The sequence below is a fragment of the Hakea prostrata genome, chromosome 2 (genome assembly GCF_041222555.1).
Source record: "Hakea prostrata isolate BN-2017 chromosome 2, UWA_Hpros_2, whole genome shotgun sequence".
NCBI lineage: Eukaryota > Viridiplantae > Streptophyta > Magnoliopsida > Proteales > Proteaceae > Hakea > Hakea prostrata.
In genome coordinates, this window is record NC_142601.1 from 30,337,949 (window position 1) to 30,407,582 (window position 69,634).

The 69,634-nt window shown below is 39.5% G+C and overlaps 1 protein-coding gene across 6 annotated transcripts; it reads left to right on the forward strand.

Annotated features, from left to right (window-relative positions):
• Nucleotides 1–29,325: 29,325 nt before the first annotated feature.
• LOC149024208 (F-box/LRR-repeat protein At1g67190-like) lies at nt 29,326–60,472 on the forward strand. 6 transcript variants are annotated; one of them, XR_016171609.1, is made up of 4 exons: nt 29,326–29,546; nt 30,180–31,506; nt 57,789–57,917; nt 58,193–60,472. XR_016171609.1 is itself a non-coding variant. In XM_089144519.1 (2 exons), the coding sequence occupies exon 2, from the start codon at nt 30,186–30,188 to the stop codon at nt 31,440–31,442; it is 1,257 nt and encodes a 418-aa protein (XP_089000645.1). In that variant the 5' UTR covers nt 29,326–29,546; nt 30,180–30,185; the 3' UTR covers nt 31,443–33,291. The 6 variants fall into 6 exon arrangements, 1 of the variants encoding a protein (XP_089000645.1); XR_016171610.1 differs by having other exon boundaries at nt 58,688–60,466; XR_016171611.1 differs by having other exon boundaries at nt 59,309–60,461.
• The last annotated feature ends 9,162 nt before the right edge of the window (nt 60,473–69,634 follow it).

The window sequence follows — 69,634 nt, forward strand, 5'->3', positions numbered from 1 at the left end:
ATCACATATATGGTAACTTCATATATGGAAAGAAATCAATAATTGCAATCACTTTGTATATAATTGGTAAGTAAATCATACATGAGTCAATTCAATATGAATAAGTAATGCTACGTAATCAAAGTTATGCAACAGTAGTATATCATTGTAAGAATCTAATTAAGGAAACATATCAATGATATTCAAATATAGAAACTAGATTCATGCTATCTATGCAATTAAGGAAATAACCATCCTTACCTTTTATAACTCGCAAAGGAATCCTAAGAAATCAAGTAAGATCTTGGCAAACTTGAGAAGAAGATCCTAAACAAGTGTATACAACATATTAGGAAAGATCCCTAACAAAAAGATACCAAAACATCCAACACGGACCAATTGGAGTTCTGTACTCATTGGTCGAGTGGATTGATCGACCGGTCCAGTCGACCAATGGACAATAGCCTAAAAAAACAGAGTTTTAAGATATGAAATCCGAATTGGTGGTCAAAAGGGTACTAATCAAGGGGTAAACTACATCAGTAGTATCTAACAATAGGGGACCTCAAAACACTAATCAAATCAAGCCATCAAGATCCAAATAGGAAACAAAAAGTTACCATAATAGATCAACCATGGATCTTGAAGAATCAAGGTAGAAATCAAAGACAAGAACAATAGGAGGATGGATCATTGCTCAGGTAAAGATATCATGAAAAGCATACTAGATCCAAGGAAATAGGCAAAAGCATAAATCTAAATAAGGAAACAAAACCACCATATATGAACTATCATGATTCATGAAGAACACATAGTAGGTAGAAGAGAACAACTAGAGATTGATAGATCATGGATCATGAAAAGAAAACACAGCAATAACTACTAACATGATCAATATAGAAGATCCAAGGAGATCGAATTCAAATAAGAAGTTAAACAAAGATTAGATCATGGTTGATCATGATTCCTTCAAAAGCTGCAATGATCATGGTTAAGATCATTGCTAGCCAACCAGGATGATCATGAGAGACAAGTCAGAGATGTTGCAAGAGAGAATGCAGCATCTCCTCCACTCTCAACTCAAAAAGGAAAGAAAATAAGAGATAGAGGAGAAGAAGAGAGGTAGACATACCGATGAAAAGGAAGAGTTTGACGAAGACCGCAAGAAAACACCAAGGATGCAAGGGAGATGACGAGAGGCGGCGTCCAAAGAGTTGGAGGCAGCAAATACGAAGAGACGAGATTGGACAAAAGAGCAAGCAAAACAAGCCAAAGACAGACACAGGCGAGTGGATTGGGAGAACACAAGCAGAAAACCAAAACAGGAATGAAGACCGACAAACCAACCAAAGGGGTTTGACACAGCAAGGACTTACCTAATAGGTAGAAATGCTTCAAACCAAGATAGAGAGCACTCCAAGTCCATCAACTAATCCGTTCATCAAGATTCGTCCATAAATAGAACTCACATCAACTTCAGGATTCAAAGCGGACACCAAGCCCAGGGATGGCCCAAAGCCGATTTTACTTTACTTGGTCATCGGACCTACAAAAAACAAGGTTTCCGGGTCAAGGTTAGGGCTGGGTTTTACAAAAGTGATCAGAAGTCACTTTTCCTCAGAAGCAACGGAAAGATGGTTAATTCACTTTAGTTACAAATCCCAATATCAAGAGTAAATTCAAGAGTTAAAGACAACATAACCCAATGTTTAACAGTAATCCAGGGAAATGGGGCCCTACGCAAAGGTTTCTTCTATCCTAATGATTGTTTCTTCATAAGTGTGGACAAAGTGAACTCAGCGCGGCCGCCCGTGAGCCCAGGTCTATCCATTTGCAACCCTCACGGGTTGGTTACTGGTCTTGAGCGCCCGTGAGCCTAGGTCTATCCATTTGCAACCCTACCAATAAATAGCCCCTTTTGGGTATCCGCAGTATGGTTTAAGTCCCCTCACGAAGTGGTTACCGGTCTTGAGTGCCCATCAACCATACTCTACCACAAGTCGTTCGGTCTCAATACCCTTCCGATTCGGGTCTGATACAACAAGGAATATCCTAACCATACACCTAGACAATCCTGTGTATGTCATCCAATAACCCGGGAAAGTGTCGATGGACACCTTTGAAGAATATCCCATACTATTCCCTCCGATGTCCAAGGACAGAAGTGTCGGAAGGACACTTCTCAATCCCAAGTCATACGTAGTCATTCACAAGTTCAATCTCATCATACCATATCAAATCAATAATTCATCATATAATTAAAGGCATGTCATAACATGATTAATCATATACATAATCATAAAGGATAATTAAACATGATATTCCGAATGACATATAACATACAATTATTGATAAAACGCATATAGTAGTCATGCATGGTTAAGGAGTACACATAGGAAATATATCTACTGAGTTCTCAAAGTATAAGAATGTTTTACATAATAAATGTACTTGAGTTAACGACCGTCCTTACCTTAATCGAGTCGTAAATAAAATCAATGATCACCAAGAATAGTCCCAAAAGTCAGTGTTGGTACCTTAGACAACATACAAGTAACATCAGAGAAGAAAATAATCGAATCGGAGGTCAAACAAAGCAACTCGGCCAAGTACAGGGATGTTAACATATCTCGGTTGACTAGCTTGGTCGACTGTCAGTCGACCAAGGCAGTCTACCAAGACTTGTTAGCAATGGGCAGAATTGAAGATTTGGCCCGAAACTGGCCTTCCGGTGCTCCGATCGACACGAAATTTGGAGGGCATGATTATAACAATATGAGGACACTACACACTAAATTTCATGACGATCCAACGGTCCAATTATAAATACCCAAATTGAAGCCCTATGTTCTATATGATAAATATCAAGAATCGAATTGGAATTGATTGAAATTGTAAAGAATGATGGGAATCAATCAAGTGAATGTTAAGAATTAAGTTAGAATCATGAATTCATAATAATCTAGACCTAACATGCATTTACATATCAGTTTTGAATCAAGACAAGGTTGAAATGAAAGGAATCAAAGCAATGAAATGTAAGCAATCCTAATGGAAGCATAACATAGCAAGAGTGGGGTGATAATCATGGAATTGAATGGGGAAAACTCATGGTTAAGTGTTTTCAAGGTTGCAGCACTTCAACCATGGTCTTAAGATAAAAAATGATTGAATAATGAGTAGATTAGAAGAAGAATAGGAGGAATCATACATTGAGTTGATGATTGAGGTGCAAGACTAATGATTGGAGTCAAGGATCTTCACAAACACCAAGAAAAGCCCAAGATAGTGTCAAACCTTCGTGCTCTTGAGTGCCAGTGATTAGTTTAGGTCCTCATTCACGAGTTCCAAAAAGGTAGGGTCAAACTGGGAAGTAATTTTGTAAATTTTCGAAATCATTACTGCTGGTCGACTGGCTGGTCGACTGTCAGTCGACCAAGCAGTCGACCAAGGCTTGACAGCAACTTAGAACAGGGAATTAGAAGGCCAGACAGATCCGATTGAGTTGGGTTTTCTCCTTCAAGTCAATCAACAAGTCTAGTTTCAAGAAATACCTTCGGATTGATCACGGGGGTTCAATAAGTACTTCAACTAATTCAATCTTCATCAATGCGCAGATTTTCACTCAACATTGACAATGTGTACAAGTAAGGGGCATCATTGTCAATGTCCATTGGCTTTGGATCAAGCATCGAATCTTCAACTAAGAGGGCCCACAAGTCTCTTCTACCTCCACTTCGGATCTTCGGACCTGCAACAGTATAAAATCCGGGCCAGGTCAAGGTTAGGATAAGGCCGAATTTTACAATATGTTTGTGTGGGTTTGTCACTGAACCTTGGTCTTGTAGTGTATCACCCCCATGGATATTCAGGAATGACCGGATTCGGATGGGTGGGATTAGACATGTACTATGAGCTACACTTGGCTAGGGAGGGGCGAGGGCCATCGGAGGGAGCAGTAGTACATGCATGGTCATGGTTATAGGGATGATACTCGATCTTATGGCTCATATAAACAACTACAGCCATTTCGATCCGATGAACATTTTGTCAGGAGCAATGGGATCCATGAGCTTAAAGGAGTCTGTAGGCTCCACATTTTGTTTATGATTATGGGGCTTATGCTTATGGTGTTGCTCCACTCATGGACATGATGGTTGTCACATCCACCCAGCTGGTACCCTATCTGAAATACACAAGTGTGTGATCCACAGTCCCGAAGATCCAGTATTCGAGGAAATCATCCTCCCACATTCACAAGAATATAATCAAGAACAAGATTAAATCAAATGTTTAACTTTATTAATAAAAAATCAAGATAAGGTTCAAGAATACAATCAAAGTGTGGAAAATGATACCAATAGAATAAATCAAAATGTAGAGTGAGGTGGAAACTCACTCCACAGTAGCAGTGGAAAAGTAGATCAAAGCAAAAGAAAGATTACAACTGGTTCCCAAAATAAAAGGGGAACAAACAAATAAGGTCTCAACAAATCTAATAAAGATCAAAAAGAGAATGAGATGATGTCCCATCGCTGGCACACAGGTGCAAGAGTCAAACTACTTCTGATACGCATCAGTCTTGTACTGATAGTCTTCACCAACGTAGTCATCATAACTAGTACTTTGGGTACCGCAAAAATTATCAACATGGTCTTCATATACTGACCATCATAATCAACAATAGCAATACCTGCAGGAAAGTCTAACAAAAGTGTTGCAAAAAGAAGTGAGTTCAAAAGAACTCAGCAAGGCAGTTCAATCCATAGTAACATAATAACACATGATAGCAAATCATACATAATGTAATATGATATGAAACAGACAATGCAGATATGCTTCTAACTCTATGTATGCTGGTCTCTATTGGCAGACATGTTTTAAGTCATAGCACCATACTCCCATGGGTAAGGTCCAAAATCACTCTCCCTCAACCATCTCGGTATCTTGGGTTCTCCAGTTGGCAATGGGTAATGAAACCTTTTCAAACAACCTTGGTTGTGGGTTTAGGTCAACACTCTCTCATGCCTCCATTTGGTCTGAGTACTGGCACATGTCAAAGTTAAGCCTAGCCAAATGCAAGTCTTCTACTTAGTTATATCAACTTAGATCCAGATACTTTCATTCCTCCCATCATTGGATCCTTTCTGGTATCCTACTCCCTAGAGTCAATGTATCTTTATGGTAGCCACCAAGTCGGACTACGACTCATCAACCCTATTGGTCAATTACATCAAGTTAACAGGTAGTTCCCATTTCCTCTCATGGATCATTTCACCAGTCTTGATTTCAGGGGCCCTTGTTCCACTTCTGCAACCGTACCAATGAATGACCTCTCACGGATATTACACACCAGTATTGATTGTCCACAATCTGATTCATGTCCTCCTCACGGATATTACGCACCGCTATTAAGTATCCACAAACCACCATCGCAACCACGGGTTGCTTGGACTCAATTCCCTTCTGATCGGGTCTGATATAACAGGGACATCCTAGCCAAACACTTCTAGACATGCCCTAGGTATGTCAATCAGTAATCAGGGAAAGCACCAAGGGGCACCATAGGAAAATGTTCCATACCACCTCCACTGGTGTCCAAAGGCAAGAACGTCGTAAGGGCATTCCCCAATCACAACCTAGGCAATCACATTCCCAATCAGTCATTCACAAGCATAACTAATAATGCAACACATAAGTAACTAATCATTCATAATTGAAATAACAATTGAATTATAAGTACAAGTACTACTAGAGTTGAAGAACTATAGCAGCCATATAATTATAAGAAACTAATTACAACAATAATATGATCATGTAATCTAAAACAAATACAAGTAGACACACATATTAGGTTATTAGGGATCAACCATCCTTACCTTAGGTAATCTTTAAAGAATTCCGTAGAATATTGAGGAAGAGGTCCAAGACTAGCAATTAAACCCTAAACAAGCATATAATAATGATTAGGAATAAGACCTAGAAGATTAGAAGTCAAATGGAAGAAAACAGAGCATATTTGAGGCTACTGACTCTGTTGGTCAATTGGTTGGTCTACTGGCCCAGTCGACCAATGGAACAGTACGGGGCTGCAAACCCTAATTTGATCATAACTTCTTCATTTGAAGTCCGATTGGTCCGAAATTCAAAGGGGAGCTTCCTAGAACATATTAAGACTATCTAAGAAGGTCTAAGCATCAAATCATGGTAAAAATATAGAATCTTGATTGAGCCATCAAAATTTAGAGTTTCATCATATATAGTCTAAGGCTCTCATGGAAAGGCTAGGGAGAATCAAGATTCACCCTAGGGAATAAAGAGTAAGAAATGACATCAAGGGAAGCTTTGGGGATGATCCAACAATTAATAAAGGATTAGGGTTCTCAATTGAATATCATATCTTGAAGGTTCCCCTAGATTGGTTCTCAAAATAACCCAAGGTAGGTTCACAGAGGGTAAGGGAAACATAGAATTAGTATTTCAAAATCAATAATGGCATTGGGAAGGGTATACCAAGTTAACATAAACAATAGTTTTAACCAAATTGGTTACCCTCTCATGAGGGTTACCTAAGGGTTTCCTCCAAAAATCTCCCTACTTTTGGTTTCTAATGGTCCAAGGAACATTAGGGATCAACCCTTCAATTATGATGACACAAGGGAAGGTGATGGTAATGGTATGAGATCTTCACCACAATCATAAACTTTGAAGGAAAAACAATACAAGAGAGTAATCAAGATTTCGAGTAAAATCAAGAAACAAGAACATCACCATATGGTTCAAGAATATAGAGTGATTGGGGGATTCACTCTATGGCTAGGAGAAACAAAGAAGAGGTCATTGCAGTAGTGTAATACCCTTCTCATAATCAAAATATTAGAAGTATAGAAGAAAGAATGAATCAAAGAAGAAACGAATCAATTACTAACCTTTTTAGAAGAAGAATTGATGAAGAAACTCGAACGGATGCTTGAGGATCTTCCTTGACTTTGGAGGAGAGGTTCTAGGGTTCTTCCCACATTCTCCAGAGGCTTAGAACTGATTGTGAGTAAAAAACACGGAGTTCCCCCCTCCCCTTTAAATAGCATAAAAAGTCCTAAAATCACCAGGATTTCCATTTTTAACCTTGCAAACCCTGTTGGTCGATTGGTTGGTCGACTGGCCAGTCAGCCAATCAGTCAACCAACCATGACAACAACTCCAATTTAGGGAAATGATGGTCCAAACCTTAATAACTTTGAATGGGCTTCTCACAACACCTCATACAACTTACCTAGCATTGAGGGATGCCTTCAAACCATGTCCAGATAGGCTTTAGGTCCAACAACCAGGCTCTCCTTCATCAATGTGTAGCTTCTTCTCCAACTCAGACAAGGTTTCTAAGTAGAGAGAACCATCATCAATATCCATGGGTTCTGGATCAAACACCATGTCTTCTACTGAGATGGCCCACAGTTGTCTTTTACTTTCACTTCAGGTTTTTGGACCTACAGATAACAAGGTTTCTAGGTTAGGGTTAGGGCTAGATTTTACAATGGTATATACCCGTCTTTCCAGGAGTTTGCACTACTATGGGTGCAGTGATGGATCATCCATGAGCTTGGATGACTCTAGAGGCTCCACATGGACCACATGTACTTATGGGGGTTATGATGTTTAGGGTTATAATCATCAGGGTGTCCCGATTATCCCTCTTGGTGCCTCGAGGACAACTAAAATTGTGGAGGCAATATACAAATACAGTATGCCACTACCATATGCATCAACACCACCACACCCAGCAAAGCCTCTTTCGTATCTCTATTCTCATTACCCTCATGATGGGAGTAGTCTTGCATCAATAGATGACACCAATTATAGAGCTCTAGTTTGTTTGTTCCTCAATAAACATCAGCATAAAATGTCATGGAGTGACTTTCAAAATATAATGGAGGAGAGGCTCATTGTCACACCCCACCCAGCCGGATTCACACTTATCCAAATACTCATGGGGGTGATACATACTATAGGATCTAGGTTCACAACCAATCCATACTTCAACATAGCATAATCCAAATAACAAAGGAATAAAAGTATCAAATATTAAAGTCATTACAATTATCCTCAAAAGATAATCAAATTTATAATAAGAGTTTAAAGGAAAAGTTAATATTTAACAGCAGAAGTCTTAATGTTTTTATCAATACAAGTAGCATCCTTCTCTAACAAATAGATAGAGAATGTAACTAATTGTAACCAAGGCAACTACACCTCCAAATGATATCCCCAAGGCCTCAAAATGGTTGGACTCCATAGAAGCAGTCTAAGCAAGGACATGACTCATCGTGTGTCTCGGTGTCCTGTCCCGCTGGTCCCTCATAAGCTCCACCGATGGTGAACTCCAAATAAATGGTGTCCTCATAACCTGCAACATAATCTAAAGAATATACATTTTTGAGGAGTGAGTTCCTGAGGAGTGAGTTCCTCAGAACTCAGTGAGGTCAACATAATTACATATCGCGCATCTGGTACATGATTATGTAAGTATGCTCCTAAACTCTAACAAGTGTAGTCTCTATAGCAAACACGCATTAAATCGCAACACCAGCCTCCTCTGGGAAATCTCATCACTCTCCCTCACCAATTGGTTACCTCTTTTGGGAACCCACAACAATAGATTTCGATAACATCACATCGTGGTTGGGGATTAGGTCACCACTCTCTCACCACACCATTTGTACTAAATGCAAGGTCAACTACTTTTATACTACACGTGATACAGATACCTTCCCTCATGCCTATTGCCCTTTTGGTCCGCGTATCATTCTCACCTAGGAATGTTATTCCCCATGGAAATTGTACATTATGCTGAATTAACATTCCATAACCCTATGGTTGTCCACATATGCTTCGACAGGCACTCTCGTGTCTTCCCACAGAAATCACAAGTCGTGCTGGACCCCCACAAGCCCTAACACTCCACATGTGTAACCTTCCCAATGTAGATAATAGTGGGCATGTGTCTCCTTAACACATCGTGTTGGACACCCGCAGGACCCAGCCACTATCATCACAAGTCACTCGGCTTCAATCTAGAATAATAAATAACATAAACATATTAAGTCTTGTTACCATCTAAGCATGCAAAATCTCACCACATCAACATAAGAATACATGTGACATTTATAATGGAATGAAATAGAATATAAATCAAACACACAAATACATGATAATGTATTCCTCAGCTATCAAAGACAAAATGATCTACAAGAGTCCAAGGAAATCCACAATTCAAAGAGCTAACAAGTTACAAGAACCCTAGATATGTAGATTAAATTATATTCAAATTGGGGACCAAACTATGCATCAAACAGACTAAGATCACCCCACCCATATAGGGTGTTGTTGATCCCAATCTCACTAGACCGACTGCCCCTTGGGCTGCGAACCAAAATGGCCAATCTCAACCTCATTCCAAAATTCAATCTTTTGGGGACTTTTGGGACTTCAATGGAACAGTAGTATTGCCCCAAAAACACCTTCCAAACACTTGAACAAGTCTCCAACTAAAACGCCCTAATTTGGTAAATAAAGTCTTACACGCAAGCATCTCTGAGAGGATGAATCGGTCTGAAATAGAAGAAATAACACAATCCATCACCCATAGTGTCACATCCACCCAGCTGGTACCCTATCTGGCATATGCAAGGTGTGTGATCCACAGTCCCGAAGATCAGTATCGAGGAAATCAACCTCCCACATTCACAATAATATAATCAAGAACAAGACTAAATCAAGGATGACAATGTAAATTAATAAATCGAAGCAAAGTAACAAAATAATCATCAGAGTGCGGAAATGATACCAATAGATATGTATAATCAAAATGTAGAGTGAGGCGGAATCTCACTCCACGAGTACAGTGGAATGTAGTTCAAAAGTCAAAAGAAGATTACAACTGGTTCTAAAGACAAGAAAGAAAATAAAATCAAACTAAGCTAAAGTCTATTCTACTTTATAAAGAACGTCTTCATAAACATAGACTTCATCAATCAAGCTCAGACGCTCCCACTCCACGGTAGGGCTAATCATAGTACATAACATGATCACACGAGGAATCATCAACGTGATCTTCATAGTTGCCAACACCTTGCGTGTAGTACGCCTCTTCAGCTTGCGCTTCCTCATATTGGCCTTCATAGTCATCTACACCTGTAGAATAATCTAACAAAAGATATTGTACAAAAGGAGTGAGTTCAAGAGAACTCAGCAAGGCAAGTCATTCCATAACAACATTAATAACATGATAGCATGAACATAGCATGATGTGATATGATATGAGATAGACAATGCACAAATGAGTCTAACTCTATGTATGCTAGTCTTTATAGGTAGACATGCTTTAAGTCATAGCACCATACTTCTTTAGGAAGGTCATTCACTCCCCCTCAGCCATCTTGGCATCTTGGGTCTGTAGGTGGTAGTTGGGTCAAGGCATCCTTCTTGGACATTCCATGGTTGGGGTTTAGGTCACCACTCTCTCACATCCCCATTGGTCTAAGTATTGGCACATGTCAGGGTAAAGCCTAGCAAATGCAAGTCATCTACTTGGTTATATCAACTCAGATCCAGATACGTCCATTCCTTGCCCCTAGCAATCCTTTCTGGTATCCTTCACACTAGAGTCAGCATAGTCCCAGACTACGGACTCATCAACCCTACTGGTCATCCACGAGTAGTAGACAGGAAGCTCTCATGTCCCCTCACGAATTGGCTACCGGTCTTGAGCGCCCATGAGCCCAAGTCTACTAAATGCAACCCTACCAATAAATGGCCCCCACAATGTGATTTATGTCCTCTCACGGGTTGGCTACCGGTCTTGAGCACCCATAAATCCCCATTGCTACCACAGGTCGTTCGGTCTAAATACCCTTATGATTTGGGTCTGATATAACAAGGAATATCCTAGCCAACACTACTAGACAATTTCTAGGTATGACAACCAATAATCCGAGAAAATGTCAAAGGGGAACATTGGAAATATCCCATACTATTCCCAATGATGTCCAAGGACAGAAATGTCAAAAGGACATTCCCCAATCCCAAATCATACCTAAACAATCACAATCCCAATTCAGTCATATCATCCACGACAGATATCTCATCAAATAGAAGAGTATAATAAGACAAGATCAAATGAATAAGCAACATACATGAGTAAGTATTCATACATGATCAAATACATAAAGTAATTAAGGAAATAAGATCCTACTGTACTTGCAGCATTCATATCATAATAGTAGCAAATCTAAGTACTTCCCAATTTAGAAACGAAGATTCATGCAATCTATGTTAATATGGTAATAATTGTCCTTACCTTAAATAGATTCGAAGATATTCCGGACGGAGAAGAGAATGGATCCAAGGTTAGCAAACAAACCCTAGAACAACATCATACAATCATTAAGAAGCAGTCCTAAAAGAATAAGCATCAAACGAATTGAAATGAACGAAGAAATCTCATTCTGTCACTATGGGTTGATTGGCTGGGTTGATTGGTCCAATCGACTCAGGCAATCTGCCCAGTGAACAATACGAGTCAAAAATCAGATTTTTGGTCCGAAACCTATTCTACACAATCCGGAATGCTACAAAACTTGGAGGGAATGTCTAACACAGTCTTCTAAGACTATCTAACACATGTTAGACATCAAATGGCGATAAAAACCAATACTTACTAATTTAGAATCATACTTTCTAATTTGGTAGAAAACATAGTTTTCATTGAAAACATGCTATGCATGAAAGAGATGAACTAGAGATGATGAGATCTCATTCTAGTATATGAATACAGTAAATCAAGTATATGAATGATCATGGAGAAGCATCTATAATGCTAGAACAAATCAAAATAGGAATATGATTATAGTTTAAGAAGAAATCATAAGAATCATATTGAGAATGAATATGAAGATCATAGTATAGAGAATGAAAAGAGATTATAGAAGATATGATTGCAAGGATGCAACATCTCCTTCATGATCTCAGTTCAGAGGAGAGAATGATCATAGTAAGAATGAATCAATAACATAATAGAGTGAATACTAACCTTTGATTGAAGAACAAGAGAGAGAACTTGCAAGCTTGCAAGGTTTGATCTTCTTCAACACTCTTGGAGGCTTGGAGAGGAGTTCCTTTCGTTCTCTAAGTGATTTGGAGGATAGGGATACTAAAATTATGAAGTACTATGGTATATATAGCAATATAACCTAAATAGAAGATTTTGCTCGAGTTCAGCAACCCTTTGGTCGATTGGTTGGGTTAATTGACCTAGTCGACCCAAGTAGTCAACCTAGGCTGTCAACAAAGCCTGAATCAGGGATTTGAGGGCCTTTCTCTTATCGGAATCAAACGAAACTTTAAACACATAAACTATAACTTACCTAGCATAGGAAAATGGCTTCAAATCATATCTAACCAAGCTCTAAGGTCATCAACTAATCTTATCTTCATCAAGGTGTAGTCTCTTTTCCAAATCCAACAAAGTCTTCAAGTATGGGGCATCATCTTCAATCTCCATAGGTTTGGAGTCGAACACCATGTCTTCTACTGATATGGCCCATAGTTGACTTTCACTTCTACTTCGGGTGTCACATCCTCCCAGCCGGTACCCTAACTGGCATACCCGAAAGTGTGATCCACAACCCTAAAAATCAAGTTTAGGAACGATCATATCCATTTCGCACAATAACATAATCAAAAGCAAGAACAAATCATAATGTTCAAGTAATTTATAATAAAAGTCAAGAAAGGATCTCAGAAGGATCACTATAGATTATCAGAGTGCGGAATTAACAAGATACCAAATCAAAAGACAACTATAGAGTATAGCGGAAATGTACCCTACAAACACATGCGGAAGGTAGATCGAAATCTAAGTAAAGCTCTAAGCTAATACAAGTAAAGTAAAAGATAAGTCTAGAAGAAACAAAAGAAATCTAATCCACATCTTCAGTTAGCTCTTCTTGCTCTTCAGTCTTATCTTCTTCACCTTGCGCTTCCTCGTACGGATCATCAAAAAAATACGAACCTGTAGAGAAGTCTAACAACAGATTGTACAAAAAGGAATGAGTTTCGAAAGAAACTCAATAAGGCAAGTTAATCCATAACAACATAAATAACATGTGGCAAAACATAACAAGATGCAATGCAATATGAAACAGATAATGTATGTATGCATCTAACTCTATGTATGCTGGTCTCTATGGCAGACATGCTTTAAGTCATAGCACAATACTTCTTTGGGAAGGTCTCAATTACTCATCATCAGTTGGTAATGGGTTCGGGCATCCCTCAGGACAAACCATGGCAGGGGGTTAAGTCAACACACTCTCTCACAACCATTTGGCATAAGTATCGGCGCATGTCAGGGAAAAGCCTAGCCCAATGCAAGTCATCTACTCAGTTACATCAAGTCAGGTCCAGATACTTCCATTCCTCCCCTCTCGGGATCCTTTCCGATATCCTTTCCACTAGAGTCACAGATATTACTCACCGGACTCATCAACCCTATTGGTTATCCACATATGGTAAACGGGAAGCTCTCATGTCCTCTCACGGATACAACTCACCGGTCTCGAGCGCCCATGAGCCCAAGTCTAATCATATGCAACCCTCCAATAAATGGCCTCTTTCGAGTATCCACAATGTGATCCATGTCCTCTCACGGATTGGTTACCGGTCTTGAGCGCCCACGAATCCCCATTGCTACCACAGGTCGTTCGGTCTCAATACCCTTCCAAATTGGGTCTGATATAAGGGGACATCCTAGCCCAACACTGCTAGACAGCCCTAGTATGGCATCCATTGATTCAGGAAAGCGTCGATGGGCATCTTCGGAGAACATCCCATACTATTCCCTCCGATGTCCAAGGGCAGAAGCGTCAAAAGGACACTTCCCAATCCCAAACCAAACTTAAACAAACACATTCAGATCAGTCATGACATACACAGTCAACACTTCATCATATAAAAGAGAATATAAGATCATGCTCTAATCATTAAACAATATAGTAATAAGCAATTCATATAAGCTTGAATAATGGAAAAGAAAACATATGAGAAGTGCTACTGTACTTACAGTAGTACATCAGAAGTATAAAATACAATAACAGTAAGCAAACTCATAGTTTCATAAAGTAGAAACCAGAGAGCATGCGATCTATGTAGTTAAGGAAATAACTGTCCTTACCTTGATTATCGCCGAAGATAATCCAAAGATCAAAGAGAGAGGCTCCAAACTTAGCAAATAAACCCCTAACAATCATAGATATAACATTAGGAAAGATGCCTAAAAGATCAGAGAGCAAACGAATCAAGCTGAGCGAAAATTGAAGCTACTGACTTCATTGGTCAAGTGCCTTGGTCTACTGACCCAGTCGACCAAGCAGTCGACCAATCGAGTCAGTACGGAATAGTGAAAATTGTTTTGGCCATAACTTCTTTGTTTGAAGTCGGATTGATCCGAAATTCAAAGGGGAACTCCCTAGGATGTATTAGAATCATATGGGAAGATAAAATCATCAAGTCATGGTCAAAATATGGGTTCTTGATTTGACCCAAGAAACTAGGGTTTCAACCTTATGGTTCCCATAATAAGGTTATGATCACGGAAAGAGAGGGAATGATTATTATCAAGAAAATAACAAGAAATCATAGGAAATCTAGTTTAGGTTAATAAAAACATTGCCCATGAGGTTGATGACCAAGTACAACCTAACCCTAATGAAGACATGGGGGAGATCTTAGTCCGAAAATCAATCTCAAAATGTCTATAACAAAGGGGTTAGGGTTTCATCATACATAACCGATGGCTCTCATGGAAAGGCTAGGGGTAATCAAGATTCACCCTAGGGAAAGAGAAACAAAGAATGCACAATCAGAAAAGGTGTTGGGAAGTTTCCAACAGATAAAAGAATATTAGGGTCTCAAATATGGTTACTTTTCATAAGAGTTGGTTACCTTCCATGAGAGTTACCCATAATTAACTCTCACAAAAACAACCCAAGATAGATAAAGGAACATCTCATTAGTATTTCAAAATCAAGAATGGAATTAGGAAGGGTCTACCAATGAGAGAAAATAAGGTTCTCAATTAAAGTGAAAGGAAAGAAATTCTAATCATACAATTAGGGATTTACTAACAAGGATCCATGTATCCCACGGAAAGACTAGGGAGAATAAAGATTCACCCTAGGGCAAAGAATTTACAATCAAGAAAGGTTTTGGGGAGGGTCCAATGAATTAACAGAGATAAAAGGGTTCCCAAATTGGTTAACCTCTCATGAGGGTTACCCAAGAATTTCTCCTCAAAATCTCTCCCTTTTGGCTAGGTTGAGATCATGACGATATCATAGATATCAAAGGATGGAATGAGATCATGGAATAGATGGTTGCAAGATTGCAGCATCTTCTTCCTGATCTCAATCAAGAACAAGAACGAAGAAAGAATAATTTAGAAATCCTAATTAGGTTAAACATGGATCATGAAGAAAATATAGTATGATCAAGGATAAAGAATTAAAGATTGATAGGTTACAATTCTAGTAAGGGAAACACATTGATTGGAGGTTAACAAGATCAAACTAAGGGTTCTTGGTTTGATCCAAGAAGTTAGGGTTTCACCTTTTTTGGCTCCCATGAAAAAGGTTGAGAGCACCGGATGAAGGGAAGTAAATTGCTAGCCAATAAAACAAGAAAATATAGATGATCAAGGATAAGGAATTTAGATGATGATAGGTTTCAATTTAGTAAAGAAAACACATTGATTGGCTATTAACAGGGTCAATAACATATATCCAAGAAGTTACGGTTTCACCCTTTTTGGCTCGCAAGAAAAGGTTGAGATCACAGAATGTAAGGGAATTAATGATTGGCCAATTAAAACAAGAAAATCATAGAAGGTCAAATTTAGATTAACATAAATATGACCCATGAGGTTTCCCTCACATGGGAGGTTACAAAAGGTTTCCAGAAAGATCATACAAGGGTTAGGGTTTCAAGGAATTTATTTGGCTAGGGTTAAGATCATGATGATGATCATAGATCTCAAAGAACAAGATGAGATCATGGAATGGATGGTTGCAAGAGTGCATCATCTTCTTCCTGATCTCAACTAAGAACAGAATTAAAGAAAGAAAATCAGAGATAGAAGAAAGAGTGAGTATACACATACCTTTGCTGCAGGAGGATGAAGATTTCTTCAAGTCTTGTGAGAGATCACCAAGGAATGCAAGGGAATTGATTAGATTAGGGTTCTAACTCATTCCACATGCTTAGGAGGCATAGGAGGCGAAGTAATCCCAAGATTTGGACTTAAATAGAGCAGCCACGACCTAATTAGCAAAAACATAACTCATTGGTGGATTGGATTGGTCTACTGGTCCAGTCGACCAATGAGTCGACCAATCAGGATAGCAAGGTTCAAACAAGGATTCGGAGGGCTATACAGGGTCAAATTGAGTGAGGTTTTCTTCTACGAGTCAATCAAGAAGTCTAGTTTCCAGAAATACTTTCAGATCAAGAATGGGAGTTCATAGATCCACCAACTAAGCTCACCTTCTTTGATGTGCAAGCAGGATTTGCCAGACATAGTTCAGCAACTTCGGACAGTGATTTGGAGGGTTATATGGGGTCAAATTGAGTAGGGTTTTCTCCTACAAGTCCATCAAGAAGTCTAGTTTTGGTAAATACCATCGGATTGAGTATAGGAGTTCATTAGGTATTTCAACTAATTCACCCCTCTTCGGAGCGCAGATTCAAAACTAACACTGACAATGCTCTCAAGTGAGGGGTATCATCGTCAATGTCCATGGGCTTGGGCTCCGAAACCAAATCATCAACCAAAAGGGTCTACAAGTCTCATATTCCCTCACTTCGGGTCTTCAGACCTACAAACATGACAGATTCCGGGCCGGGTCAAGGTTAGGATAAGGTTGGACATTACAGATCTACCCTAAGGGAAAGGTCTGGCATGACTTCCTAAGGCTTTCAAAGATAATAATACTGAAATCAAGGTCCAACTTTAAGGTGTAACATTTAAACTAACCCTTCTTTACCCAAAACAGATAGGGTGCCCTAGCTAGGTTTGGGCTGGATTTCACATCGGGTCTTCGTACCTACAAACAATTGAGTATTCGGGTTAAGGTTAGGGCCGGGTTTCACATTCCCCCGTCCTTAAAATAAATTTCGTCCTCAAAATTGAAAGCATACCTAAGCTTCCAAAAAGATTAGGAAACTTCTCCTTCATGTCTTCTTCCTTCTCCCAAGATGCTTCTTCCGGGGTATGGTTCTTCCACTGAATCTTCACCAAAGGGATGGAACGATTCCACAACTGTTTGTCCTTTCTATCTAGAATTTTTGGCCGGTTCTTCTTTATAAGAGAGATCAGCACAAAGTCCTTCGGGTTCTTGCTGTAGTATGTGTTCTGGATTCTCAACATACTTTCGAAGCATCGAAACATGAAACACATTATGAGTTTCAGCAAGTGACGGAGGCAAGGCCAAACGGTATGCGACAGATCCAATCCTTTCAAGAATCTCATAAGGTCCGATGAAATGAGGACTAAGCTTCCCTTTAACATTAAACCTCATTACACCTTTTATAGGCGAAACCTTTAGGAAAACGTTCTCAACAACTTGAAATTCCAAATTGATCTTCTTCTATTAGCATAGGATTTTTGTCTTGACTGAGCAGACTTAATCCTTTCCCTTATCATGTCTACCATCGCACTTGTAGCTTTAATCATATCTGGACCTAACACTTTCCTTTCTCCAGTTTCAGTCCAATATAAGGGTGTCCTACAAGTGTTTCCATATAAAGCTTTAAATGGAGCCATGCCTATTGTCAACTGATAACTATTGTTATAGGAAAACTCAACCAAAGATAAATGTTCATCCCAATTTCCACCCATATCCATAACACAGGATCTAAGCATATCTTCCAAAATCTGAATTGTTCGCTCAGATCGCTCAGATTGACTATCAGACTGTTGGGTGATGAGCAGTACTCAAATTCAATTGGGTTCCCAAAGCTTTCTGCAAACTATTCCAAAATCTTGAAGTAAACCTAGGGTCACGATCTAAAACAATACTCACAGGCACTCCATGTAGACGAACTACATTGTCCACATAAAGTCTAGCTAACTTATCCATAGTATGAGTGATCTTCATAGGAATAAAGAGGGCTGATTTGGGTAACCTATCAATAGTTACCCATACTATGTCATTACCTTTACTTGTCCGAGGCAAGCTAGTCACGAAGTCCATAGTAATGTTTTCCCATTTCCAACCAAGCAAAGGTAGGGGCTGCAAAAGTCCAGGTGAGGTTGTCGAACAACTTTAACATGTTGACAAGTCTCGCACTTAGCTACAAAATCTTCTACATCAGCCTTCAATCCAATCCACCAAAAATGTTCTCTTAAGTCCTTATACATTTTAATACCTCCTGGATGCACTGTAAAGATCGACTAGTGTGCTTCCTTCAAAATTTCCTTTTTAACTTCATTTACTTTAGGCACACAAAGTCTACCTCTAAACAACAAGGCATCATCCATAGACATACTAAAATCAGGGTCCAACTTTGAAGAAATCTTCTCTTTCAATTTCGGACCCTAATCTTTCAAGGCAATAATTCGATCCCTAAGGGTGAATCTTGCTGTCATGGCTGAAAGCAGAACATCTAAACTTTGAGGAAATACTTCCAATTCAAAATCTGAAATTGATCTCAACAACAGCTTGCTTAAAGCATTCAAATCCAAATCCTTCTTGTTACTTTTCTACTAAGAGCATCAGCAACAGCATTCGCTTTACCAGGGTGATACTGGATATCATAGTCATAATCAGAGACTAACTCCAACCATCTTCTTTGTCTCATATTTAACTCCTTTTGGGCAAAGAAGTACTTCAAACTTTTATGATCCGTGAAAATCGCAATCTTCTCACCATACAAGTAATGTCTCCAAATCTTTAAAGCAAAAACAACGGCTGCAAGTTCTAGATCATGAGTGGGGTAATTCTGCTCATATTCTTTCAATTGCCTAGAAGCATAAGCTATCACCTTCCCATGTTGCATTAGAACACAACCTAAACCAATCTTAGACGCATCGGTATAGACTGTCAAACCACTGGAATTATCGGGTATTGTCAAAACAAGGGCACTTGTTAACTATCCTTCAATTCTTGAAAATTTTTCTCACATGTGTTAGACCAAACAAACTTCTCCTCTTTCCTAGTTAGCTTAGTCATAGGAGCAGCCAACTTCGAAAAGTTCTCAATAAATCTCCGATAGTAATCAGCCAAACCTAAGAAACTTCTTATTTCTGACACAATCTTCGGTCTTTCCCACTCGGCAACTGTTTTAACCTTGTCGGGATCAACACAAATACCTTCTACTGAAACTACATGACCAAGAAACACTACTCTTGAAAGTGAAAAGTCACACTTACTAAACTTGGCGTACAACTTCTTCTCTCTTAGTCTTTGCAAAGTGATACTAAGATGCTTTCTATGCTCTTCTTCATTCTTTGAGTAAATCAGAATGTCATCAATAAAAACAATCATGAACTTATCAAGCACATCATGAAATACTCGATTCATCAAGTCCATAAACACAGCAAGAGCATTAGTTAAACCAAAAGGCATAACTCTAAACTCAAAATGACCATATCTTGTTCTAAAAGTTGTCTTACAAATATCACTAGCTTTCACTTTCAACTGATGATATCCAGATCTCAAATCAATCTTCGAGAACACTATTGCACTTCTTAACTGATCGAAAAGATCATCAATCCGGGGCAGTGGATACCTATTCTTAATGGTCAACTTGTTCAACTCACGGTTGTGAAATCCAACCCTAACCCTAACCTGGAAACCCGGTTGTTTTTAGGTCCGAAGACCCGGAGTAAAGGAAGAAGCCAACTATGGGCCATCTCAGTAGAAGACATGGTGTTTGACTCTAAACCCATGGATGTTGATGTTGATGTTCCAATCTTGAAAGTCTGTGTAGATTTAGAAAGGAAGCTGCACTGTCTTGAAGATGAGATTAGTTGAAGGACTTGAATTATTATCTGACTTGGTTTGAAGGCATTTCTACACACTAGGTATGTCACTTGATGTGTGTGCAAAAGCCCTTGAGGTTTACTGTCCATTTGATCCTTCAATTCCCTATTTGAACCTTGCTGACCTTATTGGTCGACTGATTGGTCGACTGATTGGTCGACTAGGTCAGTAGACCAATCAATCGACCAATGGTGTGTTAAATCCGAGAAACTCCAATTTTAGGGTTTTTCACTCTTTATTTATACCTACTTCGTGTTTCTTAGTGTTCTCTGCCTCCTAAACACTTTGAGAACGTGGGAAGACTCGTTTGAAACTCTTTTCGGTGATTTCGAAGATCCCTCTGCCAGATCTGAAGACTCTCATCTCCAATTTATCAGTCTAAGGTTAGTATCTCTTCTGAATTGTAAAATTTTATTTCTTCGATCTTATTCTTAATCAAGATTGGGAAGAAGATGCTGCATTTGTGCAACCATCTCTTCCATAATCTTATTCTCTTCTTTAGGGATTATGGTCTGCATAGAGATCTCAACCCTAATTCTTGTCAGATCCATTTGAAACCCTTGTTCTTCTTATGGATCTAATTTCGTAACCATTTAGATCTAATTTTCATAACATACTTGTACTTGATTATGATTACCTTTTTCTTGGATGAGATCTAAATCATCCCTTGCCTTAGCTGTGATTTCCATAGTGTATTTTATCGAATTCTAGGGTTTTTCTCCCAATTGGGGAAAACCATGATTTTAATTGAAGGTAATGTTTTTTATCGTTATTAGTGTCCGATCTTTACTCCCTTAGTGTTAGAATACTATCCTATAGTTTTCCTCCAAGTTTCGTGAAGTTCTGAACCCTGTAGATTGAGTTTCGGATCAGATTTCCCGTACTTGCTTCGTACTGACTCTGTTGGTCGACTGATTGGTCAACTAGGTCAGTAGACCAATCAATCAACCAATGATGTCAGTAGCTTCATTTTTCGCTCAGTTTGATTCGTTTGCTCTCTGATCTTTTAGGCATCTTTCCTAATGTTGTATCTATGATTGTTAGGGGATTATTTGCTAAGTTTGGAGTCTCTCTCTTTGATCTTTGGATTATCTTCGGCGATAATCAAGGTAAGGACAGTTATTTCATAATAACATAGATCACATACTCTTAGGTTTCTAACTTAAGAAACTCTGAGTTTAACTACTGTTCTTGTAATTTATATTTCTGATGTACTATTGTAAGTACAGTAGCACTTCACTTGTTTATTCTTTTTCATTATTTAAGTCTATATGAAATGCTTATTACTATATATTGTTTAATGATTAGATTATGCTGTTTCATTCTCTTTGTATGATAAGTTGTTTATTATGTATGTCATGACTGATCTGAGAATGTGCTTGATTAAGTATGGTTTGGGATTGAGAGGTGTCCTTTTGACACTTCTGTCCTTGGACATTATCGGAAATAGTATGGGATGTTTCTGGGGTTGCCCATTGACGCTTTCCCGAATCATTGGTTGTCATACCTAGGGCTGTCTAGCCGTGTTTGGCTAGGATGTCCCCGTTATATCAAACCCAAATCGGATGGATATTGAGACCGAACGACCCGTGGCAGTAATGGGGATTCACGGGCGCTCAAGACCGGTAACCAACCCGTGAGAGGATGAGAATCACATCGTGTGGGCCATTTATTGGAGGGTTGCATATGGATAGACTTGGGCTCATAGGTGCTCAAGACCGGTAACCAACCCATGAGAGGACATGAGAGCTTCCCGTTTACCATATGTGGATAACCAATAGGGTTGATGAGTCCGTAGTCTAGGACTATTAGGACTCTAGTGGAAAGGATACCGGAAAGGATCGCCAGGGGCGAGGAATGGACGTATCTGGACCTAAGTTGATGTAACTGGGTAGATGACTTGCATTGGGCTAGGCTTAACCCTAACATGCGCCAATACTTATACCAAATGGTGATGTGAGAGAGCGGTGACTTTAACCCCAGCCAAGGTTGTCCGGAAGGTGTTCCTACCCACTACCAAACGGCGTTGTGTGATGTGACCTACCCAAAGAAGTATGGTGCTATGACTTAAAGCATGTCTGCCAATAGAGACCAGCATACATAGAGTTTAGATGCATACATACATTATCTGTTTCATATTGCATTGCATCTTGTCATGATCTGCTGTATGTTATTTATGATGTTATGAGTTAACTTGCCTTGCTGAGTTCATTTGAACTCACTCCTTTTTGTACAATCTTTTTGTTAGATTATTCTACAGGTACTGACTACTATGAAGGACAGTACGATGAAGCGCAAACTGAAGAAGCGTACTACACGCAAGGTGCTGGCAACTATGGAGATCACACTGATGATCCCTCGAGCGATCAAGTTGCCTTTGTTGTGATTTCCATAGTGTATTTTACCGAATTCTAGGGTTTTTCTCCCAATTGGGGAAAACCATGATTTTAATTGAAGGTAATGTTTTTTATCGTTATTAGTGCCCGATCTTTACTCCCTTAGTGTTAGAATACTATCCTATAGTTTTCCTCCAAGTTTCGTGAAGTTTCGAAACCTGTAGATTGAATTTCGGATTAGATTTCCCGTACTTGCTTCGTACTGACTTTGTTGGTCGACTGATTGGTCAACTGGGTCAGTAGACCAATCAATCAACCAATGATGTCAGTAGCTTCATTTTTCGCTCAGTTTGATTCATTTTCTCTTTGATCTTTTAGGTGTCTTTCCTAATGTTGTATCTATGATTGTTAGGGGATTATTTGCTAAGTTTGGAGTCTCTCTCTTTGATCTTTGGATTATCTTCGGCGATAATCAAGGTAAGGACAGTTATTTCATAATAACATAGATCGCATACTCTTGGGTTTCTAACTTAAGAAACTCTAAGTTTAACTATTGTTCTTGTAATTTATATTTATGATGTACTACTGTAAGTACAGTAGCACTTCACTTGTTTATTTTATTTTATTTTTTTTTTTTGGTAATCACTTGTTTATTCTTTTTCATTATTTAAGATTATATGAAATGCTTATTACTGCATATGGTTTAATGATTAGATTATGCTGTTTCATTCTCTTTGTATGATAAGTTGTTGATTATGTATGTCATGACTGATCTGAGATGCTTGATTAAGTATGGTTTGGGATTGAGAGATGAATGCGAATGCTAGGCCCGTGAATGCTATTCCTAGGCCTTTGGATCAAAAGCCTCTAGTTGCACCTGTTTCGTTTGTTCAATTCGCAATAAATGTTGAAAGTAAATTGCAGAAAGTAAATAACAGAGTAATAAAAGGAAAGGGAAACCTAAACCAAAGAGAGGGCATCTCTGATCAAGGACCCAGGGGAAGGGAGAACAATAAATAAATGCTGAAAGTAAATCCTAAATTAAGAATATGGAGGGGTAGATAGAAGCAGGAATGGAAGGAGGAGAGAAGATTATTGAAGAAGGTTACTTACTTGCGAATTGAACAAACGATTTGAATCTCAACAAACCCTAACAACCAGATCTAGATCTAGAATGATCTAGATCTGCAATTGCTAGACCCAGAGAAAAACGAATCTTAAAACTTGAAACTTGAACTTGAAATTTGAACTTGAATTGCATTACATAGAAAAATTAAACCTAAACATTCAATCTAGAAATTGAAATCTCACAAATGCAAGCAAAGAAAACTAGAGAAAGCCTAAATAAACTGAAGAGAGAAGAAAGAGTGCTTCTACTAAGCTCTAAAACACCTTCACCCTTGATGGAGTATGCTCTCCTTTTATAGAGTTTACATGGGATATGAATCTTGACAGAATTTGAATCAAACTCAAGGTTTCTATCTGACTCAACAAATAGGGTTTTGACATACTAATCAGACTGACTTAGAGAGATCAAATGCACAACCCACCATTGGATTTGAGGATCAAGAAGTCGTGACACTCTCCTCCAAAAATCAGCTCGATCGGACACCGGATTACCGTTCGATGAAGGGATTGATCGAAATTGAACAGAGACATTCAAAAATGGGATTTTTCCTTCTTCCTTATCTGAATATAATTCTTTTTTCCTCTTTTTCTTTCTTTAATCAAATCACAAATAGGAAATACGATATTGAGATATGCAAGGACTGTGTTCTCCATTTGGACTCTCTCAATAATATCTCTATAGATTTGATTGATAATTTATAATTTCAGCCATAGATCAAATTTTCCTTCTTTATCCCTTAAATATTCGGAGTTGGCCCATAATCACATCTCTAGCCCATCATGGTCCAAATCAGGCCCATTTTCGCATTTGAGAATTTGAATGGACCTCTTGAAGTGTAAAATTGCATGATTCATACCCAAAACTCCAAATATTTGCTTAAATATTGAAAAGTCCTAAAATCTGCAAAAACAACATAAAACCCAAGATAGCTCCACTCTAAGTGTGTAAAATGCATGATTTATGCCCTAAGATTTCACACATAAATGTGCTCATCACATAGCAACAATTGGACTGATTGGGCTTCTGTGACTCAGCTGGTCGCTTATGGCGGTTGGTTGGGCCAATTGACTACCCTAAGTGACCGCCCCTAATATAGACAAGCAACTCAAGTTCAAAATTCGACTTTTGATCACCCAATTTTAATCATATTTTGGGATGATCTAAGTCTGAATTTTGTCCTCACAAGGCTAACAACTCATACACAATACAAAACCCGCAACAATTAATGGTTTAGTAATCATATTGTTTCCTTTAATCAAATCAATCCTTTATTCGGATGCACAAGGATCCGTTTTTGGATATGATCCAATCAAGATCATTTATGGAATGATCATAACCATCACACTTAACCATCCTCAGAATTATGGAGGAAGGATTCATATCACTTAAAGAAAATAATATAGATAAAGAGAGTGTGAGATCATCTTACCTCCAATTGACTCGCTTAACAGATCAAGGATCAAAGCTTCTCAGCAAATCACTCGTTTTCACCTTCCAACATGTGCTCTCTACCTCCTAATCGTCGACAACAGCCTCCATGAATAAAAAAAATATAAAAATGAGACGTGGTTGGCTATATATAGAGGTCTGAAGTAAAAATAGGTATTAATTCTTGCAAGCAAGCCTGACCAGTTGCTTGGGGCGATTGGTTGATCAATCAACCACCTTAAGCAACTTCCCCTTAGTACTTTTCAGTACTTGGGTGCTTTGCTCAACCAATTGATCCCCAACACAAACCTAATCCTAACCAATATGTGGGGGTGTTCTTACCTTGATCCCGAACATCTTCAATCCTCAACTTGACTCCAACTGGTGATCCACTTTCTCAGTCCATTAGGGTTTGTATGGGTTCTCCTTCGGATTCCCAGTATGACAAGTTCTTCATCAGTGAAATCCAGATCCATGGGCTCAGGATATGGATTATGGGCTTCAATCCAGATACTCCACAGTTTATTTCGGCTAAATCTTTTGCTACTTGGACCTGCAATATAGATCCCTGGTTAGAAATACGGAGGTTGATATAGTAAGTGACGGTTCGAGAAAAAGAGCGTTATGATGGCGCCTGTCACACCCCACCCGCCGGTCTCAGTTACCCCCCCGACAACCCATTGGAGTGATCCGTCACAGGATCCACGGTCTTACCCATCAATAATAATAAATGCAAGTAAAGATAATCATGAGCAAGAATAAGTTCAATAATTAAATAAAAGGGTTACAGGAGTCCAAATACTCCAATAAAATAATCAAGGAAAGAAATAAATGATCAAAAAGAATATAAGTTCAGCGGAAGCAATCAAAAAGAATTAAATGATCTTCTTTCCAGTTTCTTTCTCTAAAGCTAGAAAATGTTTCTCATGTTTTTCAAGAAAAAGGGTTCTCCAATCCTTCTCCATACGATGGGGAAACTGCCTGGCAACCTGTCTCCTCCGCCCATCAATGGGTGCTATAAGCGCACTCCATGCACTCGCAAGAGCTCCCGCACAGGCTATCTCCATTTCCCACAGCCGGTGTCACATCCTCTTCATATGAGAAGGCTCCTTCATGGGAAACAAATCCATCTTCCAGTGTATATCCTCCATCTATATAGGCTAATATAACATAGAAAAATAAGGAATGAGTTCTAACAAACTCAGTAAAAACAACAATAATTCTCATCCGTATGTCAAACCATCAGAAATGCAAATATGATATGTATGAAATGCAAAAGTATGAATACCACTAAGATCTAACTATGCAAGTCTCTAACAGTTGACATGCTTTAAGATAAACACCATCCCTCCTCTGGGTAGGTCTAGTCACTCTAATCCGGCAAGGATTGGCTACCTCTGTAGGAATCCTGGGTAAAATGGTAAGTCCACACTTGGCTCTCAAACCATGGCTGGGGTTAAGTCAACACTCTCTCACCACGACCATTGGCATGAGTATCGGCGCATGTCGGGGTTTTAATCTAATGCAGGTCATAATGGTAACATACTACATAAAGTCCAAATATATCCCCTATGGCACCAACCAACTTGGTTCAGTATCCTTCGCAACCTAGGAATGACAACCCTCACGGACTGGTTACCGCTATTGGACTCCATTCCATAACCCTATGGTCATCCACATATTGTTGGGGCGGAATGCTCTCATGACTCTTCAAGACCCCTGGTCTGTTCCTTGGACATCTATGAACCCAACCCTAACATATGCAACCCTACCATTGTATGATCAACAGTGGACCATTGAGTCTCCACACGGACTGGTTACAGCTATAGGATGAAACAGAGTCACATCACCATCGTCACGGGTCATCCGGCTTCAATTCCCCTACCGAAAGGGTAGTAGTATGTGGGGTACCTAACCATGCAACTCTAGACTCTACCTAGATATGTCATCCAATAGTTATGATAGTGCTGGAGACATCAGTGAGCATGTGTCCCATACCACAACCCTTTGATATCTCAAGCCAAGATATCCCAATGGAATACCCTTTCCATCAGAACCACAAACCATCATCATCATCATCATCATCATACCACAATCATAATTGATAAAGCATATGTAAAGACAACACAAATAGCAAGCATATAATAAGATCAACATGCTATTCATGGTTATAGTAGTATATAAAATGAAAGAACAGTATTGAAAGACACTGGAGTAGCATGTCAAGTCATTTCATAAAGATGAGGTTGTATGTCCATACTTGTAAATAAGTAGAAATCCTCTAGATTGTAAACCATAAACAATTATAAGACTTTTATGGGAAACACAAGACAATTATAAATAGGGTTACAATAATATGTAAGTCGAATGAATCAAATTGGACAAAATCCAAAAGTTACTTGCTCATTGGAAACCAGCCGGTTGCTTGGGCCGGTTGCTTAGGTTGAGCGACCGCCACTAGTGACCACCCCAAAACAGTGAGTGTCAAATCCGAAACTCAGGCTTTTGATCATCCGATTTCAATATGATTTTTGGATGATCATAGTCTGAATTTCAAACCTAACACTCCCACAACCAAGGGTAATACGAAACCTAACAATTGGCACCAAATTGGTTACCTAGAATCCTCCCCTTGATTGGATCAATCCTTTTCACGAAAGCAGGGTTTCATTTTCGGCCCTAATCTCATCAAAAGCATTAAAAATAAAGGTACTGTAATAGGAGGATCATGAACAACCAAAGAGGGAAACAAATCTACTTTAATCATAGCCAAGAGTAGAGTATGAGTGAACAGGGAATCACTTACCTCAACCAGATTAGCTAGAAAAGACAAAAGAGCTTCCAGGTCACTAACAACACTTCAAATCACCATCCAGCACGTCTCCACTGCCGCCTAACCACCAAAAACAACAATCCCAAATATAATATTCATAAAATAAATGAGGGTTGCTATTTATAGAAGTCTGGGGGCAAAATGGGGCAAAATCCCGCAACCAAGACCAGGCGGTCACTTGGGGCAGTCACTTGGTCTAATCAACCACCACTAGCAACCTCCCCCTATTATATTGCTATACAAGGGTGTTTTGCTCAGGGTGTTGAAATCCAAGTACAACCTAACCATAATCAACACATGGGGGAGATCTTACCTTCATTTCGGACATCTCTAGACATCACTTGCCTTCCAGAGGTCCAACTACCAAGCAAGGCAGGCTCTTCAACAAGAGAATCCAGATCCATGGGTTCAAGGTATGGATATGGACTTCTATCCGAACACTCCACAAATTTACCCGGCTAGACCTTCAAGTTCTTGAACCTGCAATACGGATCCCGGGTTAGAAATACGGGGTTGTTACAACGCCTGTTCCCAATGAACACTAGGCGAGAAAAGCCTGTTTTGCACTGAACGATTGCAGCTCGACAGGATGTAACAATTCTGACAATAAATATGATGTTTGGAGGTCGTTCAAGAAACCCAGGATACTCCATTCCCAATTGTTTGGTTTGGGGGGCTCGTGATGAGTAAAAATAATAACCAACCAGTTCAAACGCCCCAGTCGGGACCACTTCTAGAGGTTAACCCATTGGTGCCTTGAGCATGAAGGAACTTGACGATTATAGAAAGGATTGTGATCCCACCAAGTTCGGGATATACAATTGTGCCACATATGGAAAACTAACTTAGATTCTGGAGATTAAACCCTACGATCAAGCACCTACAGAGAGGATTGGCGAATTGATCCAACGGTTATAAATGAAAGGTAAACCCTATATAAACCAAATCATAACTCAAAGGAAAGGTAACTGAATCGTTTCCTTCCATTGACTCTTGCAATTAAGCTCTGCAGCTTGCCAAAGCTCTTTGGTGGTGCTCTTATTGATTTAACCATCGGATGTGGATTCCCAACCGCTGAGTAGGCCCACATCTGACATTTGTTTTGCAAGCCTTTGACGATTGGACAATTTTTAGACACATCAAACCCAAATCCATATTAACCAAATAGTTTTTCAAATTGATTAAGGTTCTAGGACCCAGTATAACAAAACAATTTTCAAGTAAATTTAGATCTCAAACTCAGACTTACCAAATAGTTTTTCCATTATGAACCTGATTCCAGAGAACCAGATTTTGTTGAACCCAGATTGCAAATCAAATCTAGATTCTACAGAATCCATCAACTAAACGCGTACCTAGGTTCGTTTTTGATTCATACTGTTCTTTCCAAAACCGAAATAAAGTTGAACCGCCTATGAGAACCGAACCAATCCAATTTACAACTTAGGCCGGATCTCACGGTCGCTTTATTGAGCAGTTTTTATGGAATTAAAAAAAAAAAAAACACCCTGATTCCATTTCTACCCTCTGCTTTTCAATCTTCGCCTCTGTAATTTTCACTGTCTGCCAGAGTGCCATTGCCAATCGGGAGTTATTGCGGATCGTCGTTTCTATCTCTGGTGTGCCTCGATCTATTTTGATTTGCTCTGCATTTGCCCGTCTGCGTTGTTTTAAATGTCCGAAACCTTTGAAATCTGAATGTGGAAGTTCAATCGATTGGTCCTGGATTTCGAATTAGGTTGCTGGTAAGATGCTGGATTCTTGAATTTGTTAGTTTATTAATGTTGGGAGCATTCGTTTTTGCTCGAAGAAAATAAATTCGTTGGAAGCTGGGTGGATCGATTGGTTTTTTTAATTCAATTGATAAAATTTCTATCAATTTTTCCCATTAAATCTGGTTGCGGGGTTTAAGCCTCCGCTGATTTTTTAAATACAACTAATGAGTTTCTTCGAAGTTTTTGGAAATTTTCAAGAAATAAAAGCACCTGAATTACTTTTTGCGAAACCCAGATACTAGATGTTGTGATCGAATATGTAGGTTGCCCTGTAAATCGATGGTAAGTATTTGAATTGTTTGATTGACTATGATCCGATGGAATGTGGTGATGCTTTGACAATGAAAACTGAGAATTAATCTTGCAAAATTCTTTCCTTCATATCCCGAGGAAGATGAAGAACCCATTTAGAGAGATTTCACCATCCGGTCCCTGCAGTGTGTTGTAGCATTGACTCAATTTTGTTGATCAAGCACGAGCCTAAAAAGTAGATTTTTATTTCTTGGTCAAGTATGAATTTATAATATATTTTTGATGTTTCACTGAGCCCCATCGAATCAGAAGCACTAGTATCTTATACAGAATTTATTTGGTTTTGTTCAGCAGGTTATGGAGTGCCTTCCCGTTGAAGTCATAGGAAACATACTTTCCCGGCTTGGAGCTGCAAGGGATGTGGTGATTGCCTCTGCAACTTGCCGGAAGTGGAGAGAAGCCTACCGGAATCACCTTCACACCCTGTCATTCAACTCGAATGATTGGCCTGTTTATCGTGATCTCACAACTAGCCGATTGGAGATCCTTATAACCCAAACAATATTCCAGACCAGGGGTTTGCAGTGTCTATCTATTTTTATGGATGATGTCGATCAGTTTTCAGCAGCTCCAGTGATTGCGTGGCTTATGTATACAAGAGGAACTTTGCGCCGATTATTATATAATGTCCGAACCACCCCGAATGTTAACATTTTTGAGAAGTGTGGTAGGCAGAAGCTGGAAGGGCTACATTTGTCTCATCATTCCATTACTGGGATTGAACCCAGCTACCAGAGATTCCCTTGTCTGAAATCCTTGTTTCTGAGTTACATCAGTATCTCAGCATTGGATCTGAGCCTTCTGCTTACTGCCTGCCCCAGGATTGAAGTCTTATCCCTTGTCAGTCCAGAAATTGTGATGTCAGATTCTCAGGCAACTATGGAACTTAACAGTCCAACATTGAAGAACATATATGTTGAGGCAATCAGTTTGGACAAGTTGGTCTTGGAGGCTGACGGTCTTGAGAGTTTGTGTCTAAAAGATTGCACCCTAGAGTTTTTTGACCTCATTGGAAAAGGTACCTTGAAGCATCTCAAGATGGATGATGTCAGTATGCTTCATCTTGAAATTGAGAATACTGAAAATCTTGAGGTTGTAGATGTCAGCAGCTTCACGATTATTTGGCCAAAGTTCTTCCAAATGATCTCAAGATCATCAAAATTGAGAAGGCTTCGCCTTTGGGGTCTGGTATTTGATGATGAGGATGAGATTGTGGACATGGAGACAATTGCTGTTTGCTTTCCTCAGCTAAAACACTTATCATTGAGTTATGATTTAAGAGATGGAGTGGTTCACTATGCTTTACAAGGGACTACAAAGCTGGAGAATGTTGTTGTATTGGAACTTGGGTGGACATTAATTAGTGAACTCTTTTCCCAATGGGTTGCTGGAGTGCTTGAGAGGTGCCCTAACCTTAAAAAGTTGGTCATCCATGGGGTTGTTTCAGAAGCCAAGACACATGAAGAATGCTGTATCTTGGCCAATTTTACCTCATCCATTGTTCGGCTCATGAGGCAGTATAAGCATGTTGAAGTGCAGTTTGAGTATGAATAGAAAAATGTGGTAAAATACCCTTGGTGGTATCAAAATTTTGGCTCACTATTAATTGCATAATCAGGTAAACTTTGCTGTACGTGCAGTATGCATGCTTTTCTCTTATGTATAGCTAAATTCTGGTGTATTTTTTTCTGCTGATGGATAACATTTTTAGTGGAACATTGTCCATTAGTGCTATTATTTTTGGACGAGTTATAAGTTTTGTATTTGTTAGTCAAATGATCTTATTGTCTTGCTTCATTCACTATTTAACCGTTCACAAATTCTAAAACAGAAATAACTCAGCATAATTAAGAGAAAAAAAAACTACCATTCTTGTATTATGGTTTTACATTTCCCCACCTTCCTGAATCCATATGTCCTCATATGCTGTTTCTCTTTATCCTGAAACCTTGTGATTATTTTGTGTATCAAAGATTGTAACATGGTCCTAGTCCCTTTATTAGCCTTGATGTATTCGAAATGTGATATGGCATTTCATTGGCCATTACTTTCAAGTCTGTGCCATTTCTTTTGACTAGAACCTTAAGAAACCAAATGCATATTTCTTTTTGATTGAATGTGTATCAATAATTAATCATAGTGATCAAATGTGGTATATGTATGCATCCATCTGTTTTAGCAGAGAAGAGAAATGGCTCTACATTCTTTGAAGATGGGGTGTGATCCTTTTATTTATTGATGAGTAAAAAAGTTAGAGAAAAGGAAGGTCATGCTTGGCATGTTGGTCAAGTGCTCACTTGCTGAAGACTTGGTCATGTGCTCAAGTCCTTGATACAGTCTCTTCAAAATAAGTGTAAGGCTGTATACATTTGACCCTTTCCATATGCTGCTAAGCATGGGAGCCTCATGCACTGTGTACAGCCTTTTCTTTTCAGGAAAGAAAAAGTAAAAGAAAGATTCATTTTCAGGTCTTAAGCCATGTTGTATTCAGCTTGGTGTTTCCGCTTGCATAAGTGAGGTGAAAGGCAAAAATCATTGCAAGTCGGTGTTTCAGCTTGCTTCTTAATGGCACTTTTTAAGAAACGCTGACACATTGTCTGAAGATTTTACCATCAGACTTAGGTTATTTTAGGTATGCACCCATAGTGTTTTCGTGTGCAGTACAAGGGCTTCTTTTTTTTTTTTTTTTTTAACCTTTGACCTCCACTGACTCTCTCTTATAAGCTTTTTCTTTGGAGGAAAGGAGGGGGAGGGGGGGTAAGGATGTATTTCTCTTTGTTGAAGTTAGGTGAATCAATATATGGGAGAGAGTACCTCCCATATGTTCTACAATCATCTGCTTTTCTTCTTCGTCTCTCTCTTTCTTCCAAATACTGTGGTTTCTTGCAAGTTTGATTTACAACTTGGTACCAGAGCTCCTGATCTAGTTTGAGAGCTGCATTAGAAACTTCTTTCCTGAGTTTCCTCTATTTGGAACCCTAGTGCACCAGGGGGTGTCCAAGGAAGAGGCCACCATCTAAACAATTGAAGAAAGCATGACATAGGTCTTGATTGAAGGCTACAAGAGGAATTCATGTGGAAGCCTGACCTCTCTTGAAGCTCAAACTTGAACCATCTCCGAAGTTTTTTTTTTTTTTGGATGGATAAATAAATTTGTTAAAGGACTAAGTGGAAGTGTTACTTCTTACTGTTACTTAAGGGTCAGGTCAGCGTTGGACTTATTTGGTCCAGATTCTTATGTGTTTAATTTAGGAAAGATATGGGACAGATATGATCTGGTATGGTCTGATTTGTTGCTAGATTGCTACAGATGTGATCTAGATTGCTTGTAATCTGTTTAGGAAATCTTTTCCTAAACTGAAGATACTTGAATGTCTATATATTCTCTGCATGAGAGGGGGGGGGGGGACTGCCACTTCTGCAGCTCTTTCTCCTCCTCACTCTTCATTCTTCCCTCTCTCTCGTGTCATCATCTCTTTTCTGTTTCCAGTTTTACTCATTCTTCTCCTTGCTTCTTCTTCATTATTCCCTCTCTCTTGTCTCACCATCTCTTTTCTGTTTTTTAGACTACTGTATAACAAAACTCATTGACCAAAGGAGATAAATTGGGGAAGGCCGGGGGGCAGGCATACAAGAGCATACTGAAAACGATGCCCCACTAGAAAAGGCAAGGTCCTGCAAAAGTGGCCTCAAATTAACACCACTATCTCCAAGTTACTTCCATGAACTTTTAAGTATAACCACCAGCCTCTTTACGGAGTTCTGTTCTCCATTCCAGCGGATATTGGAGCTGGATGATGGCTCTTTGAAATTGCCTAGAGCCCCCCCCCTTCATGTTCTACATGATCTCGATCATGGAAGAAGGGAGCTGTTCGAGCATAACTCATTTCATTTGTGGACTATCAGGTATAGTCAATATCGTTTTCCTTTCTCCTTGCATTTAAAATGCAATGTGAGGTTTCCACTTGCACAATGGTTGTGAACTGTTTGGATGTGTCAGTTATAAATAAAAAAGTGAAGAGAAGAGGGAAGGGAACTTGATCTGCTGTGGAGCCACTGTTAATTTGTGAAGTTTCCAAAAGCCCTACTGCTTTTTTTATAGCTGAAATCTACAAGAAAACAGAATAGGAATAGGATTTAGAAATACTAACCAGCTCAATAAAGGGCTCCCACCCCTGTTGAGAATTAGCAGTTGAGCTCATTTATTGCCATTTTATCCTTCTAGCACTGCCCCTCAAGGTGGGGCATATAATTATTCATGCCCAGCTTGTTACAAATGTAGTCAACCCTCGTATTATCCAAAGCCTTGGTTGTCAGATCTGCTAGTTGCTCCCTTGTACGAACATGGTTAGGACAACTCAGAATAAAATTTTCATTAAATATAACCAGATTATCCTAGAATTCTCATCAACAAAAGGCATAGAATAATTTTTTTTAAGTAACAGGCCGTGGCCCCCAAACATCAAATGGACTAATGAAATAAGAAAAGCAGGCCAGTTATTGACTCTAGAAGGATAACTCAGATGATGGAGTTTCCTAAACTAAAAAGACTCACGTTCTAAACTAGACAAAGGCCAAAAAGTAGTATTCTAACTTTTTTAAGCTTTCTAAAGATGACAAAGGTGACAATGAATCTAATTGGGAGAGGCAACATTGGCACAAACAACAAAAGGTGAATTAGTGTTCTCAAGTAATATAGTCCCCTTAGCTCACTTCTCTACCAATTGTCTTGGTCACAGTTTGATCCTGAAACATACAAGTGATGTTACCAGGGAGGACCCTGCCCTATTTCCTATGGCCCTATAGGAAGGCCTAACCAGCATAGGGGCATTTTGGTCATTTGCCACACCCTGTTGGAGCCCTATTCTACAAGACAAAGGATCCTAAATCTAGGAGGGAGGGATTTTGCACAGCACACAATTAATTTTCATACTCAGAGAACTATACTAAATTAAAATTCCAGCAAAGAAAATTATAACTAGCATGGAAGAATCAAACATAAGGGCTGTGGAAGTGCAAAGCAGATTTAAGATTTAGTCATCTAATCCACAAGACTAGGCTAGAGGGGTTGGGGCATTACATTCAAGGAAATAAAGAAATTCAGACAAGACATAATATAACCAACTTTTATTCAATAGAGGAGAGAGTTGCAGCCAATGTAAAAGATAAAGACAACTCACATTCCCAAAACAAAATCAACTAATATGTAACCAGCAGGTATTCTTATGTTGCACAAGAAGGCAACATAGTTGAATTGCAATATGAATGTAGCAGAAAATATAAATAGATATAACTTCTAGGAATAGGACTGCAGTAACAACTTAGCCAGCAGGAAATCGCAAGGGGCAGAAAAGATGAATGCCAAAAGGACAAGAGGAAAATAAGGCAGCAAGTGGGACTGCCGTAGGAACTAGAAGATAAAAGAAAGAAAAGAAACAAAGAGAAGAGAAAGGAGACTAATGACAGGAAAAACAGAGGCTGCCCTAGGGTAGGGAAATAAGAGGAAATAAGGGAAAGAGGGAAGAAAAAAAAGAAAGAAAATTTTTCTGCAGGAAAACAGAAAAACCGTGGGGTTTGTGGGAGAAGAAAAAGATTTCCAGGAAAGAAAATAGATCTTTTTTTAGGGGAAAAAAAAAGAAATTAGGTCTTTGTAGAGGAGAGCAAGGGGAATTTTTCTAGTGGGAAATAAGGGTGAAAGGAGGGAAAAGAGATTACCTGGAGCAAGAGGGAAGAGCTGGTTTCGCCAGGAGAGAGAGAGGAGTTCTTCTTTTCTAATTTTTTCATTCTTGCATTCCTCTTGGCCTGGTTACATATTTAAAAGAAAAATATAAATGAAACTACCACAAATACCCCAATAACTAAGAAAATAAAATAAAACCTAATAACTCTAAACTATGGAAAGAAGGTCTAAATCACCCTTACAGAACAAAATTTGAAAGAATATGAATACCTAAATTAGAAAAAAGTGGCATGTGGACCACGGTCTCAAGGGTCCAAATGACCCTTTCTAGTAGCTGAACCATAGGGAAAGGTTCCGCCTCCTCCCCCTGTGGTAGAAATGAGTGGTGGGTGGTCATGGTGTGATGTCCCCATCAATTCTCCCTGCATGCATAGACTTCACCTCAGATGAGAGCTTTGGTAGTACTCTAAGAAGTTGGGGTCCTGTCGTTGAAACTCCTCGTATGTAATCCAAGAATCATTGCTCGCCAGTTATCCACGCCATCTAATAAAAAACTTATGCCATCCTCCATGGGTGGTGGAAATGACTCTTATCTAGCACATCCTCAATCTCCTCAGGTGATGTGGTAAATAGGGGTAGTGGAGGTGAAGGGGTAATGCGGGCAAAAGGGGTCTGCTGAGCAATATCAAAAGGGGAATCTCCAACTACAGGTGGATATGGTGGAGGGGTGGTGTGTTGGTCATGGTAAGGAGTGAGGCTTTCAACATTGAAGATGTTACTTATCCCCATATCAGTTGGCAAGTCAATTACCTTGAATGGGCTTGCCCTAATAGAATAAAGCTTGCTCACTTTTCCTCTCACAAATCTAGCCCGGTGGATCCGAACCATTACCAAGTCATCTACTTTGAACTCCTGCAGCCTTCAGTGAACATCTACACGAGACTTATATTCCTTATTGCTGGAAGCAACCTGTTGTCGTATCTCTGAATGTAAATTATGTATGTGCTGTGTAAAAGACTCGGCTGACTCACTAACTTTAGAGCTGACTAGGGCATGTGTAAGATATATGGGGGGCTCTAGGTAGAAAACCTGAGAAAATCTCGAAAGGAGATAGACCAGTGGACCGGTTTCTTAAACATATTATAGGCAAACTCAGCATGGGGTAGAATACGATCCCACGTACCCAAACTCTCACTAACTAGACATCTAAGAAGATTACCTGAACTCCTATTAGCGACCTTAGTTTGACCGTTAGTCTGAGGATGGAAAGCTGTGGAAACTGGAGTTTGGTGCCTAACATGCACCATAAGGTGCGCCAGATGTGACTAGTGAACTTGACATCTCTGTTAGACACTATGGTGAGGGGAAGGTCATGGTACTTGAAGATATTATGAAAGAACAATTTTGCCACTGCAGAGGCATCGGATGTCTTCGAGCACTGGATGAAGTGAGCCATCTTTGAGAAGTGATCTACTACCATAAAGATAGTCATTGCCTCTCGAAGCTCCTTTGTAAGCCTAACACAAAGTCCATGCCAAGGTCCTGCCATAGGGATTGGGGAATGGGTAGAGGAGTATACACACCTGTGTTCTACTTGTGCTATTTTGCAATTTGACATGCACAACTGGCGAATGACACGATTTACATCTCTCTGCAAGCCAGACCAATCAAATTGGTCGTTTACTAACGGAATGGTTTTATCTCAACCAAAGTGTCTGGTGGCTTTGCCGTTATGTATTTCCCAAATCAGATGGTCTCTTAATAAAGTCTGAGGAATGCATAGTCTATGACCTCTAAATAAGAATCTGTCTCTCAAGGTATAATTAGGATGTGGCTCTGGTGGGTCACTGCTGAAAGTAGTGAAGATCCCTCCAGACTCAGGGCAAACATGATATTGCCCCTTCATTTGGTCAAACCCAACAACTTGCACACTCAAATTGTGCAATAGGGACTTCGCACTACTATGGGCACCAATATAGTTGTCAAAGCGTCTGCTTAGGCGGCAAAGCGGTTTTTCAACCGCTTAATTGACGACCAATCTGTAAAGGAACTCCAAGGCCCAAAGTGACATAGAACCTATTTTTTGCTTTGGGGGCATTGCCCCCACACCCCCACCGGCAATAGAATGTGAAGCATAAGCCATACTCAACATCAAGAATCAATGAATCAGTAAATGCCTAGGCAAACGCTTTGACAACCATGGTTTGATGAGATGAACTTATATTTGTGTTCTTTTTTTGAATTATTTTTCATAATTATGATTCTTGAATGCTTTTTTTCTGGATGAATGTGATTATTGAATATTTATTTAGCTTATTATAGAAAGTAGTTGTATTGAAAAGTAGTTATATTGAAAATTTTTGACCCAACCGCTTTGGTCGCCTTAATGCCGCCTAATTGTCTAGACAAGACCCCCAATCGCTTTGGTCACCTTGCCGCTTTGACAACTATGGGCACTATATTGGCGCAACAAGGCATTCACTCAACTAAGAGCATCGGCAACTTTGTTCTCCATTCCTTGCTTGAGCTTAAGCACAAAGGTGTAACCTGTAGAAATTCAACTCACTTGGCATGCCTAGGGTTTAATTTCTTCTTGGAGTTCAAGTATCTGAGAGTCTGATGATTGGAAAATAGGACGAATTCTTGCGGTAGCAGATAATGACACTAGTTTCTTAAAGCCTGTACTACTGCGTAAAACTCTTTATTATATGTCGAGTACTGTTGCTTAGCTTCATTTAGCTTCTCACTAAAATAGGCAACAAGGTGGGACTCTTGACTAAGAACACCTCCTACACCTACCCCTGATGCATCATAAGCTACCTCAAAGACCTTAGAGAAATCTGGTAAGCGCAAGACTGGGGACTCAAACATCAGTCTCTTAATCTCCTGAAAGGCCGTAGTAGCACTCTTAGTCCATTTAAACTCACCTTTTCTAATGCAATCGGTGATGGGAGCCATTATAGTACTAAACCTGTGGATGAACCGCTTGTAGAAAGTAGCCAAACCGTGGAAACTCCTAACCTCATGAATATTGGTTGGTTCCTGCCATTCTTCTATTGCCTAAACTTTCTTGAGGTCAGCTGATATTCCATTGTTTGACACAAGAAAACCTAAAACACCACCTGGTCACTAAAGAAAGGTACACTTCTTAAGATTAGCATAAAGCTTCTCTTTTAGAAGCCTCTGGAATACCTGACGCAGCTGATCAAGGTGAGCTTCTTGGGTCTCACTATATATAAGGATGTCATCAAAGTAGACCACCATGAACTTACCTATAAAGGGCCTCAACACTTCTGTCATGATCCTCATGAAGGTACTACTACGGGTGTTAGAGAGCCCGAAAGGCATGACTAGCCACTTATAAAGGGCATCTTTTGTCTTAAAGGCCGTTTTCCACTCGTCCCCTAGCCTCATCCGTGTCTGGTGGTACCCACCTTTTAGGTAAACTTTAGAGAATATGCTAGCATTAGCTGTCATGTCAAGCATATTGTTGAGTCTAGGTATGGGAAACCTATACTTAACGGTGATTTTATGTATGGGCCTATGGCTCGACTATCCATGCACATGCGCCAAGTACCATCTTTCTTTGGCGTGAGCAAAGCGGCACTACACATGGACTGAGACTCTCCTAAATGAACCCTTTAGGAGAAGGTCATCAACTTGATGCTTCAATTCAACATGCTCTTTAGGGTTCATACGGTAGTGAGGCAAATTTGGCAGGGATGAGCCTGGAACTAGATCGATGGCATGCTGAATGTCACACATAGGTGGTGGTTCATCTGGAAGTCCCCTCTAGGAACAACTGCTTGAATTTTCTCAATAAAGGTTGATTAAGTGCGATGTCTCTGTATTACTCTGTTAGGCAACCGGGGCATAAATAACCTGTGTTTCTTTACACTCCCTTTCAAAGCTCTTTTGACTCAAGATGTTGAGTGTTTTCTCAGAGGTTTGTTTTGCAGTGCTTCCTTTGTTCTCAGGGACTCTAATCTCTTTAGGAGCACAAAGGGTTAACCTAATTTTCTTCCCATTAAACTCACACAGATGTTGGATCTTCCATAATTAGTGACATCTAAATCATAGATCCAAGTTCTCCCTAAAATGATGTGGGCGACATCCATGTCTAGGACATCACACCAAACTTTATCCTCATAGCCTGCAAAGTGTAAGGGGACTAAACATCTCAATCAACGGAAATGGAGGACTAATCGACCCAGGCAACCTTGTAAGGCTTGGGGTGAACTTCAGGTTTAAGCCTCATCCGGGACACAACATGTTATGCCACCACATTCATACAATTCCCACTATCAATGGCAACTCTACATTTCTTTCCCAAGTGGCAAGTATAGGTGATGAAAATATTAGTCCACCGCTAGTTTTCTTCATTGTCCTTAGGTTGCGATATCATGCAACACACTACACCCAGAGGAGAAATATCAATAGCCTCGAGCTCGTCGCTGGATGGGGTCTATGGGGTCATGTCTCACCAGTCCTAATCTGGAGGTGACGACCTCTCCATTAACCTCCTCATCAGAAATATCCTCCTGGGGATGATGATCCTCATACTTGCCACTCTGATCATCCTCAACTCCACAATCCTCATGATCCCCATGTAAAGGTTTTGGTTTGGCATTCTCTGGCAATGTGTCCAGTACCTTGGCACTTGAAACACCTCACTGGGTTAGCTCCCAAGATACCCTTACACTTATTGTCAAATGGCTTGGGCAGGTTATTGGGTGGTTTGGGGGCACTTGTGGAAGGTTGAGGCCTCCTGTAGCTTGCATCCCCTATCGAGGTGTTCCAATTAGGAATCTAGACAAAATCTGTATGGAGTGGGATTCCGAACGGCTCGTTCCCACGGGGGTCATGACCTCTACCTCTCCCTTTACCTCGAAAATTCCTAAAGACAGAGTTTCCTACTACTTCACTACCTACTGAATGGTGATCCTCTAAGTTAGGGTCGGTGCCAGGGTGCTCAACGGGGGTAGTCTACCTAGTGATTTGTGGGAGGGGTTGTCTCCACAATGGTAAGCTTGTCAGTGAGGGTCTGGAGGGTCTGCTCAATGGACTAGAGGTTGTTACTACTAAGAACTAAAATGCTAACTTGATGCAAAGGTTCCTAGACACTCTGAGATGCAGAATAAAGAAAAATCAAAATATTCTAACCATGCTCTAACACCAGATTCATGTAGGACAGCCCTATATTAGGGTATTCTACAAGACAAAGGAATCTAAATCAAGAAGGGAGGGGTTTTGCACAGCACAGAATTAATTTTCATACTCAGAGAACTATACTAAATTAAAATTCCAGCAAAGGAAATTATAACTAGCATGCAATACTCAAACTTAAGGGTCGTGGAACTGTGGAAGTGCAAATCAGATTTAATATTTAACCATCCAATCCACAAGACTAGGCTAGAGGGGTTGGGGCATTACATTCAAGGAAATAAAGAAATTCATACAAGACATAATATATCCAATTTTTACTCAATATAGGAGTGAGTTACAACCAATGTAAAAGATAAAGACAACTCTCATTCCAAACCCAAATCAACAAATATGTAGCCAGCAGGTAATGTTGAACAAGAAGGCAGCACAGTAGAATTGCAATATGGATGTAGCAGAAAATATAAATAGATATAACTACTAGGAACAGGACTGCAGTGACAGTGTAGCCAGCAGGAAATAGCAAGTGGCAGAAAAGACGAATGCCAAAAGGACAAGAGGAAAATCAGGGTGCGAAATTTCAGCCCATATCGCCGGCTGAAATATCGGCGAGATTTCGTCCATATTTCGGCAGATTTTGCCCCCCCCCCATTTCGGGGGGTATTTTTGGTCAATCTGGGCTGAAACTTGGTGTCTACCCTAATTTGATGCCAATAAACACAGTGGAATGACTGGTTTTGCCTAAAAACTCACCCAAATTGGTGTTCTCAATCGGCATATACTCGACTATATACGGGTAAACTGTAATTCTATAACATTATTTTAAACAATTAAACCAACATAAATATGCACAATGACAATAGAGCGATAAACATCATTAAAAAATACTACTATACTAGTATACAAATGCAAGTATACAACTACGACCTATCAATACTTAATACCAAGTACTATGCCTTAGTGGATCCGTCAGCTTTGTGTTGTGTGATAGTGTGGTACAAGGCCCAAAGGCTACAACTTCAAGCTTATGCTCCATTATTTTTTTGAAGTCACTCCAAGACATCTCATGCTGATGATTGTTGACATACAAAGAAACCAGAGCTCTATAATTGGCATCATTTATGGCTGGAAAACTACTCCCATCAGGGGGTAACGTGAACAGAGCTCTTCAATTGGCATTGTATGATCGAAAGGATATTGGTATGCTGTCTCCTACATAGCAGTTGTCTCCGAGCCAAATGGAGGCATAAGCGGGACACTCTGATGATGATGACCCCAACCATCATAACCCCAATAAGTGGATGTGCTGCCATCCTTTGAACCCAAGCTCATGGAAGATCCATAATTATACCCATGGTAGTGTGAACTCCTAGAAGACAAGTATGTATCATTGTGTCCATAAGCGGAAGGGACACCATAACCATAAGCAAATGTGGAGCCTACAGGCTCCAAGCTCATGGACCCCATCACTCCCGACAACCCGTCCATTGGATCGAAATGGCCGTATGAGCCATAGGATCGAGTATCGTCACTATAACCATAGCCATACGACCCATACCCATGCATATGCTACTGCTCCCCCTATGACCCTCCCCCTCCCTTGGCCGAGTGTAGCTCGTAGGATGACCACGATAAATAAAGCTTACCTCCATGATCGTTATCTTGGGTGGCTTGCGTGTACTAAGTCTCTCCAGTGTACTTCTTGGGGGGATGCTGTGTCTTTGATAATGGAACATGTGATCGCTCATCTACTCCACCACCACCACCACCACCACCACCACCACCAAGACCATCGTCATCGTCATCATCATCATCATCATCACCCCTCCGAGTTTGACTGGAACTGGGAACAAGGGTGTCGTCTGGATCATCCTCGTGCGTGCCAGGCTCCACTATCCAATCCCCATCTGCAGTGGCGGCAACCGCCTGTACATGTACCTGCCCCTCTCGAGATGCCATGTACTCATCTACATCAACTCCCACAGCTTGAGTAATGATTGGGTCTAGCCTACCTCTAGGCTTGTCTAACACCAGCTCACCCCTGTCCAATAACCAATCAGTGAGGGGATGTTGTTCATTTGCAGTGACCTCGAAGATATCATCGAGCTAGACGTCCTAGTCCATCTCATGGTTACCATTTAACCTGGCATGCTCTAACTTCAGCCTCATGTTGTAGTGGCAATACACGAGGTCATTCAGGCATTGACTTTCCAACTTGTTCCTCCTCTTGGAGTGAATCATGCCAAATGTACTCCAGTTCCTCTAGCACCCAGAGGCAGAGCAAGTTTGGGAGAGGATCTTCACCACCACTCTTCGGAGGTTCTTTGCATCGCCCCCATACAGAACCCACCACTCAGCTGCATTATCACAAATAAATTAAGTTAATGCTTAACAAAAAATCCTACTTATATAATTATATACTTATATGTAAAATGTAATAATAATAGTAGTAACATGCATCTAACCTGGATCATAATTTTGTCGATAATGTAAAGCAACAACTGAACCAGAGGCCCCCAGTGCATCCCTAAACATTTTGATCTGCAATAATTTGTATTGATGGTTAGCTAAATTCTTTCACAAATAAAAAACAAGTATTAAGTTCTAACCTCCATGTGGCAATTTGATTGGACCACTGGGTTTGGCTCCAACTTCGAGATAACCTCCATAACGGCATTGAGCAAGTCTGACCGCAACCCCAAATTTTCACTATAGTGATATTTGGGATTGAGATAATAGGCTACATAATTCACAAACTCACAGTTAAAGACTTAATATCTACTACAAGTTACAAATTAATAACTCATACTAATGACTTACCCGCCCTATGCATATGCATCGGATGCATTAAATGAGCAGTTCATCTAGTATGCACAATATTTAGGTAAGTGATGCAACCTCTAGGGTTAGCTCTTTGGATTGGTATCTTCATTTGCTCAAGGGCTACATAAATGTTGGGCATAGTGGGCCCCCTTAGGGAGGAATCAACCATACGTTAGACCTTTATTATGGGATCTAAGGTCTACAGCACAATTGTCACATTCCTCCAAAACTCATCAGACGAGATTTTCATCTGTGCAGTGCGCCCACTACTTGTACTAAATTATCACAAACACATTAAGTTAGTAATAAATACTACATATTAGATATTCATAGTATAGATGTATAATAAGTTAAGAACTTGTTAAACAAATAGTAGAGAGAAAAAAAATACTTACTTTGATCCAACCCATGAGAACCACTCCTTTGATGCAAACGTGGATCTCAAGCCCGCCTTCCTTAATACTATTGAGGGCGATGAAATTCTAGGCGAATCTTGTAGAATTAGGTTGCACTAGCTCACCCTCGCATGCTCACTTCATCATATCCAGAGTAGCAGTATGATTATAGATGAAATTTGTTACCTAGCTGGCTCTCTCCACTGTGCTCTGGATAATACTGATCTTACCGAAGTCCTTTAACATGAGGTCGATAGAATGAGCTGGAAAGGGTGTCCAATATAGATTATATCCAAGTGTATTCATCCAGTACCTCACCGCCTTCTTGAAGTTGGAGCCATTGTCGGTGATAATCTGCACCACATTATTCTTCCCAACCTCATCAATAACATCTTGCAGGAGTCCAAGTATATACCTATGGTCTTTTGTTTGCCCAGTGGTATCCATATATTTTATTAAAAGGGTCCTCCTATCACAATACACCATAAAGTTGATGATAGACTTTATTGTCGGACCGGTCCATCCATCACACATAATGGTGTATCCATATGACCCCCACATTTGTCTCAAATCACTGATGTACTTGTTGCGCTCCTCCTTCTCCTCAATCAGTAAGGTGGTCATCACCTCTTTAGGGGTGGGACCAGCATATCCAGGACCTGCCTTTGGAATAGTGTCAATCATATTCTTGTAATAAGGACCCTGTGCTATGTTTGCTTAAACCAAACTAAAGTGCATCCACTTTGACACTGCCTTCTTCACTTTCTTAGCCATACCTTTCCATGCACCAGTAATCTTGGGCTGCTTGGCCCCCTTCTTTCTGAAAATATTAGGATCCTGCTCTACAATAGGATCCCTCCTTTGTGGATAGTCACGTGGTCTCCGTAGATCTGCCATAGAAGTGACCCTCTGACTCTGTGATCGGTTGAACAAACCATGTATACCACCCCTGTCCCTAGATCCAGATGTTCCAACCCCTTGATTCAAATGCTCCAACCCCTGATCCGGATGATCCAACCCCTGCAGGCCAAGAGGGACCAACTCCTGTAAATCTAGCTTTGACCCTCTCCTCCTCCTGGTACTGCATCTCCCTACTCTCAGCCATTGCTCGTCTAATGTCCCTTTCCTCCTGCACTCTGATATCAACGGGATCAACATCCTAATCAAAATCTGAATCAACTTTGTAAGATGATGGTGCCCGCACCTCCTCATCCGATGCATCATTCACCCTCCTCTTCTCCTGTTTCTTCTTCCCCTTTTCTTTCTCCATCTCTCTAACTACCTTCTCGATATCAACATTCACCTCAGTGCAGGTGGCCACATCCTTTGAACTACCGGTGATGTGAGCCTTAAACTTGCTTATGCCACCTAAGTTCAACACCTATCCACACAGAAGTTGCATTTTGTTTTACTCTTGTTGCCATCAATAGCAACACAATACTGCCATGTAGGATCAACCCTCCCCCTTGTTGCACCTCTCTGTGGCTGTGGCTGTCCCTGTCCCCGGCCTTTCTGTACTCCGTGTGAACTTGCTTCTCTCCTACTGCTAGACATGATAATTGTTGCAACGAAAATGATTGTATAAATAATTAAACAATACCAATATAATATTTTAAACAATATTTAAATTTTTTCGACAAAAGAAAATGCTACCTTATCAAAACTGACAATGAAACCACACGAGCAACACTTGAAAATAATTATATAGTTATTCCATAATTTTCTCTAATTTTCAAAATCATTTCCCTTATTTGTTCCTAATTTTTTCTCTTTTTTTTTCATAATTATTTAGATTTTATATTAATATTTTAATAAATTTCAAAAAATAAAATAATTATTTATTAGGTCGAAAATATTCCGACTCCGTGAGTCTGTAGATCGGCCCATGGAGATTCACATATATTTTTTCAATCATGGTACAACACATATATCATGCAAAAAGTAAGCATTTGCAATGTAGAAAAATACAAATTTTGACGCCCGAAAATAAATAAATAAATTACTTAGTGAAAAAAAAATCCGACTCCATGAGTTTGTAGATCAGCCTACTGTATTCTCAACATATATTAATTTCATACCCATCCAACAATATTATGGCATGCATTTAAAAAAAGAAAGAAAAGTTTAGAGAACAATAGTTACCTCTTAGATGAAAAACTCCACAGAACACCCAGATCTGTTTGAAATCTCACTTGATCGCCGTGAATAATGCTATATCCGTCAATAATGAAGTGAGAACTAAGGTTTTATGTCAAAGATCGAACGAAAATATGGAAAAAATGCCAAGAACTAGGAGAGAGAAGCTCTGGGGGAGGTTTGGAGAGGAGAGAGAAAATCCCAAAAAATAATGAGATAGTTCGCCCAAAATTCGGTGACTTCTCACTTATATCGCCAAAAATAGCGATATTTTTGGCGATATTTCATGAGATATTGGCGATGGCTTCGGTTCGCCATGAACTGAAACTACCGAAATTCAGCGATATATCCCTGAATTTCGGTGATATTGCATACATTGAGGAAAATAAGGCAGCAAGTGGGACTGCCATAGGAACAAGAAGATAAAAGAAAGAAAAGAAACAAAGAGAAGAGAAAGGAGACTAACAACAGGAAAAACAGAGGCTGTCGTAGGGTAGGGAAATAAGAGGAAATAAAGGAAAGAGGGAAATAAAAAAAGAAACAAGATTTTTCTGCAGGAAAACAGAAAAACCGGGTGTTTTGTGGGAGAAGAAAAAGATTTCCAGGAAACAAACTAGGTCTTTTTTGAGAAAAAAAAGAAAGAGTAGGTTCTTGTAAAGGAGAGCAAGGGGAATTTTTCTATTGGAAAACAAGGATGAAAGGAGGGAAGAGAGATTACCTGGAGCAAGAGGGAAGAGATGGTTCTGCCATGGGAGAGAGAGAGAGCAGCGTGAGTTCTTCTTTCCTAATTCTTTCATTTGTGCCTTCCTCTTAGGCTGTTGCATACTTAAAAGAAAGAAATAATTGAAACCATGGAACAATATATCGGCAAAATTCGCCAAGTTTGCCGGTGGGCGAACAAAAAAGACAACGAAACCGATATTTCAAAGTTTGCCGGAAAATCGTCGATTTTCCGGCGAAACTTCAAAACTTTGCCGGAAAACTTCAAAACTTTGATTGACTGAACAGAGATCTCTATCACTCTATGAAATCCCATTCTTGAATGAAAGAGGAAAGGAGGAGATACGCAGAAGAAGAAGAAGAAGAAGAAGGAGGCTTATGGCTACCGAGAGATCCACGACTCCGGCGAAATGTCGCCGGATCGTTGAAGGAGAAGAAGAAGAAGAAGAAAGAAAGAGAAAGAAACAGAACCAAAGGCTGCTTTCGGTTGGGGACTTCTACAGTTCACTGCTTTTCCCAGGCCGGAGAAGAAGAAAGAGAACCTTCGTAAATTCTTGAGACGATGCCCTTTAGCCTTCCTTTCAGTTTCACCACATTCCTTCACCGGCAAATTCGACTGTTAACTGTAGCATAGCCCAATCTACACTCTAAGATAGAGTACCCTAATATGACTTTAGGGTTTCCAAGATCTGCAAACGGGGATTGGCCGAACTGGGTGGCGAAATATCGCCGAGATATCGGAGATATTTCTCCATTTTGCCCGCCCAGCGAACCAGGTGAAACGAACGGAAAATGGTTCTTTGATTGAAACTACCAAAAATACCCCCAATAACTCAAAGAAATAAAATAAAACCTAATAACTCTAAGGCTGTGAAAAGAAGGTCTAAATTACCCTTACAAAAGAAAATCTGAAAGAATATGAATACTAATATATATATAAAAAAAAAATGGCATGTGGACCGTTCCTAAGGGTCCAGATTGGCCTCTTTAGTAGCTGAACCACAGGGAAAGATTCTGCTGCTCCTTCTCTGGTAGAAATGAGTGGTAGGCGGTTGTGGTGTAATTTCCCCATCAAGCCCTACTGCTTCCAATTAGATGCGCATACTTTTAGGATCCCAATCATACTTTTTTTTTTTAATGTTTGAGTCAGCCTATGATTTGTAAAGGAGTCCTAGTCCCATTAGGAAAGGTCTAGCTGAAACCCCATCTTAAGTTGTATTTCCTTCTTAAGTGGGGAAAACATGTGGCTGTTTTTGTTTTTGAAGTGTTTGCAATTTTTTAACATCAGCCCTATTCTCTTCTACAGAGCAAGGAAAAGGAAGCATTCAAACCCTGTGGCACCTCCATTCAGTGGATCTTCTTCAACAGTCCTTTAGTCTTCTTTAACAAACATCAAGTAAGCAATCCCCAAGCCCCTCCCCCCAACTTTATCCCTTCTCCATCTCTCCCAATCTCCCCTTCCACCTTGCGGCATCATAGAAGCCATCCCCTCACCTGAAATTCTGCAACTCCTCAATTCCCCCGCCAAATCCTATTCTCCTTGATACAACACCACCCCATGCCCATTGACCTTCAACTCTTTTAGGAACCCACATTCGAATACGAAAACTAATAAGATTCAATTACTAGAATAACAGAGAAAAAACACAATGACAAATAATGCCTGCTTTTGATGGTTCCTGTCACCCTCTACACCATATGGTGCCCTCAACCAAAGGCTGCCCAAACCTTACACAAAATATTTGATACCTACCCTCACATATTTCCCCCTATAAATAATCCAGCATGGGTTGGTTATGATGACTCCCTACCCAACCCCAAAAAATTAAAAAAATAATAATAATAATAAATAAAAAAGCTCTCTTTCCTCCTCATGATGCCAGGGCCCTAATGCTATTGGCCCCTCAAAATTCACCTTGTCCTCAAGGTGTAGGAAAGCTAGAAGCTTAGTTTTCAGTTTTCACATGCTTGCCACAACCATTCTTGTTCAAGCTCTTCAAACCAAACCTCCTTGGGATCCAATAGATTCGAAACCCACATACACCCAAGCAACCCATATGAAGAAAAACCTTGGAAGCTCAGGTGATGGGAAGGACACACCTGGAACAGCCATTGGGACTGTGTTCAGCCAAAAACCAATATTGACAAGTTCCCTATAGAACACAACATCTGCTGCACTTAGTTGTGCATCAATATATGAATGAAGGACTCTCAGCAGACTGGCACCATGGGTTTCTATATGGGCATTGGCAGCCATTTCCCTTAAGTGAAAACACTGCCTATATTTTCTTCAAATGTGCATAGGAATCGACCAAATGCAGGTCATCTACACATTCCTCTGCATGTTGTTCAAGCGGAGAAGTGGAGAAAAATTCACTCCTAGATTCCAAAGTTTCCTTTGGGTGCACGATGGAAACATCTCCATTTGCATACGTAATGAAACATCGCCCAACGTCGTAAGTCCAAAACCAGATCCACCAAGAAGGGTGTAAAAGTCTTTAAATTTGTCGATAAATTGCCACAAACAGGTTAATGTGAAGGGTTCTGCCAGCTCAGATTCCAATCTCAGCTTGATTTGCTTAAATCGATAGCTTGACCTAACAGTAGAGTTGAGGCACTAGGGTCATCGTCCTTTGAAAGCTGTCCGCCACCGCAGTCAGCTCCCGGTGTCCCTGAGTTCCCGCTGTCGGCTGTAGATGGATGGCGTTCAAACACTTGGCCTCCACCTCCTCCGTTTGTGCTCTGTGTGCCATAGTTGTCACAGCGACGAGGCGATGCGAGGCGGTTTTAGCTAGTTGAGGCGATGAGTCAACGAGGCGCTTTTGAAGCGGTCAAGGCGTTTTAAGTGAAATTTTTACTTTTTAGTGTGCATCTCATACACTAATTCCATTAATTATCAACTCTCTAAGTATCAAGTTTCCTGATTTTCCCATTGCAACTAAAGTTCCTGAAATTCTGATTCCTAAACTGCGTCATTCTTCTTCTGAATCTCGTTACTGTTTACTTCATAATCAATAATTTTGGTCATTCTTGATTTTATATTCTGAACTCTAAAATCCCTGCATCAATCCAGATGTTCTGTCTTGATTTATAATTTCCCAATCACCCAATCAGAAGAGCAAAAGCTCCCTAACTTGAGAAAAAGCCCATTCTGTCTCTTGAATTTATTCTTCCGCTAGAATTCCAGTATATCGTCTAGTATGGAAAACCAATCAATCAAGACAACTAACTGATTCAAGTCTAAACCAAAATACTGCAGGTTTTCTGTGGCTGTTTGCAGGGACCTATTAGTAGCAATGGTGATTAATCCTACTTAATTAATAAGAACAACAGGGTGATCAAAAGCACACAAGCCAATAACCAGCAAGTAAACGGTAAACCCAAACATCAATTTTAATGCAATCATCTTGATAGGTTAAATGAATGTATACAAAGGAAAAAATCCTACGATTTCATTAAAGATAGAAATAGGAGAAGAAGGCGAGTCGAGAAGTTACAAACTTTAGCTGTCTGATACAGTGCTGCCAACTCGAGAGCAACCGCTTAGGGATTTTGGGTTTTCACTCGACAAATTCTTGATTTTTTCCTTTTGTTTTTGTGTTTTTGTTTTTTTTTGGGGGGGGGGGGGGGTTGAAGAAATAATGTTACAAATGATCCCATGTAACATTTATATAAGCATTCAACCATTAGATTATTCCCAATTGGAATCTAATTTCCAATTTATTTTTTGGCCTTTGATTTGGAATAAAAAGTAGTGGTTTTTAAAATCCAATAAGGTAGTCGCCTCAGGGTCTGAGGCGTCCGAGGCGTCCGAGGCGACGCCTCAGAGCCCGAGGCGACCGCCTTATGGGCTCTAATTGAGGCGAGTATCGCCTTAGACCCTCTAATGCCGCCAGGACGCCAAGGCGTCGCCTAGGCGACGCCTTGACAACTATGGTGTGTGCAAGAACCATCGAGAGGAGTGAGGTAGAAGATAATGTGCTGAGGTTCAATTGTGTTAGCTGGGCTGAGGATGATAATGTGCTAGGCTAGTCTAGGAATTAATGAAATGGGCTGGATCCTTGCCTGTATGCTTCCTAGCCCACTAGATTGGCTGAGCCTAGAGCATTGTGTTTTAAAAGCCCATGTACGAGCCTTTATAGCTGCATAGGCCCACCTATTTGACCGGCTCGACCACTTCAACTGTTCAACCGGACCAAGCTCAAGGGTCCACTTGTGGCCTAGTTCAGCCTTCTCTTTTCTTTCTCTTCTCCCGCAAGACTCATCCCATCACTATCCTTAATCGCTTGCATGCCGGGAATGACCACCTCTCCTTTGGATTATGGTAGTGGATCGTGGGTAGAACAAGTTGTGGAGTTCCTTTCATAACCACCCCCACGTCGCTACTTGTTTCCTCCACTTCCTGTGTTGTAACCATCCATGTTCCCTCTCTGTTGTCTTCGTGCTCATCCAAAGAGGCTACTCTGGACTCCTTGCCGCCCATTCGTCATTCTTTCTGAATTGATGAAGCTTCTCCCTTTCTTCACTCACATGTACCTCCCTTTCTTTGTTTAGATATGCGAAGATGAGTTCTGCATTTTTTATTGAATCCACTCTGGTGATAGATTGACCTTTATAACCTGAAATTTTTATCTCCACTATGGGTTCATGTGCAATGCAAAACAGTATATCCTTACTGCAGACAGGTTTCAATTGGTGTATGCACAATGTGAAGGGTTCTTAGTGACTTCCACTTCCATCATGCTCTTCTCTCTCTGGATCTCCGAAGATTGGGAATCGATTTCAATTGATTTTCCCCTAACCTCCATGAAACCCCTCATTTCTTCCATACACGTTCCAAATCGTTGTCTGTCAATCTTGACCTACTATAACCAGGATCCAATTTTCGATTTTAGAGCAGTAATTTGGCCTTCCAGCCCTAAACTCTCCCTTAATAATTCCTGTACATTTCTTTCCAACTCTACGACCTCGATGTTGTTCTCCTCAACACTGGCATTCCTAGACTCAGCTTCTTTACGGAAATCAAGTTGCAGGGCCTCCTTGAAGCTTCTTCAATTCGAAGTTCAGCCAACTTCTCTGATAAACGCAACCCTAGGTATCCCCTTCTAGGTGTTGGAGAGCCACTACTGTACCCAGTCTCCTCTTCCAAATAAAAGAGTATAACCTCCTCAGCCATGCATTCATGCTCCCCTCACCGGAAAACATGGACAATCAGGTCTCCATTTACCTTCTCTCGGATCGAAACACGCTCATACCAGTTTGTTAGGAATCAGCCTTTAAAAATACGAAAACTAATAAGATTCAATTGCTAGAATAATGGAGAACAAACGCAATGACAAATAACACTGGTTTTGATGGTGCCTGTCTACCCCTACACCATATGGTGCTCTCAGCCAAAGGCTGCCCAAACCTTAGAAAATATCTGATACCTAACCTCATGTATTCACCCCCATATATAACCCACCATGAGTTAGTTATGGCATCTCTGCCCACTCTCTTTCCTCCACATGTCATGATCCCAGGGCTCTAACAGACTCCAACACCAGCATCTACCCTAATTCTGAAACCCTAGAATCTCATCCCCTCTAACCTCCATCAAATCCTAGACTCTAGGGCTGAAACTGAACAAAAAATTACCAACAGTCTCTGCTTTTCAGTCAACTAATACAAAGCCCCTGGTCGAATATGTTTCAGATTCCCCACAACCCTAACAGCAGCCCTAATCCCTAGAAGAGTCTAATATGATCTTCTTCATGCAACTTTAGAAACCCTAACCTACGTTCATTCATAACTTTCAAACTACTTAACCAAATGCTAATTTCCAAGAGGAAAGATAAAAGGGCAGCTCCAATGCTGACAACTCCTTTCTATTCTATAGAAGTGCCAATAGCCAATAGAAGCTAAAAAATCTTACTATTTAAATATAGGGATTCTTAGTCTAGTCTAGCACGTAGTTTCAAAGCCACGCATTACCTTTTCACAGTGAAGGCGAGTAGTAGGTAGGTAGAAATTCTGCTGAACTAAAGGCAAAGATAGAGCCCATACATCGTATGGGTTACTAAAGAACAAGTAGGTAGTTGTTTCTCTAGCCAAATAAGCAATATAGGTTACTGCCAATCAAGTACATAGGTAGTTGCTGAAGAATACCATATAAGATAATAGTCTTGGGCAAATACTAAATAAGCCTACAACCTCATGTGTAGCATTACACATGGACAAATAATGTCAAACCTATTATCAGAATCTCAAAGGATAAGCATCACAAAAAATAAGCCAAAATAGCACTGCAACCAATAGTGAGATCCTAAGCAATAATTTCTAACACACCTTGATGCAACCAGGATTGGCAACCATAGGGCACCTCTGATTTTGAGCCCCAAAACAGATCCCAAAAACGTGGGCACCTATTGGATGGCCAAACTATATGGGGGGCAAAAGTGGTATTTCACCACCTCCTTTAAAGTCCAAAAAGGTCTATTTGAGTTCAGAATAATTTTAGGATCAAATCTACTCTCTTTTTTCTTCCCCCCAATGGACAAGTGGTTAGAGTCCTAGTTTGGTTAGAGTCCTAGTTAGAGAAGGGATCTCCCTTGTTGTACTGCACCTTCTACAAATTATCTAGATCTACTTTTTGTTTTGAGTTTGAGTCCTTGGTTAACAAGATTGAAGAGTTTTTGTCTGAGTAGGAGCCCAGTTGAATCCAATTTTCAAGTAGGATTCCTTCTGGAAGTTAGTTGTTTCTTTTTCAACTTATCTTTGTTCAAGAATTCTCTAGAAGACTCCTCTTCTAGTTGCTTTAGGAGTCCTTATCCTTAAGTTGAATTGTAATTGGATTCCCTAAGTTGAGTCTAATTGGTTTCTTGAGTCTTAATTATTTTCCCCCAATTTAAGATGGCTATAAATAGGGCCACCCTTGTAACAAGGCAGATTTGAATGAATAAAGAAGAAGCATTTCAAGGAAAATTTGGAGTTGTGGGAGAGAGCCCACCACCTGGGTTTTGAAGTTCTCAAACAATATCTGCAATTTTTCAATTCTGTCCACTTTCTGCTTAGCTTGTGTAGCCACTAGCCATTGAAGACTTCCAATTTTCTGCAATTGTCCAACCACCGTTTCTCCTGCAAATAAGTTCATCCCCAAATCATCTCCCAACCCCATTCCCCTTCCCCTGACCATGCAGTTGCATCTCCTCATCTCCCCTATATCCGTTTTCTTTTCCTGACTTTTTCTGAAAATTTCAGACTTTTCCTTATCCATAAAATTCAAGATCAGACCTACGGCAATCTAGCTGTTAGTTCTATCCCAAACTTTAGGAACATCATTCCCCTAACCATGGTAACCTTCCTCCTAATTTCAGCCCAATTGGACCAGCCAAACCAAGTTTAAACCTAATTACCTGCTGCCCTAAATTCCCAAGACCCTAGAAACCCTAGAATCAACTAAGCTCTCGTATCTCCGTAATTGTCTCTCCAAACCCTTGATCATCATCTCCCACATCCTTCTACCTCCCCTCCAAACCCTAACCACCCTGAAACTAGGAAACCTAGTTTTGATCCCTAGCCTTAGAATTAATTCTGAAATTACAGAACGATAAGAGAGAATTAATTCTCTCAAGTTTCAGCCTTAAACAGCCTGGCCAAACCATATCTTCGGCTCCAAAACCATGGTTTGGATGTCAGAACCATTATACAGGAGGTGACAATTGAGCATATACAGCTGCTGTCCGGTAAGAAATGATTGAGATTTGACCTAAAATAGCAAACCATTAACCCTAAAGTACTGCTGGTCTCAAAGAGGTTCCTGAAGATTGGCCCAGACCCCGGGTTACATCACACCTTGTCATGGTAGATGGAATCTTCATTCTTCAAGCAAGTAAGCTCCCAAGAAATAATATCCAAACTCTCATCATGGTAGTAAATAGTGGTTGGGCATGGGTCAAGCTGTAAAAGAAATTATATCTGCATCATTAACTTATTTAGGTCTGACTATTGTTTATTTTAGCTCCTCCATTTGAATCATTGCCATGTTCATTCCACCTGAAATTACTTTCACTCAATGACAACTTCTATTTGAACCACTCCTAAAGTACCTTCAATATGTTTATTCTTATTTCTATCTTCTCTAGTTCCCCCCCCCCCCCCTTGCGGGTCTACCTGGTAAGATACCTTTTTAGCTTTACCACCATACCGCTAGTTCATCCCAAGTTCCCAACATCCCATCTTAAGTCTACCTTCTTCAAATTATTATTTAGCTGCTGCCAAATGTGTTATTCTAATCTTGTTACTGTCCTAGTAAATTTTTCTTTGCTTCTTACTCGAACATGTGGATCAAACAATGGTCTTGGCCTGTATACTGTTTTGCAGTTCTAACTTACAATAGGTAGAAGACTACCACCCTCCCCCCCCCCCCAACACAAAAAAAAAAAAAAAAAAAAAAAAAGGAAAAAGAAAAAAAGAATCAAGAGTTCTTTAATCTCCTCATAGATCTTTGCTAATATCCTGAATTTATGCTTGAAGATTCTTTGACTTCTTCCTCACAAACTGTCTGAAATGTTAAGGACTGCCGGTTGCAAGGCCTATGTGTTATGTTGACCACAGGATGGAAAAAACGTCACCTGTTAATTTTCTCTTTTCTGGGATCCTTTTTTTTTTTTTTTTTTGTTGGGGGTGGCGAGGGCAGAATTCCGAAAAAGCGATCATGAGACCACCCTCACCATATTAAGAGTCGGGATTTATTCTGTTCCACTAACATGTAAATGCTTCCCCTGTTGTTTTAGCCAACTTTAAATAGAGAAAAATATTTCTAAAGGTCCATTGTCTTTGCTAAGACCAATCTTCTTCCAAGTATTGTTACATATCTTAGTTTATGAGCCCTACTTGACTGACCCAAAAGGCCAAGACCTAGGTCTTAACTCTTAACAAGGTGGTGTACTTTCTTTTTTTTTCCCATTCAAGCGGAGCCAAGTTTTGGTGGGAAGCATTCATTACTGTAAAACATTGAAGCCTCATTGAGATATCTTGAGATATTTACTTGTATTCCGTATCATCTCAAAATTCTGAAAAAAAAAATAACTTTACCGAGAGCTTGTTGAGATCTTGATCTATGCTTCTAAGCATCTAAATATAATTAGGGTCTGTGGTGTAACAGAAGTGGTTGAAATTTCTAGACATACCAATATTTTTCACACATGGAGCATATAATGACCACTTTGAGATCCCTTGGTATCAAATAACCCATCAACACATACCCTGTTTCCATAAACTATCTAGGGGAAGATGGAGACATTTGTTGGAATATGAAGGCATAATGCTCCGTGTTTTGCCGGAAAGGAAACCTCCAACCATAGTACAAGATCTTGCTAGACCTCCATTGGGGCGAGAACTTGGTTTGAGATCTCGGTCCATCTCACCCCCTTTTTACCCAATTTCACTCGAGTTGAGACGAGAGTTTTGTCTCGTCTCAACATGAGTGCTGTGTTCTTCATTTTTGGCCTGCTTTTTGGTCGGAACCTTGCTGGATTTTCCCCTACAACTCTTCTAAGGAGTTCTTAACTCATCTACCACAACAAAACAACATCAATCAAGGGGAATTTTTTTAACCAAATTTGATTTTTTCCAAATACTGTGTTGAATAATTTGAGTTATTTGATGTATGTTATCACTTGGTTTTCATTTATATCAATTAATGAATCTACATTTCATGTTTTATAAGATTGCATCATTGCATGTTCATTACTATAGCAATTCGATTTCAAACTTAGTGTCGAGTTGGAACTTATACATAGATTTCTTTTCTCACAAATTTAAGGCCAGTGTGTTTGAAAGGCCTAAATAGGCTAAATACCAAGTTTCAGCCCAACCTAACCCTTAAATCCCTCCAAGATGGCCCTCAAGTTCACTCAAGTTTGCCCCAATTTTTTACCATATCTCGGCCGAGATCTTGGTTTTCTGGCTGATCTCGATCAGCCTCGAGACTGAGATTTCTTACCATGCCTCCAACTTTCAGAGCTGGCTGAAGGAGAAAATATTTGACCAGCAATTCCTTTTGGACTGGGTTTCCAAATTATTATTTTATGCTACATTGCAATTTCTTTGCTGATTTGGTGTGCTAGTAGATTTTTGTAGTTTTCAAACTTTTTTCTTTAGTATTAAGTTTGGGAAACAGACCGAACAAAATGTCTCACAACACCATTGTCTTCCCATAGTCTAATCAACTCCCATGTCAAATCTGAAAGAGATCAGATCCTTGAGACAAATAACATCTTTTGTGCCTCTCAATCTCTTAACCGAGGGACCTGCAGCCATAACCACTACCTTATGCTTTCTTCTGTATCTTCTATTTTCACCAAAATACGGCAACAATATTATAATCCAACCCAATTGATGGCCATATAGCGGACAGAAACCAAAAGCACTTTTGCTCTCTTTCTTTTCTTTCTTTTTTTTTCTTTTCCTTTTTTTTTTTTGGGGGGGGGGGGTGGAGGTTGGTGTTGAAAAGTGTTTGTCAATCAAAGCAATGATATTTTCATTAGCTATTTTAGTTTCCTTTCCCTTTACGGGTAATTCCCTTTCCAAAGGTTTGGACTGAGTTAGTGTGGGACTGAATGAGGGAAGATGGGCATGAAAGCATCAATGGGGACAGCAGGAACATTTATGATGTAAAGTGAAGTACTAGGAGGTTAACTGATTAATGTTTTTTGATCTGTAACTTTCTAGGCTTTGGTTTATTCATTGAAGTATTGATGTTGTTTTAATATTTAGTTCGTTTCGTTCTTCATGAAAAATGGAAAGTTTGGTATATACCCTAAAATCTGTTGAAATTTGAAACTCTTGTAGTTACAAGCTTATTGTGGGGTCTCTATAGTACTCCTAATCTCTTAATCATGATGGTGGGTCATTCTACTGTGATCTTCACCCAGCAATAACTTTTCCAAATGGCAACCCATTAACTTCAATGTTTCTAATGTTAATGCGTAATTTTTGTAGTTTGGATTCTTTATAATTCTATGCTACTGGGAAATGAGAATGGATGCAACCTGGATGATGGAAGAGATTGATCTGCTTGCTTTGGCTTACATATGGGCATGGATATGGCTTATTATTTGAAGTGTGCAGGTAACATTGTTTTTGCACTCATTGGTGATCTTGGTACTTTAGTTCTTGTTGAACTGGAGATCCGATTGTGTTGGGCCTGTTGGATGCATTGATTGAGACAATGTCCTCTTTCTTAACCTACCACATAACCCAGGATTTTATGTTTATCTCTTCTGCTGCACTCCAGTTTTGCCTGCATGCCACTTGTATTTTTTTTTGTACCATACAGGGCTTTGGCTTCCATAGGTCTTAGTCAAGCAACAGTTTGTCCACTCTTCTCTCTGTCACTTCTGCAGAAACCGAGTTACTCTAGTCACCACCAATAGATGGTCTGTTCATCTTTCTGACTTGTCTCTCAGTATGCCTCAATGCCTCTAACATCAGCCATATAAGAGGACAGCAGGGAAATGAAGGGGTTTTGATTGGTACTTCTCTCAAGTTTTTCTTTTGAGGAAGGTCAATTGTTTTACTAGATTATTGATATTCAATCCATGGTGTATCTACTATAAAGCTTACAAAATGTTAACTCATATAAAGGAAAATTTTCCTCAAAACTGGGGTAGACAGCATAGTTGAGCCAATCTATTGGTCTCCTACAAAAGTGCCAGAGGGTTTGAAGAAGCTGATCCAGTAACCCTGATCTGGTTTTATATGGGTTCTTGCTATTAACTGTACATTGTAATAGGAGGCCTTGAAAAAGACTTGGTGTAATAAAAATTTAGTAACTAGAAAATTACTGAATCTGCTGAAGATCCTGGCTCTGCTCTCCTTATTCATGTGGAACTTGTCAGGTACTCCTTTTCTTGATTCATTATCCAAAACTGGCGTGTGTTCTGATGGGAAGGACTGCATAAATTTTACTTTCAGCCTAATACTGTCTGGGAAAATCTGCGGAATTGATGTGTCCTGAGGTGCATTTCTATGTCAAATAGATCCAACAAAAAGGGAAATAATGGGAGTGGAGTGTGATGTTTGGATCATCCTTATGGTTGTGGAAGGAAACCTTTTGTCTGATTGATGACTTTGAGTAGGTGCTGGAACTTTTGGATTGCCATGCTATTTCAGAATGTTATTGAGATTGAGGATTGATGGTATTATTTCCCCTACATTCGGTACTTCTTCAGTATTAACTTGCTCTTTACTAGTAGCCGAGCTGTTTGTCTCTAATTTATTATTTTACTACTGTTTGCACTCGTTCGCAAATTCTAGAAAAGATGTGTCTCTTCATAATTTGAATTTTCAAGTGGTGAGAGCATTCAGGCCAACTAGTGATGTTCAAATGAATAGGTTGAGGAACTGCAGGCCCTAATTAGTACATTTTTTTATAGATTGTTAAGGCTGTTTTCAGAATAGTTGATTTGACTAAAATATGAATTGGCTAATGAGCATAATCTTCTTGGTGTGTTAGCCAGGCTTGTTAAGATCACAAGCAGATGAGAATGGGAAAGTCAGAAAATTTCAGGAACGTTGATCTCTGTTCTACATTGTGAGCAAGTTAGTGAAGCAGATAACTAAAAGAATAAAGAAAGGTAGCTTTGACATAGTTATCCATATCATGTGTTATAAATACCTCTGAACTGACTGGGTTGGTATTGGTTTCTTAAAGTCAGTCAAATAACTCAGCAAGTTAACTTCTTTTTTATCCTTCCTTTGACATTTTTCTTAAATAAGAAGAGAGAGGGGGAAAAAAAGGAAAAAAAAAAAGGAGTTCGTTATTAATCTCACAGAGCAAGGTTTTGCATTATTTATCAGTTATTGCTAGATGAATGTCCTTTTATTGGAGGAGATAGACGGGATCAACCATTTGGTCACGGAAGATTCTTGATTATCTGTGTAGTGACATGAGTTTTGTAGCTCATATCAGTAAAACTTTTCTTATCAATAATTTTTTGGTCTACAGATGTAACCCAGCAAGTGAAAGTAGTAAAGCATAGCAATTGCAGGAAGTTTTTGCTGATGAATAGTTAATTATTTGTAACTAATAGTTACTATTCTTTACAGTAGTTACTGATTTAAGGAGTGCTTTTTCTTTCTTTGGAATTCTTTGTGTTTAATACAATGTTAGCTATATATTTTTTAAAATGATCTCTGTGCTGCAACGTAAAAATAGTAATCAATGCCAAGTATCACTAGGTTTAATACCATAAACATGTATTAAGGGTGTAGCAATGGCTGGAGTTGCCATGGCACTATGCGGCAATGTTTCCATCAGTTCATCAGATGCTAAAATGTTTCATCATTTGGTTTTAGTGGTGGGGGGTTTGAAGTGAGAATTTTACATAGTTGCTAGCACAATCGTTTCTGTCACACCCCACCCAGTCAGATTTGATCATATCCGAATACCCATGGGGTGATACACTACTGGACCAAGGTTCAGTAACAATTCTATACTAACGTATGATATAGTATAAATCTAAGGACGAGAAAATTAAGTTTAAATATCAAATCATGAAATCTGAAAGATTAAGTTTTAATCATCCATGTTTAAGATCAAATAAATAAATATTAGAGTTTGAAAGAAAAGAATTGTTGTTTGCAACAAAAAATGATTTAAATATTCTAATAAAAGATACCCTCGCCACTAAGGGTGTCAATCGGTACGGTTTCGGTACTTAGATATGGTACTAACTTTGAATACCGAAAATCATAACTATATTGTATTGAATTTAAACGGTATGGTATGGTTTCGGTATTTGCAAAAAAGGTCCAGTTCGGCTTTGGTACAAAATTGGTATGGGAAAACGGTTTGAACACGGTTTCAGTGCAGTACAAAATGTTGGTACGAACGAAAAAACGAACTTTCAGATGAGTGGTTCATGAAAATGCTAATGATTCAAATGAAACAAACATTCTTCAACTGTATATCAGCATAAAAGTTTCCATCTTAAACTATATTATCATATAAAAACAACTCAACATAATCATCATTAGGAGAATAAAAAAATAAAATAAAGAAGAAACTGACCATTAAAAAATTCAATATTATGCTTTCATGGATAGCACAAAAGCAGCTACAACTAGAGTGGTGAAGTTAATTCAGAGGCCTCTGTATCCCACCTGTATTTCGTGTACAACTACTGTAAATAAAAACGCAAAAAAGGAAGAGCAAAGAAAATTCAAGAAGGGGAATACCAACACAATAAACTGTACATGACTTATATGGAACAGAGGAGGTGAGAAGTAGAGGAGAACACAAAATGGAGAGGTTCGGTTTATTCATAAGTTGTCTGGCTATAACTGGTACACGAGTTATGAATCTGAAGCTTGGGCACTTGCAGGTGAAGTTGCACAGGAGGTTGAGCTTCATACAATCACGATTGACCTGATCAGCCCAGTGAAAATCCTCCTATTCATAAGCCTCTCTAGCATGCCCAGGTGCTCTCAATCGGTATGGTCTTTGTCAATATCAGCCTGAATACATGCTAAAATTGAAATTAAATAAGAAAGGCAGTCATTAAAACATGTAGCTGAGAAACCAAATTTGACTCAAAAAAATCACCCAAAGTCTAGTGAAAAAAATATCAAAAACTTGATCAAGAATCATATGGCAAATCTTAATGGTAAACCAAGGACCTTGCCAGTTGCCAATGCATATTATACATTCATGAGACAAACAATGCACCAAATAAGCAAGAGGGCAAGAAAATGTGACAAATAAAGAAAGGTCAAAGGGATGATTGATTAAATAAAGAAAAGTTTTAAAATGAAAAACTTAAACTGTGCCACTAGGAATTGTGGACGATTCAACAGAAGTTGGATACGTTGTAAAAATATTTTGCAATGCTTCAGATAATTCTTTTGTATCTTGATCTGGATCCGGTTCAACTACACAAAATGACAAAAACAATAGTAAGAATATTAAATTAGAATAAAAAAAAATGATATCTAATGAGATAAAGCATGATGATTATAAGAAGAAAAAAAATGTATTACCTCCAAAATTCACATCAAACATCCATTCTCGAAGGCATACTAGGGTCTCAACATTACTAGGGAGGCAACTTACTTCGATATCTATCGATTACCCTACCCTTTGCACTGAATACTAATTTTGATGCAACTGTTGACACAAAAATTGTCAATATATCACGGGCCATTTGCGCCAAATTAAGGTACTGTTTTTCAACTCCCTTCCTAGTATGTAAAAATGTCAAAATCAACAGCCCATTTTTCATGTGGCTCATCAAGATATAGCTCCAATTCAAACTTCCCATTTGAAAATTCTCAATCCCATTTCAGATGAGCCATTTTGACGTTACAGAGATGAGATATTTCCCATAAAAGTTGTTTTTTTTTTTTGGTTGAATTTTTAAGTAAGTTTTAACCGTAAGAATCTTAGGTAGCTTCTGTTTTTTTATCATTCAAGCCCGTGCATGAAATCAGTTAAGATATTAGTACGACACATTTTCCATACCAAATTGTGATGCATGAAACAAGGCAGACTGGACTGGACACATCTAGTTTTAGTTAAAATGGGTTTTTTTTTGCCAATAGAAGTTACTCCTCTCCGTCTCATGCCATTAGCGTATTGGGTGATTACATCATGGATCTGACCACAATTGCGTAGGTCCTTCAATCAAAATATTACCACACTTCACCGTCCAATCAAATAAATATCTAGTATTGTACATCCAATCAATTAGGCTTTGCTTTATGGAATGCAGATTGGAACAGATCAAGCTCGACTTTCAAAAACCCACTTCAAGGAGATTTGATGGAACAAGGAAAAAGCCCTTGATCTACAGCCACAACTAAGAAGAAGTGCATGGCCCATAGATCTAACATCGGTTTTGGCAGCTATTGCTATTGTTGGTTACTTTTCTATTTTATAAATAGATGGGAGATAAATCCTTACTTGGATTCGCTTATCCAAAATTAGAAAGATTTGCAATAGAAGAAAACTCGAAACCATGTCCTCGTTTCTCCATGTAATTGTCACCGGCAATCTCTACAATCTCAAGTAAAGCAAGAAAGTTCACAACCCAAATATTGTTGTGGATGGATGGAAAAACGAGATCAAATTAAGGAGACGAAAAACTTACATGGAGCTTTGCTTCTATTCCTGAGTTTCTTGGAGAGAGAGAGTGCGAGAGCCATTTTCAAAATTGAATTGTCGTAATGCCAATTGTGCTTAAAATAATGCGGCGGTTACCAAAATATATCCATATATTTTGTAACCACCCAATAAATGAACTTCCACTTTTGCCCTTGGGCATATTAATAAATGCCAACATCTCCCACTTGCACAAGGGCAAGTGTCAACCTCTTTGTCACAGTGTGTCCTAGACACACATGTATATCCCAGATATACACATTTTGATCTCTCTATTTAGGGATGTGGAAGAAAGAACTCTTAACATAATGCAGGGATGGAAGTGTAATTTACTTTCACATGCAGGCAAGGAGATTTTAGTTAAATCAGTGGCTTTATCAGGGTACACCTATGTTGCCTCACATTTTAAGATCCCTAAGGCACATCACAAGAAGTTAAGGAGTGCGATTTCTCAGTTCTATTGGGGTAATAATGATAAGGAGCACTAGATATGTTGGGTATCATCAAGATGAGCAAGTCAAAAGAGAAAGGGGGATTAGGCTTCAGAGACCTTGATTTACATAATAGAGCTTTATTGGGTAAATTAGCTTGGAGGCTTTGGTCGAAACCTCAATCTTATTGGGCTCAGTTTTATAAACAACTATATTTCCCTCACTGTGATTTTCTGAAGGCTAGATTATCCTCTTCTCCCTCTTGGGCTTGGAGAGGAATCATTGAAGGGAGAGAAGTTCTAAAAGCAGGGCTATTGTGGAGGATTGGTAAAGGTGTGAAATCAATATTTCGGATGATGGATGGATTCCTCAAAACCCTGAATATAAAGTTGTGCACCAATCTTTCAGGTCTTCTAGGGTCACTTGGGTAGCTGATTTAATTGATGAAGTTAATAGAGTATGGAAGGCTAATATTATAAGGGAAGTGTTTCATGAGGAGGATACAAAGGCTATTCTCTCTATAAAGCTTGCTTTGTTCCCGAAAGAAGACCATCATATTTGAGGTCCAGCTTCAAATGGTATCTACTCTAGTAAATCTACTTACCACAGACTATGTGAAACTTTGGACAAAGAGAATAGTGAAGTACAAGGTGCTGAACTGACCTAGATGTAGGTCCCTAAAGGAATTTGGAAAGCTATTTGGAGCTGCAAAACATCCCTAAAAAAATGAACCTTCTAATGGAGAGCTCTCTCTAAAGGTCTTGCTACTGCTAAGGCTCTTCAAATCAGGAATTTGATTAGGAACTCTTGCTCCCTAGATGTGGTGGGGATGAGGAAAGTGTTGAACATCTATTGTTGGATTGCTCTTTTGCTCGAGCCGTTTGGTTTTCTTCTCCCTTGGGCTTCTTTGCCCCACATTCTAACATATCTCTTCCATCTTTTATAGAAGTATGGAATCAAATGGGTGAAGACAAATAGAGCAAGTTGTGGATGTCGAGTATATCAGCATTCATATGTTGGGAAATTTGGTTGGCCCGTAATAAACTCTTATTTGAAGGTGTGGAACTCTCTCCATTGCAGGTTGTACAAAATGCTCTAAGGTGTGTAGCGGATTTTTAAGAAGCCTTTCAAGTCTCGACTACTAATGACATTCCTCTTTTACCATTGGAGAGAACAAATCTGAAATGGACAGCACCTCCTAGAGGAGTTTACAAGCTCAACACAGATGCCGCTACACGAGGGAAGAAAGGAGGATTGGGTTTTGTACTTCGCGGAGACACAGCGGCGCCCACTCTTGCCATTTCAATCTAATCAGATTTCGGTTCGGTGTCTGAAGGAGAGGTGTTATGTATTTGAGAGGGGCTAATTGCAGCTACTGCTAAAGGAGTTGATTATATTGCTGTGGAGAGTGACTGCCAGGAGGTTGTTCATTGGCTGCACAATCCCTTTCTTACCCTTGTCAGTTTGAAAGCTATTGTGGAGGATGTTACTCACTTATCTTCTTACTTTTTGTCTTGTTCTTTCTCTTTTAGTCCCAGGGAGTGTAATCGTGTAGCACACTCTTTGGGTAGGAAGGCTGTTGCCTCTACAAGGAGGATCAGCTGGCCTCTTTCCACCTCTTGGATCAGACATTTGTAATTTTGATGCCTTGCTTTCATGTGTTGTTGAATGAAATTATCTTTACAAAAAAAAAAAAAAAACATAAAAAATCTTTCTACTATGTATCCAAGATACATAGACCACTTGTGTCCCAGACACTAACATCCACAAGTTATATTGGCAAATGGGTCGTGCGACTGGTGATATTATCTGCACTCGTGAGCCCCAAACTAGAAACCTTCCTAGAAGGCCAGAATGACAACATCATTCAAAGTAACACATCAAATAAGCATTAGCATACACAATGTCTTAGGTTTATTCAAACTCACCAGACAAAAGGTATCTCGATCCCTCTGAGAGATCACATTCTTGTCCTTAGAATGTTAACTACTGGAACTTATACAGCTGGTGCCAGCAAACACTCTTAAGCTGTAGTTGAATCAATCATTTCCTTTCGCCCTAGACCATCACTACACTTAGGATTGACTCTTTTCCGGGTAATGCCCCTTTAGATCGAATCAATCATGACCATAAGTAACACCCCCAAAGTAGTCACATCATCCATTCATTTCATGATGTCATCTAAAGTCACTAAGAACATTAATGGACCATAAAGTCTAGGATTTACACAATAAAAGGAGCAGGGATCAATCCTCTCATTTCCAATGATCGCTAAGCACACGTGATATACGTGCTATGGTGGAGCATTCTATACACAATAGAATGTATGTCTCTCCCAACACCATATAGGTCTTAGTCTAGTCGCACCACTTGCGCCTAACCCGAGTTTCTTTATTGTTGCTACCCCAATGCCACATAAAGTACTTGCACCTAGCTTCCATAGGCAACATGAATAGTGGGAACACTCATGTTGATTCTCTTCACAATAGAGAAACTCATCTTGATTCCAAACAAGGCGACAACATGATTAAGAATCGACCTACACAAGGTCATTCTCAATCCGCCTCATCTCTGCTAGCTTCCAAAGCGCCAGAGGCGAATGCTCATTGAGTGAGCCATTCTCATGCCCATTGACATATCACGTTTTATGCTAGAAGAGCACAATCACACAGAAAGTGAAAAACAAATGCTAGAATGAACTCATATTACTCAATAATAAAAAAGTTTCAGTACAAAAATAAGTCACAATCTATGCAAGCCCAATGACTTTACATGAGAAATAAAAACATCCTTGGCTATAGATTTGGTAAGAGGGTCAGCTACTATTTGACTAGTATATATGTGTTTAAGTACAAATTTCTTCCTTGCTACAGTATCTTTAACAAAATGATATCTCACTTGTATATGTTTGGTCTTCCCATGATACTTGGGGTCCTTGACATAACTAAGAGCTACCATACTATCACAAAAGATAATGGCAGGCTCTTTAGATGTCAACACAAATCCAGTATGTCGTAGGAACCTTCTCAACCAAATAGCCTCTTGTATTGTAGCTGAGCATGCCACATACTCTGCTTCGATGGTCGAGAGTGATATACAAGTCTGCTTCTTGCTACACCACGAAATAGTCTTGCCATTCAGCAATAAAGCATATCTAGAGGTTGATTTGCGCTCATCAATATCTCCAGCCCAGTCGGCATCGCCATAGCCAACCAATTGCAAATCTGATCATTGGTAACACAACATGTAATTGCTCATTCCTCTGAGATATCTCAATATCTTCTTGACTACTTTCTATTGCTCTATGCCTAGGTTTGATTGGTACCGACTAACCAAACCCATTGCATAACAAATATTCGGCCTATTACACATCATAGCATACATAAGACTACCCACAGTACTGGAATATGGAACTCTTTCCATTTTTCTTTTCTCCTCTGGAGTCTTAGGACCCATGTCAAGGCTCAAATGCAAACCCTTCTCCACTAGAGTATCTATTGGTTCACTGTTGTGAATCTAGTATCTCTTCAAAACATTTTCAATATAAGTCTCTTGAGATAAACCTAGTGATCTCTTTTGCCTATTTCTGACAATCTTGACACCAGACACATAGCTTGCTTCACCCATGTCTTTCATATCAAATATGGAGGACAACCATTTCTTAATGGTTTCCAATAGCTCCTTGTTATTGCTAGTCATGAGTATGTCATCTATATACAGTGTCGGAATAACATAATTACCATCGGATCTCTTGGTGTAAACACAATGGTCTTCCTCAAGCATGAAGAAATCATTTCCATCATTTTTTGGTGGAAGCACACATTCCACTGTCTAGATGCTTGCTTTAAGCCATATATTGACCTCTTAAGCTGGCACACTGTTTGTGAAACCCGGCCCTAACCTTAACCCGGATACTCTTTTGTCTATAGGTCCAAAAACCCGAAGTAGAAGTGAAAGTCAACTATGGGCCATATCAATAGAAGATATAGTGTTCGACTCTGAACCTATGGAGATTGAAGATGATGCCCCATATTTGAAGACAGCATTGGATATAGAGAAGAGACTACGCCTTGATGAAGAGAAGATTGGTTGATGACCATAGAGCTTGGTGGGATATGATTTAAAGCCATTTTTCCATGCTAGGTAAGTTATAGAATATGTGTTTAAAGTTTCGTTTGATTCCGAGTAGTGGAAGGCCCTCAAATCCCTAACTTTGGATTTGTTGTCTGCCTGGATCGACTGCTTGGGTCGACTGGGCCAGGCTACCCCCAATCGACCCAGAGATGCTGAACTCGAGCAGAATCTTCTGTTTAGGTTATGTTGCTATATATACCCCATCACTTCGTGATTTTAGTATCCTTAGCCTCCAAAACACTTAGAGAACGAAGGGAAATCATCTCCAAGCCTCCAAAAGTGTAGAAGAAGATCTAATCTTGCTAATTCTCTCTCTTGTTCTTCAATCAAAGGTTAGTATCCAATCTTTTGTGTTCTTGATTTATTATTTTCATGATCACTCTCATCTCTGAACTAAGATTATGATGAAGATGCTGCAACCTTGTAGTCATATCTTTACAATCTCTTTTCATTCTCTTATGCCATGATCATCTTATTCATTCTTAATATGATTTCTTCTTAAACTATGATCATATTCTTATTTTGATTTATTCTAGTATCGTAGGTGCCTCTCCATGATTATTCATACCTCTGATCTACTGTGTTCTTGTACTAGAATGAGACCTTATCATCTCCAGTTCATCTCTTTCATTCATAGCATGTTTCCAATGAAAACCATGTTTTTTACCAAAATAGAAACTATGATTTCAAATTAGTAAGTAATGGTTTTAATCGTTGTTTGATGTCTAAATTATGCTTTTTAGTCTTAGACTACTATGTTAGACATTCTCTCCAAGTTTCGTCGCATTCCGGATTGTGTAGCATAGGTTTCGGAATCAAGATTCTCTTTTTGGTTTCGGATTTGCTCTTGGGTAGACTGCCTGGGTCGACTGACTTAGTCAACCCAGCCAATCAACCCGCAAGAACATAATTGGATTTCTTCATCCGTTTCGATTCGATTGATGCTCATTCTTTTAGGACTACTTCCTAATGATAGTGTGATGCTATTCTAGGGTTTATTTGCTAACTTTGGATTCATCCTCTTGTCCGTCCGAAATATATTTGAATCTATTTAAGGTAAGGAAAGTTGTTACCATATTAACGTAGATTGCATAGATTTAGTTTCTAATTTGGGAACTACTTAGATTTGCTACTGTTATGTTAGTTTCTATTATAATATGAATGCTGTAAGTACAGTAGGATCTTATTTCCTTATTTACTTTATGTACTTGATCATGTATGAATACTTATTCATGTATGTTTCTTATTTATTTAATCTTATCTTATTATACTCTTTCATATGATGAGATATCTGTCATGGATGATATGACTGAATTATGATTGTGATTGGGGAATGTCCTTTTGACATTTCTGTCCTTAGACCTCATTGAGAGTAGTATGGGATATTTCCAATGTTGGCCTTTGACATTTCCCCAGATTATTGGTTTTCATACCTAGGACTTGTCTAGCAGTGTTTGGCTAGGATATTCCCTGTTATATCAGACCCGATTCGGAAGGGTATTGAGACAGAACGACCCGTGGTAGGAATGGGGATTTATGGGCGCTCAAGACCGGTAACCAACCCGTGAGGGGACATGAATCACATTGTGGGGGCCATTTATGGGTAGAGTTGCATGTGGATAGACTTGGGCTCATGGGCGTTCAAGACCGGTAACCAACCCGTGAGAGGACATGAGAGCTTCCCGTTTACTATATGTGGATGACCTATAGGGTTGATGAGTCCGTAGTCTGGGACTATGCTGACTCTAGTGTGAAGGATACCGGAAAGGATCACCAGGGGGGAGGAATGGACGTATCTGGATTTGAGTTGATGTAACTAAGTAGAAGACTTGCATTGGGCTAGGCTTTACCCTGACATGCGCCAGTACTTAGACCAAACGGTGATGTGAGAGAGAGGTGACTTAACCCTCAGCCATGGATTGTCCAAGAGGGATGCCGGACCCAACTACCAATGGAGAACCCAAGATGCCAAGATGGCTGAGGGAGAGTGATTTGAGACCTACCCAAAGAAGTATGGTGCTATGACTTAAAGCATGTCTACCTATAGAGACCAGCATACATAGAGTTAGACTCATACATGCATTGTCTGTCTCATATCATATCACATTATGCTTTGTTTA

Coding starts and splice junctions, on each gene's coding strand:
- LOC149024208 (XM_089144519.1), top strand. CDS start 30,186: ATGGAGTGCCTTCCCGTTGAAGTCATAGGAAACATACTTTCCCGGCTT.